This window comes from Lissotriton helveticus, chromosome 4_1, assembly GCF_964261635.1.
Source record: "Lissotriton helveticus chromosome 4_1, aLisHel1.1, whole genome shotgun sequence".
Lineage (NCBI taxonomy): Eukaryota > Metazoa > Chordata > Amphibia > Caudata > Salamandridae > Lissotriton > Lissotriton helveticus.
Window position 1 is genome coordinate 369,811,993 of NC_136063.1, and position 72,089 is coordinate 369,884,081.

Genomic DNA, 72,089 nt, shown 5'->3' on the forward strand with positions numbered 1-72,089 from the left:
TCTCAAGAGTGCCATGCCCAACTCCCTACCCACCCTCTCTACCCAGAGAATAACATCACAGGATTAAAAAACAGTGATTGGATTATTTGTTTCTTTTAAAGCCATTTCAAGTAACTATAATAAACAGAGTCAGACACTTTGAGTTGAAAATAAATTACTTGATGAGTACGACATTATGCTCTATCATAGAGTACAAGTTGTGTGTGGTGCTAAAATAATGAAGCCATACTCAACGCTAGCCAGCATATCTGATAGTTTGCTACTGGCTGCAGCTCTTGCTGACAATTATCTAATTCCAATGGCCCTGTTCCTCAACAAATGCATTTCCTTTCTTATCCTGGCTCCAAAGAGGATGATGAATAATAAAGAAGATACTACGTCAGTCACACACCTCATGTATGAAATGCAAATATTAATATATTATCCTGTCTGCCCTAAGTAGATGTTGAGAAAAATAAAGGTAATGGACTGCACTACAGGTAAAGGAATAGATTATATAGATTTTATTTGGCACATTTGTCACTATGCATCTAATATGGTAAACCTGATATCAAATCATGCAGTTACTCCCACTTTACTCAGTGGCCTCAACCTCCGCTATATTTTACAACAAATTCCGGTGCTGGGAAAGGACCAAAGAAAGGAAACTTCATTTTATTGACTGCAGGGAGTAGGCTAGAGGGATTAGACAGGTAGGGTAGAGCTTGTTTTATATATAATAGAGGGGTTACTACACTGATCACCGATTCATCCTCATCTTTGGCTTATTCACTCGCAGTTGAATTCACAAGGGAAAAACCTGAACAAGTGCATGTTATTTTGTTATGGGAAACCATGAAATTTGTTCTGGGCTCGCTTCACATGGGTATTGCATGATTAAATGTGACACATGCCAAGAATAGCCCACCCACCCATTTACTAATATACCATTCCCATTCTTTTAAGTTGCCTTCTGTTCCTTCATATCTCCCTCAAGCCATCAAAGTGCATTATGTGAGATTTTGCTGCATTTGCATATAGAAGAGTCCTTAATAACTCAACCACCATTGTGGCTGGTAAAGCTGGGAGCGTTCACCTCACAGTAATTTTTTATGACAACGACACGTGATGCCATGGCAATAGCTAGTGAGCATAGTAATAGCAAGAAACATGTGACTTACCATTGCCTGTCCCTGGTGCCGCTACTCCCCCTGCAAGAACTGAGCCTTCGCTGTCTCCCCCTGCAGTTGCACTGAAGCCGGCATCACTGTTGTGTGGCTAGAATATAAGACATTACATATAATTTTGGTTCTAGATACCCGATCCCAAATACAACAGCAATGCAGCAACACAGCTCAGTTAGAATTAGAACATATCTTCCAAATATCACTCTAGGCATTTGATTGGTTGGTTCACAATGTTAGAAAAACTAGGCATGGAATAACGCTCAGTGAAAAAACCGATGGGGTTGGGTGGCAAATGTAATGCGAGTGGGACCTCATACTTTTTTCCAGCATGGCTACACTGTCATTGGAAATTGGTGGTTTACTGTAACAATAAATGAATGGGTCTGCAGCCCACTACACTGAGGGGGGAGTGGTCCAAGATGACCATGGCCACTGGCTCGTGAATTGAACTCTGTCAGAGCTAAGCATACGCAGGAAAAGAACAGCATACATGGTGATTTATTTAATTTAAAATTCTAGCTTACTTGAGCCTGATATCTGAATCTTCACAAATCATGATAGATAGCAGCAACATTCCAATAGACAAAATGTATCCCAAGATTCTACGGTTCCTTCTACCATAAGAATTCCACAACAATCATAAAAGGATTTACTGGGATTTGCAGAGCCCTCTGCAGTGGCACTGGTGGTTGGCGCCGGCTAACCCGCTAGCCCCGGACCATCCAAATTGTCACTCCACTTCTGCTTGAGTACCGATGAAAGAAAAAAAGAAGATAAATAAAAATAGATTAGTGATTCTGATAATCTCTACATATTGCAGTTAATGATCTTTGATTTTATCCTATTCCCTTTTCTCAACTCCCTTGATGAGCCAACTCCCTCTCCTATTTTTTTGTAATGAATAGATGCATGCATTGTTCACATCATCACTGTGAATTCAATTAAATAAATAACCTGGATGTCTATGAGCTGCATAAACAAACTCACAAAGAGAACATGCTACTCAGCGATTCACTAAAGTGACAGAAGAAACAGTCTGCAATTGGCTCCCTTTATTAATCAGCAAAATTGAGCACCTGATGAATGCGATTAGATAGCAGCACCTGCCTAACAGAAACTAGAAACTGGATCACATAATATAATAATATACCACTGCAAACTTTACTAAACATGTAACTTACCAGTGTAAACTTTACTAAACACATACCTTACCTCTGACTGTGAGCAGCATGCTATTCAGATTTTTTTTGTTGCATTGTAGAACACAAACACAACAAATAAGTTATACTCACTGAGCCCCGGAATCTCAACGCCTAGCACGCCAAGCAGGTCCTGCTCCCTGTTGAGTATGTCAGCCCAGCTGTGCCTCATCTGCTGGGCCAGACATCACTATGGAGCCACATGCACCGGCGCACTGTCCCCCAGCACCGCTGATGCTCCTGCATGGAGTCAGCCATTACCGCTCCTGCCTCCTGCTGGCAGCATTGAGGCAGAGTGGCGCTGCACAAAAAAATAGTGCTACCAACAACTCTCCAAAGATCTTCTGGGGCTGCAAACCTGGGTGGCAGTGCCTCCTGCATGGAAGCCGCCCCTCTGCAATGGCACAGGGTGGGGAAATCAAATAATGGGATGGGAAAGGAAGGGAAAGTAAAGAAGAAAGTAAAGTAAAGAAAAGAAAAGAGGAAAGAAATAAGGAAGAAGTAGGGATAAATAAACTAAGTCATTAAGTCACAAAAACACACAAAAATGTAAGCAAATACATGAAATATACAAACACAAAGTTGCACACTATTGTAAAAAGTTAAAATTAGGGGTAGAAAAGTAATAAAGGAGGAGGATGACAAAGATTAGCAAGAGATTAAAACTTAGGACCAGCACTGCACCAAAGAGCAGAAAACAAGATGACCTCCCCATGTGGACTGCGTGGTGCTGTTTGCGTGTGATTCAAAATGCAAGCACACTTCAGGATTGTATAGCGCCATTCCCATGCAAGTGAAACTCCATGTAGTGTAGCTGAGTTTTTTTGCGACTCTGCAGAATTCTGCAAAGTGGGACTTCTCGTACTCCACCCAGGTTTAGTCTTGAATCATCTGATATAGGATGGGACCAAATTGACACTTGTTCGATAATTCCATATAACTAGAGACATAATCGTCTATTGACTCCTCTTACCTTTGAGGCTGTGTGTAGAATTTATGTCTCCTCATTTCTACATATCTGTCCTTTGTGAAACTCATTTCCAACTTTTTCTCCTTGTCTCCCCATAGACATCCATTTATGGTTGCCCTTCTTGCACTGGCAATACTGGAAATTTGTAAATATGTTGACCCTCTTTCATCAAATCTTTTAACAAGATTGCCCTCTTCTGATTTGGAGTATAGTCCTGGCCATCTAGTACCTCCAAATAATTACCAAATACATCTAACCATTCCTCCCATTCAAATAGTGGATCACCAAACTGGGATGAACGTGGAGATGGTGGTGTTCTAGAGTTTACCTCCACTACTGAGCAAACCTTTAACTTAAACAGTCAAATTGAATGATAATTCCATGTACAATAGAATGTTAGTCCAAATGCAGAATACAGATTTTATACAGATTATAGGGACATTGTACACCCCCTTCTTGATAGGAGGAAATACACCAAAACCACTTATAAACACAATAGGCATTTTTTCCCTTCTATTTTAAGGGTCTTTCCTCTAACATTAATGTTAACTTGGAACTAATTGTATATTCTCTTTCCCTGTGAAGATCCGGAAGCACTCCCTTCCCCGTTCCTTCAGTATGATGATGAATCCTTTATGAGAATGCCATCAAGTAAGTCAGAGCAACCATCTGCCACAAATGAGCCTCTCAATGCTTTACCAACCCAACCAAATATTACCACACCACCACAATCCTCGCAGAAGATGGAACAAGGTCACTGAAGACCAGTTCACCACCTCGCTCAGCAAAGCCCCACCACAGACATCCACGGATGTCAATACCTCAGCCAACAATCTCCACCGCTGGATCTCCGACTGCAACAACACACTGTCACCCCTCAGGAAATCTTCAGGCAAAGACCCCTGCAAGAAAGCCGTCTGGTTCTCCCTCACCCTCCAAGAGTCCAGGTGTACCCCAAGAAAGGAAGTAGGAGCTGCAAGATCACTGCAATTCACACAGCCTTCAAATTCTCCGCATACCACCGCCTTATCAGAACAACAGAGAAAGCAGTCATTGAGTAACGCATCAATGCCAATGCACACAACAGCAAAGAACTCTTCGTAATGGTCAAAGAATTCGCTAAGCCTAGGAAAGAGACAGCAGACATCTCCCATCTCAATACCACTGTGACAACCGCACCACCTTTTTTTACCACAAGATCAAGGAGATCTATGACAGCTTTGCAACCCAAGACTCACCTAGCCCCCGCAACCACTCCACCCAATGGCTCAAACACCCAGCAGACCTTGACCACCTGGACTACCCTCGCCTCTGACAACAACCTCAGGTACATGAAGAGCATCCACTATGGAGGCACCTCATATCCCTGCCTTCAGCATATCTTCAATAGAGTCCACACCTTCCTTGCACCCGAACTCTGCCACACCATAAACTGCTTAATTGAGTCTGTAACCTTCACGGAAAACTGGAAGTACGCAGAAATCAACCCCCTTCTGAAGAAGCCCTCTGCCAACCCCACGGACTTCAAGAAGTACAGACCCATCTCCTGCTCCCCTTCCCAGCCAATTTCATCGAGAAAGCCATCAATGCCAAACTCTATGAGTTCATTGAAATGAACAACCTCCTTGGCTTCTCACAATTGGGCTTCATAAGCTACCACAGCACTGAGACGACTCTCCTCTCCGCTACATACAACATCCGCACCCTCCTCATTTTGGCCAGACTGCTGCCCCCATCTTCCTGGACCTCTCAGCATACTTCAACACCGTCTCCCACTGCACTCTCTGTGCAAGACTCCACAACGCCGGCATCCATGACAAAGACCTAGAATGAAACTGGTCCTTCCTCACCAGCAGAGAGTCAGGCTTCCAGTGTTTAACTCAGAACCCACTGACATAAGCTGCAGAGTCCTCAGGGTTCCCCCTGAGCCCCAGCCTCTTAAACATCTACATGGCCCCACTTGCAGTCATTGTCTCCTATTTAGGGAATCTTTTTGTTTTGCTCCAATCATGAAGAAAATATATACCCAGTATTTACTGGTTCTAACTGTTTACTATGAGCTCAGTGCTATCTACAGGTGCATCAACATGAATAGCTCAGAAACACAAATAACAATGCATATGAAGGGTCACAACCTGGAAGAAAGTGTAATTTTTAAGCAAACAATATGAAATTTGGCATCAAATAACAAGTTTTGAATATGGCATAAAACAAAAAAAGTTGGTTTGGCATCAAATAGCGATTGTGAGATATTGCAGCACCTTTATATTCCACATTGAATTCTTTCTGCTTTCCTCCTGCCTCTTTGTGCACCTCTCTTGCCTGTTTCTGAACCTCTCTTACATTTTTCTCCATTTCCCTTACCTCTTTCTGCACCTCTGTTTCTTCTTTCTGTACATCTCTTGCCTCTTTCTGCAGCTCTCTTCCCACTTTCTGCAATTCTCTTGCTTCTTTCTGCACTTCTCCTGCCTTTTTCCTGCACATTTCTTACACTTTCTGTACCTCTCTTGTTTGTTTCTGCACTTCTCTTGCTTCTTTCTACACTTCTCTTTCCTTTTTCTGCACATCTGTTGGTTCTATCTGCACTTCTGCTTCTTTCTGTACCTCTCTTGCTCTTACTGCACCCCTCTTCCCTCTTTTTATACCTCTCTTGCCTCTTTCAGCAATTCTCATACTCATTTCTGTACCTTTCTTGCTTCTTTTTGTATCCCTGCTGCCTCTTTCTGCAGCCCTCTTGCCTCTTCCTGCAGCTCTCTTCCCTCTTCCTGCAGTTATCTTGCCTTTCTGCACTTCTGTTGCTTCTTTCGGCACTTAAGTTTCTTTTCTTGCACCTTTCTTGCTTCTTTCAGCAACCACCCTCTTGCCTCTTTCTGTGCCTCTTTTGATTCTTTCTGTACTTCTCTTGCTTCTTTCTGTATTTCTCTTGCTTCTTTCTGCACCCTCTTGCCTCTTTCTGCACCCATCTTCCCTCTTTCTGTACCTCTCTTGTCTCTTTCTGCTCCTCTCTTGCCTCTTTCTGCACTTCTATTACTTCTTTCTGCACTTCTCCCTCCTTTTTCTGCACATTTCTTACTCTTTCTGCACTTCTCTTGTTTTTTTCTGTACTTCTCTTGCTTCTTTTTGTACTTTTCTAATCTCTTTTTGTACGCAAATGGGAAGTGCAAGTTGTCAAGTTTAAAGGTCTGCTTGCGCTCATGAGTGAGGTATATGTCCTGAAGCACATCCTAATATGGCTGGCGGTGTCTGATAGACACCGCCACCATATTAGAGCTTTTCCGGCACGGTCGGAAGGCGACCGCGGCGGAAAAGCGGCGGAGGGTCTTCCCGTCCGCCGATTACCCCCCAGCCATCCTAATGTGGTGGGGGTCTTTCCATTTACCGCAGCGGTGAATCCGCATCCCCCGGGCCGGCGGTGGCTTCCGCCGGCCCGGAGCATGCGGATTCACCGCAATCCTAATCGACCCCTAAGAGTCGAAAAATATGGCAAGCATTTGTAGATGTTAATACAATTCAAAATGCTACAATGTATCTGGTACAGAACAATATTTATTATAAAAGTGTAAATGTTGGTGATGAGGCAGTTTGTTTAGAAGATGAATCAGAAATTTCAAATGGCCAAATAGATAAAGTGGACAAGCCTAGCTGTGAAGAGATTTATGAACATTACACAATACATCCAGAACATTCAAAAGAAGTGATAGGAGACAGCATTGAATTATTTCAAATGAAGAAAGCAAAGGGAACTCCAATGAGTGTATGGGAAAGAAGCTTAGGAGCTCGTTGTTTTCCACAGATGTTCCCCACTGCAGAAGGTGGGTGATTTGATGACTGACCTGATCGGATTCCAGTTTCAGAATATCGCACAACAAGATTGTACTCTGTAGATCCTAGATTTCGACAAAGCAGTCCATATATATTTCATCTACTGTTTGAAAGTGATTTGTCTTGTCTTTCATATGCAGTGAACCTCATTTTAAAAACATGAGTTTATCAATGAAAGTTTTCTGCAAAATAATTCATGGACAAAGTTCAACAAAGAGATGAACATTTAGAATCACAGTTAATACATTTGATGGCATGGCAACGTGGTACCAATGAATATTGGTTTCATTGTCATGGTGAACTAAAATGTATGTTAAGAAACTTAGGTACACCAACATGGTTTGTAACACAGAGCTGTGCTGAAAATACCTGGGAATATTTACTTGAATTTCTACGAGAAGCAAATTCAAATATAAAAAATATTGAAATAAAGACACTTGGAGAACTGTGTTCTTTGTATCCTGTTACTGCATGCAGGTATTTTAACCATGATATAATTTATCTGTAATAAAAATATTTGCCCTCTTGGAGAAGTTGCTGATTTTTTGGGGCAAAAAGAGTACCAAGTCAGAGGTGCTCCTCATATACACATGCTGCTATGGATAAAGAATGCTCCAAAATTTGGCACTGATACTGATGAAACTGTATTGTCTTTCATCGAACAGTATGTTACTTGTGAGATTCCAAGAGAAAGAGAAGAAAAAGGCTTGAGACAAGAAGTTTTAAGTTTTCAAAGTCACCCCTGTGGAAAGTACTGTCGACGAAAATACATGTCTAAAGGGAGATTTTATACAAAGTGTCGTTTTGGATTCCCACGTCCAATAATTTCAAAAGGAAAAGTAAATCGTTTTTTGTCAGCAGTAATGCATAATATCACTCCATAATCTCATTTACTGGTGGGCAACAATTCTTAAATACAGTAATTTGTTGCTTAAAATTAACCGTGAGGATACTATAGAGAGATCAGTCCCATCGCCTCAGGAACTTATTCTGGGTAGTTTGGCAGGCGCACATTTGTGGCGACTGACGTATGACTGCCACTTTAAGAAAGTATGGTTTAAAACTCTATCGGGAACTTACGCTGCCTGGAGCCAGATTTGTAAACATCTAGGGCTAGGCCGATTTTCGTATTACACAACTTTTATAACTAATCAAAATCTCCCAGAGATTTTCTCAGATTCATGTATGACACGGTGGATTAGACTTGGTATAGTACAAGTCGGCTGTCTTTATGGGCCAGCTGGCTTTATGTCATTTGAATCTCTAAAAAATAAATATGGCCTGGAACACAGGGACTTTTTTAAATATCTACAGGTGAGGGATTTTATCATGAAAAAGGGGGGAGGAGGTATGGCTATGCTTGAAAATTATTTAATAGAAATAGTTGTACAATGTAGTAATATTAAAATTGGGGTACTATATAATAATCTAATGACTGGCGTTCCGGATGATATGGATAAAAATAAACTAAAATGGCAGGGTAAACTTGGGCTATCAAGTTTAGTTATACAGAATTCATTTCAAATGTCCCAATCGCTATTAATGTCCTCAAAGTTATATGCCCAATTTTATAAAACCTTTTTTTCATTATATCATACTCCTTATCAACTAGCTAAATGGAGCACCGGTAAAGGGACCTTCTGCCCCAGATGTTTGATGCCAGACGTACACTTAATCCATATGTTTGCCACTTGTGGGGCATTATGCGCTATTAGAAGAGAGATATCTATCTTTCTCTCCGAAGTAATGGAGACCAAAATAGAAATTACAACTGCTGAAATAATTCTGGGGCTAGATAACGAGAACCACCCGGATAACATAAAGGGTTTTTTGTTTGTTTCTATGGCCGTGTTTCGAATTTGCCTAGCATCTGGATGGTTAGATAAGGTTCCACCATCCTTTCAACAGTGGCGGGCTCGACTACTCTAGACTTATAGTCTGGAGAAAGCAATTTATGGCAGGAAAGGTTGAAAAAAAAAAGAGGGGTTTAAAAATTTGGTACCCATTAACTCATTGGATCGATGGTCTATGATAGACGGTTTAAATTGTTTATCTAATGTATTACTGTGATTATTAATTGTCTTGTATATTTGGTCCCAAATAATTACTCGCTATGTTCAGTTTAAGAAGAGAAGGGGAAGAAAAAAAGGGGAAATAAATAAAAAAAAAAAAAATATATATATATAAATGTTACATGTTCAAACTATCGGACTATGTATATATTTATAAAATTATTTGCCTGTATTTGAGGGTGGGGGGGTGGTGGGGGCGGTGGTGGGTTAAAATGTTAAATTCTCAACAAAGAACTGTTTAAAAAAAAAAAAACTTGAAGATGAGATGGAAAGATAGATACAACTCCCGCTGTCCCTTCTACGTAGGATTTGAATCATTCTGCACCTGCTGTGATTGTTTTCCAATATTCCTATGGTGCTCCCAAAGTTTTTTTTTAACTGCCTCACCACACTGATGATTAAGCTAGCTTGGGCAGGTAAACAGCCACGGGGTTAAGTGGCAGATATTGGTTTTACCCTATCATATGAGAGGATTGGATGCACCAGACTTTGAGTTCTATTACAGGGCTGCACGAAGTGTGCATGCATATTATTGGATGCATGGCTCCCCAGACATCCCCCCCTACGTATTGAGAAAGAGGTAGTGTAACCACTTCAACTGTGTGCATTACTGTTTAAAGATGTGGACAGGCATTTTAGATTTGATTAATTCAACGGCGCATGCCTGGCACCAGCTACTGCACTGGCAGGCGGTGCAGTATTGTATTCGCCATATGCCCCACTAGATTGGTGCTTATGGCTGATGCCATGTAAAGAAAAGGGGGTTACACTGGCACTTAATACACTGGACATATAAAAACTGTGGGTGACCTGTTCATAGAGGGAAAAGCGAAAACATGGGAGGATATAACTCCTCTTGATTCAGAACACTCTTTGCTGACTAAATGTCAATTTCATAGAATACGCCTAGTGTTAAGCATGACTTTGGGGGACGAATATTTGGAACCCCCAGAATTGTTGGCCTTAACACAAACCATACCCGCTAAATCCCGAAAACAAATAGTATCCACAATCTATAATACAAAGATTCAGACAAGGATTGGCAGTAGGCGATAAATGCGCAACACAGTGCACAATTTCTCTCAATGTTTAGGGCAAACAAATGCTACAAGGTAAGAATACAACCACTTCCAGCAGTTGTAAAACCGATAGACAAAGTCCACCCTAAAAGCACTGTCACAATTTCAAACCTGAACAACAAAGTAAGGGTACATATAAAAAAATAACGCTCTTCAGTGGTACTGAGTTTCTTTTCTTCTCTTTATTTTTCCATTTCCATGGTATCTTCTGAGTTAATAGTTCATATTTGGATATACTCCAACCAAAGGCTAACCAAAAGAATTGTTGCCACAGTGCTTAATTTGAAAATTCCTCAGGATAGCCAAAACGTCTTGCCAACACGTGTTTTGTCAGGCTTTTATGGCAAAATACTTCATCAGGTCTAAAACAGATATGGGATAGCCTTAATGACACATCAAAAACCCTACATTTAACATCACAAATTTCATTGCTAAGTCAGGTATATATTACACAATCAAGAACTCACAGGAGATACAGAACCACATCCATCAGTAAGAGATAAAGAGTGAATAAAAAGCAGGTGCTCTCACACAACAGCCAATAGTGCTCTGAAAGAGAAAGTGCATAAACAAACAACACAGGAAGACCAGAAAAAATGTGAGGAATATATATGTCTAGACCCATATCAGCCCCCAATGTACCAGCACATCATGCCCACTAAAGCAAAAGAATATAACAAAAAACTTACCAAGGATATATATATATTTAGTAATGAAAGTACAATACGATGGTCAATCCATGAGCCATACGCCCAGACTAAATCAAGTTCCTGAACAAAAAAGCACACAAGTTCTCGTACCAGAATCAGACCATAAAGTAAAATGCAAAATTGTATAATCATAATATAAAGTAAATTGCCACAGTTTATATAAACCAAGATGCAACAACACTACTAATTGCTGTACCTGCTTACCTGCTTAAAAGAAAAGATACACAGCACATCGACACCCCTCATCCATCAGGAATAAGGGAAAAGAAAATCGTATCAAGGGGGGAGCAAATAAAAGTCAAAAGGAATACTTAAACAGCAAAGTCCTTATGTCTGTGTCATTATTGAATAACAAAATACAACAGGATGCACAAACCATGAAGTAAGCAATAAGGAGCTGCAACTCGTAAGTTTAAAAAAGATCGGAGTAGGGAATTGAGTTTGCTAAAAGGAAGGAATATATCGGACAAATCTGCATATAAGCAATCATACGAGTAAGCAGGCACGGGCCAAGCCTGCTCATGTTTTAAGTATGAACTGAAACATACTACAGGTCAAAAGTTAAAAAATCTAAAGATATTTTACCTTCGAGTTCAAAACATCGCTTCACAATATAAGGATGACCAAGTGGAGATGTCCAAAGTCCTGCTACAGGTACACCAAGTTCGGGCTGTAACCGAAGCGAAACACAGTAAAACATGTTAACTATCCCTAAAATACAGATCAAAACATCATGCCTAAACTTCACTGTTTACAATATTAAAACCCACCCTACAAAGCATAAGCTAACGAAAAATAAAGGAGGCCCCCAATGAAGACGGGCAATATGAATTTCAGCAAGGCGGCAATCAAAAGCACGTGTCTTACATCGGTGTCTTTGAATGCACATTTATACACACAACCGTCATCAAAACTGATGACGGATTACAAATCTTGAGATAGCGGCATCTTAGAGTGGGTATTTGTATACACTACCCAAGTAAAGAAAAAGCTAGTCTCACACAGAGATGATAGTGGAACGACCCAAAGTGGCAAAAGGGTAGTAAACTGAAAAGCAATATTGTAAAAATAATAATAAAGTGACATGGCCACAAATTTCTAAATGTACATTGAAGCATAGACTAACTAAAGTCGGTATATCGTAATAAATCATATATCATTCCAGCCATAATTAGAGTATCCTAGCCCAAATCAAATGACATTAATACACTAAATACAGCGAAGCACAAAATACGTGTATAGCACCATTCAACCGCGTAAGGCTTCAATACACATAAGACCAGCAGCGTGGATAGAAGAAGGTGCACGCGACCATGGCAGTAGTAGTGTCACACCCTAATAAAGGGTGTATTATAAAGAACAAAAATTGTCCATCATTACATATCTCAATCAAATTAAATTATTGTCAAACAGTACCAAGAGCACAGCTCCTGATCCGATTATCACAGTAACAATGGTGGAAAAGGATAGCTCCCTTAAGAATTAGAACAAGACAGAAAAGAAGAACAACCACCCTAAATCCAAACACCAACATTAACAGAGAGACTAACATTTAACACGTCTGGCGTAAGGACTTTCTTTGATGTGTGTTTCTGTCAAGTCACCTGCCTGCATGCTGCCATTAAACTACGTGGGAGAAATTTCATCTTCCTGTGGCCTTTTTCGAATGGGTATCCTGCAACGGTTGTTCCCGGTCGTGAAGCAAGGTCCACCATGATTGTGCGGGTCCGAAAAGGTGCCAATCTGGTGTTTGAGTAGTAGGAAAGAAAAAGGGCTGGCACCATTGCAGGGTGGTGCCCGCTCTCGTGCATTGGCAGCAAAAAAGTAGGGCAGGTGACTGTCGGTGCTCGCATCTACCCACTTAGGGAATTACTTTTTTTTTTTTTTAAATGAATAGCGCGCCCACTGGGGATGACAGGCAGTGCACTACAACATCCAAAAGGCTGTGTATTCTGCCATGCCCACTGTGGCAGGTGTTTAAATTGAATCATGCGCAATGCAACAGGGCTTTCATCTTCTGAGAACAAAACGCCACAGAAGGGACTTTGAGAGTCCTGAAATGCGTTAGGCCTAAGGACTTTCTTTGATGTGTGTTTCTGTCAAGTCACCTGCCTGCATGCTGTCAGTAAACTACGTGAGAGAAATTTCATCTACCTGTGGCCTTTTTCGAATGGGTATCCTGCAATGTGCAGATATATCTATATATATATATATTCACTGAAAAAACTATAGGTTTCAGACACGTTATAGTTAGCAATTAGCATTTAAAAAACCTGTGAAATTCACTGAAAAAACCATAGGTTTCAGACAAGTTATAATTAGGAATTAGCATTTGAAAAACTTTAGAAATTCACTGAAAAAAACATAGGTTTAAGGGGTGTTATAGTTAGCAACACATTTCACTCATATAAAACCACTTAATTCCACTCAGTCTTCAATGCAGATTGATATATATATAATACTTATTTAAATATCGAACCAAACCACATTCACTGGATGATGTCATCAGTGATGTCATTTGAGATATCATCAGTGATGTCATAAGTGATGTCACTGACCATGTCATAAATGATGTAATATGTGACATCACCAGTAGTGGATTGCGGGCGCGCAAGTTATAATTAGTACAACTAACTATAACGGGGGAATTTTAATGGTTTATATGAGTGAAATGTATAGCTAACTATAACACCCCTTAAACCTATGGTTTTTTCAGAGAATTTCAAAGGTTTTTTAAATGCTAATTCCTAACTATAACTTGTCTGAAACCTATGGTTTTTTTTCAGTGAATTGCCAAGGTTTTTTAAATGCTAATTGCTAACTATAATGTGTCTGAAACCTATGTTTTTTTCAGTGAATTCCTAAGGTTTTTTAAATGCTAATTCATAACTATAACATATGCAAAACCTATGTTTTTTTTGTGAATTTCAAAGGTTTTTTAAATGATAATTTTTAAATATATTTATTGTTTTTTTTATATTTTCTTACTACATTTTTTTATCTTTTTATTTTTAGATGTTATTTTTTTAAATTACATTACACATTTTTTATTAAGTTTTTTTACATACAAATATTTTTTTTTCATTATTTTATATTGTTTATAATATACTTACATTATTTTCATTATTTTTTCTTTTTTTTTGAGTTGCGTTCTCTACGAACACCCTGCTCATTTACTGCGCGAAACGTGTCTGCCATTTTAGGGTCGCCGTCTAGGATCCGCGTACGGTGTGCGACGGGTACGACTTTTCCAACGCAATTGCTATGTGACTTGTGCGCGACACCTGGCGCATATGCGAGATGCACGTATAACGCGACGTGACAGACGCTCAATAGCGTGTGACGTCATATGCATATCGGACGCGGCGGGTGGGCGACTTCCGCGATTTTCTTAATGTTGAAAAATATATGTATATATTTAATATAAATACTAAGACAAGAGTTATCTGAGGTTATTATACAAATATTTTTCTTTAACTTTCTTAAAAAGTACATCACTTTTTAATGCAATATCGCGAAGTCGTGCTGGGCTGAGCCATTGCCAGCAGGGTGCGTGCTGAGTGTGCACATCCTACGTGCATCTTACGCGCACCCCATGTGAATTCAAAAACAGAGATTCGATTGGTTCATTACACTTCCTATTGAAACTATTGAAGGACCCCACCCATTTCTATCCCTCTTCTTAGAACTTTTCTTAGAGAAAGACGTCCTGAGAAGATCTACTGTTCTTTCTTTTTTGAAGAAGAGATTCATTTAAACATACCATGGCTGCTAATCTACCATCATCCTTTGATTCAGAGAACTCATTAGAGCAAGAATTTGTTCCTGATCCTCCACAAAAGGAAACATTTACCAGCATTGTCTGGAAATGTTTCACCTTTCCACCATGCTTAAAAAAGGTGAATGCAACAAAAGTTACTTTTTTTTTTTTTTTTTTTTTAAATGGTTGTACTTGTAGACTGTATGATAAAATGGGGGGACACGATGATTTATTTGTGATTTACTTTGTCTCGCTAAAATATAGTTAAGGGGTCTAGGGTGCTTCTTGGTTGCACCGAAAGGCGAAGTCATCGCCAGGTATGTAGGGGGGGTTCCTCAGGGGGGTGGGGTCCAATGGGAGGGGGGGAGTCTGGAAAAAGGGGAAAAAAAATCCTCATATATCAGTAAATGTTTGAAGCATAAAGAGATGGGTGGGTACAAGTACTTATTAGACCTATGATTAATCCATATAAGCTCAAGGTCCTGTCATGGAACATTAATGGTATAGGGGAAAAAACGAAACAGAATAGAATCTGTGAATTTTTAAGAAATTCAGATGCTCAAATCATAATGCTACAGGAAACACACTTGGAAGCAGCAATATGCGATTCTTTATTTAAGAAGTTTAGGTGGGTCCAAGATATAATTAGTTCCAAGCAACTAGGTACCACAAGGGGGGTTTCCATCATAATCCGAGCAAACAGAGGGATTAGCCTGAGAAGTTTTGAAACAGATCAATCAGGAAGATGGCTACTTGCAGAAGTATATATTTTAACTATCCCATATACAATTGCAGTATACTATGGCCCAAATGAGGACAACCCAGTTCCGCTGTCCAAACTCGAATTAGCATTATTTACGACAACTGGTCCTCTAATTTTAGGCGGTGATTTCAACCTGGTTTTTGACCAAAAATTAGACAGAACCTCTAGGGCTAAATATCAGGCTCCCACAAAGTCACTTGCTATGTTGAAAGTCGTTATGAAAGATTTTACTCTGGTAGATGTCTGGAGGAAAAAATATAGTTCTCAACTTGGCTTCACCTTTTATAGTAAAAAATATAAGAATTACTCTAGAATAGATCACTTTTTAGTCGATCAACACCTTCTCATGGATATCAATTATCTTTCCTTTACGCCTACAGGATTATCAGATCATGCTGTTTTGGAATTAGCAATCGAACTAAACATAATACCATTAAAACCAAGGTGGACATTAGAGAGATCGCTTTTATCAGATAACCAGATAAAAGTAGAGGTTAAAGATAAAACATTAGAATTCTTCATAATAAATTTAGGATCCGCTGCCCCCCAGGTAGTATGGGAAACATACAAGGCCTACTTGAGAGGTATTTTGAGTTCTCTAATGCACTATAGGAGAAAGAGTATAAAAATAAAAAGAAGGGAAGATTTGGCTGCAATAACAAGAAAGGATCTTGAACTACAAAATGCTGTTTTAAAGAATTCCAGCAGTGTACATTTGCTAGAAAAGGAACTCTTTGACTTGCAGCTCCAGTTAAAAGTGTCTGATGAGAGAATTCTTAAAGAAAAATGGGAGTCTAGTCGATTAAAAAACTTTGAGTATGGAGAAAAGTGTGGAGCCCTCCTTGCCTGGAAAGCTAGAGAAGAGAGAACTAGAAATAATATCAAAGTTTTACTACATAGACAGACAGGGGATCAGATAGAAACAGACTTAGAGATAAGAGAAGAAGCTAGGTCTTTTATGAGGAGTCTCTATACGGAAGACAAAGATCCTAAGGGGGAAGATTTAGAATCTTGGTTGGCAACAAAACATCTGCCACAAATGTCTGAAACAGATAAAGCATATCTGGAAAGTGAGATAACAGAAGGGGAAATCTTAGGTCAGCTAAAGAAAATGAAAAAAGGGAAGGCCGCGGGGTCAGATGGGCTGCCAGTGGAGATATACTTGGATAATAAAGAGCAACTAACAGCTCCATTACGTGAACTTTTTAACCTCTTATTAATGTATGGTCATTCCACGCCTTCTTCCTGGGGAGAAGCCACTATAACGCTTATACCAAAACCAAATAAAGATTTAAGAAGAATTGAGTCCTTTAGACCTATTTCACTGTTGAACACAGATATGAAGATTTATTCCGGTATTCTAGCTACTAGACTATCGAAGGTCATAAAATCCATAATCCACCCTGATCAGAGAGGCTTTATTCCAGGGAGACAGTTAAACGAATTAACATTCCAAGCAATAGGGGCCATAGACTACGCTAATGTTAAAAATCTTCCTTTGGCCCTGGTTGCCATAGACGCAGCCAAGGCCTTTGATCAAGTAAATTGGAAATATCTATGGGCGACAATGGCGGCTTTTGGGTTCCCCCAAACTTTTGTAGAGGCAGTTAAATCACTATATCATAATCCGAGGGCAAAGGTCTTAGTTAATGGAGTTTTATCTGAGTGGTTTGATATATCACGAGGTACCAGGCAGGGTTGCCCCTTGTCTCCCCTTTTGTTTGATGTTTATATGGAGCCTTTTGTTTGTGGGATTAGAGAGGATAATGTTATTCAACCATTTCAGCTTGGAAATATCCCACTGAAGGTGGCGTTATACGCAGACGATCTTCTTCTATATACCTCGGATCATTCGGTTGCTATTCCTAGGCTATTTCTGTTATCGGAAGAATTTGGGAGACTGTCTGGTTACCAGATAAATAAGGAGAAAACAGAGATAATGGGATGGAACAACAACACACAAATATTGGGCGCAAAACAAAGCATGAGGTATCTGGGAATCCACCTAACCCAAGCAATAAAAGATATTACATCACTTAGTTGGCAAAAGGTGGTTAAAGATATTAATAAAACATTAATAAGATGGGGGAACTTGCCACTAAATATATATGGTCGGGTTAACCTTATTAAAATGACAATCCTCCCGAAATTGACCTTTTTATTTAATAGTATCCCCTTATCTTTTTCACCGAAAGACATTAACACTCTACAGGGTAAAATTGGATCTTTTATATGGGCCTGTAAGTCAACAAGAATTGCATGGAAGAAATTGAGGAGGGGTCTAAAAATAGGAGGGCTAGCCCTCCCTGATCTTCTGTCATATTGTCATGCATTTCACTTCAAAAATTTTAGGCTTCTTGCAAATGAGCTAGATGCATCATCACAGGGGCGTCTATTTCAAGCTCTATTAATTGATTTACCTTACGACCATGACTATTTCTTATTTAAGTTTGGAGACCAGAAATTTTTTAAAAAAATTCGACTCAAAATCCTACAGACCGCATTAAAAAACTGGGGGTTTATTAGGAAAATTTTTGCTATTCCCTATTACCATACACAATCCCCAATATGGGACTCTCCGGGCACCCCTCAATGCCTTCAGGACCAACTGTCACAACCTTTGAAAACAGCTGGGTTAAAAAAATGGGGGGACCTCTGGGCAGAGTCGGGCCTGGTAAGTTGGAATACTTTAGCACAACTTACAGATGGACAGGTTACAAGGTTTAAATACTATCAACTATCTGCCTGGTGGTCCAGCCAAAATATGCAAAGAGAGAACGATACAGATATTTTGGATGCAATTGGCAGAAAGGGGAAATGGGTTAAAGAGCTTTCATTCTGGTATAATTTGATGATTAAGGAAGAGGAGAGTAAATTGCACTCTGAAATAATAAAATTATGGGGAACGTGTATATCTGAGCCCCCTGAAGTGGTCTGCAAAGGTTGGTTAGACTCTTTTATTCTCTCTCAGAGGTTAATTAAACCAGCTAATTTAAGACGTAACCATCTGTTTACGGCCTACAGAGCTTATTGGACTCCGGCCAAGCTGCATAGGATCACACGAAATAATTATCACTGTCCCCGTTGTAATTATAATGCAGCTGATGATACCCATATTTTTTTGGAATGTCCACTTATTCTAGATTATTGGAAAGCGGTTATGGATTTTGTGGGTGATGTACTTTCAATAACTATTATTTGCTCTCGCCGACTTATTTTTTTTGGTCTCTTGGAAGACTACAATATCAATAGTTTGGATACTCAGTTTATTTTCTACATCATAGCTATTGCAAGGAGACAAATTTGTATGGAGTGGAAGTCGGTGTCTCCTCCGAGATTTGCAGCATGCTTGAAATATATAATGGAAGTATGTAAAATGGATTTGGCTGGCACTAGTGCCAACACTGAGAATGTCTGGTCTAAACTGTTAGTCTGGAAAAATAGGTGAGCTGTCCTGTGATTATGCCAGAGGTTGTGTCGGTCCTGTCCTCTTTCAGGCCTAGGGTGCCTAAAATAGGCCTGGAAGAGTAGGATAAGGAAAGCAGCCTACCTCTGGGGATCCCTGTCTGCTATGATACTGTTTCCATGGCGGACTCGAAGAAAAACAACAGTATAAGAGGCAACAGTGGGGCCCACCTAGAGCATATATATTCTGGTGGTATATATGAGGACAAAAAAAAGAAAAAAAAAAAAAAAAAAAAGTTACTTGCCGCATATGCAAGGAAGTGCTTTCAAGGGGAGACCCCAACAAAAAATACTCCTGCGGAACTGCAAGTATGCGGAAGCACTTGCAATCTAAGCATCCTGTCAACTTTGCAAGGGTGGAGTTAAGGAGATTGAGAGAGGCTCCTCCTGCTTCATTAGAAGGCCCGAGTACGAGTGGAGCAACACCATCAACCTCTACAGTACACCCTGATATTCGTCCCCAATTTGGGAAACTTAAAATGAGCTGTGTAAAATATGGACGGCTTATAGCATATGGAGAGCAGTCGGTGGATCTGGTGTGTCGAGCTGTTGACCACCACCATTGTTAGATTTTTTTTCTCCTCTCCTCCAAGTTTTTAGTTCTGTTTTCCCAGTTCTCATGTTTTCCCCTGTTTTAAAAGAACAAGAACAAAAAATACAAAATCGTTAAAAAAAACAAAAAGAAAAAAAAGTTATTTTCTGAACTAACTACTCTGGTTAAAGAAATATATAAACTAGTATGCTAGTGTGTGAAAGTTGAGATGAATGTATGTGTAGTGCATAATTGACTGTAAAAATACATTTCTGATGTGTGGTGAATGCATAAGTGCAGAATTATAAGGAATTAACTACAGCGTGCTGTGGTACTTCCGAAGCACAAGGATGTAATATATGTACATAAATATTTTGCAACTCTGTGTTTCCCTCTGCACAGCTGCAGAAACTGCAGGCATGTGGTGACACAGGCACCCTTGCACCATGGTGCAAGGATGTCTGTGTCAAGTGGAGATTGTTTTTGTGCAAGAAGGGACACCTTCCTGCACAAAAACAATCATTAAAGTCATTTTTCTCCTTCAATATATGCTGTGCATTGCAGCACATATTGAAAGTGAAAAAATGAGAAGTGAAAACAATTTTCCTCGTTGTGCTTTGCTACACCAATAGAAGGATGGTGTAGCATTCACAAACAGGTCCAGATTTATGATTTCTGATAAATCTGGAAATGTGTCTTGTTCTATGAGTGTTCTGTGCAAACACGCACAGCAAAACCTATAGAACACCTTTTCAACGCAAAGTACTGTGTATAGTGAGATTATATTTACATGGAAAAGAAAAGGTATACAGAATGCCTTTTCCTCACCTTATAAATAAGAAAGAGAGTTAATGGCTAGGCCAATTGTTATTATAGGAGTACATTTCTGTACTGATAACAGAGAACAAGATACATTTATAACTACTTACATTTTAGGGAACTGATAGGCCATGTTTATATATTACTGAAGGGAAGAGATGCGACCTAATATGACATTGTCAAAAACACTGACTGATGTGATTTAAATTAAACAGTTTCATTTCTTTTACTTCTGAAAATAGTAAGACCTGCAAAAGAACCATATTAGTTTATTCTGTACTACACCATATATCTTGCAGACAGGTGTTCTGAAGCTGTCCCCTATTTCATACTTTTTTGCATTGCAATTTTTCGACAGAAATCTAGTCCATCCATGTTCCTTTTCTTCAACTGTGTGGAAACAAAGTTCATTGTGCATTTTAAGACTTACTAAAACTAATCTCAACAGTAATACACGTAAAAACAGTACACATTTTATTCACTTGTTTTTTATAATCTAAATGGTGGTAAATTTGATATCTTAAAATTAAGATCTGTAAAAAACAAGAAAAAATAGTTATAACATATAATAATACATTTTTAACAGCACAGCATAATTTTAACATTTTACAAAGTAATTTCTTTGCCTTTTTTGCTCTTCTCAGAATATATTGAATTTCACTAGAAATAGTGATTTCAATTGTACTCACCACCTAACAGCAGGCAAAAAAACCAATCAATTAGATTGTTTTAAAAAAAAGAACAATAATCCGTGTATAGTAAAATACTAGATAATACAAATCACATGTATATATAAAATGATTACTGCTAATAAAAAGGTTATAACTTAAATTTATAAACACTATAAATAATGCCAGTTAAAATTGTACACCGAGACAATGTGCAACAAAAACTCCATAATTCAAACAAATACATTTCCTTAAGGCCAAATTGTATTTTTGCAGTAATTTTTATGTAAATTATCCAATGATAATCCTATGAAATGATAACAATAAAATCCTCAGAGGCTGAATTATCTTCCTAAAACTTTGGCTTTAAAAATATTAGGTAGGAATTTGGTAATATGAAAGGCAAACGTTGTTTGAAAACCAACTCAGCATAATGACAAAGACTCCAGCCTTTCTCACTTTTGAGATATGCAGTGTAATGTCCAGATGTTATTGAAGGACCATTGTGGAAAATGATTGCTCCTGCTACAAAAGTGCTTCCTGATATTGATAGTTGTGTAGCTACAAAATGTTTTATTAAAGTGTCCAATTGTCTTCTGTCAGCTGTACAAAGTTGCATCATTAAAATTATATATTTTCCATATCTTTGGATAAATAATGTTGATAACATTTCTGATTTGCATTGCCTACACTCCATGTTTTGGTTTGCAGCTTTAAGTAATTTACTGAAAGACACTGATTTCCACTCCGGTAATGTCAAATATAAAAATCTTTCAGTGTCTATATTAGTGCTACATGTATACATACAATTTTCACAATGATATTCCCATTTATAACAAAGGCCAAAAAGATTCTCTATGTCTACACCTCAATTTTCCAATACTGTAAGCATATATTAGAAACTCCTGAGCATCTTGTTGGATATTTTGTGTAAATTGTGTAGAACCAGAACATACATCCAAAAGATTACGAACATCAGAAATGCTTTGTATTTTACTTTCACCTGTATTCAATTTTTCATAAAGAGAATGTAACAAGGAAAAAAATCTTTTTTCACGATTCTCCATAATTTGCTGTTGCAAACCTTCAAGAAAAAAAACAACATTGACCACTACATTAGCATAGCGGTTGACACAGAACTATTTTCAAACTGAAAACCAACAATCTCTTCAACAGTGTCTTTTTCTTTGTTCTTGCAATCAAACCATTATCATGTTTTTTTCCCTTCTCTACACCTTCAGTACAGATATTCTCATACCACACGCTTTTCAAATACAGGATATTAACCTAAATTAGGAGCATATGTTCTTCTTAACCTATTGTTGTTTTTCCAAGTTTGCTAAGTTTGTAACATCATCTTGAGATTGATACAATGCTGTTTCCACCACATTCATGGCGATTGCTGCTTCGTTTTTTACAATTGGTGGATCTTGACTCAGCGCAGCAGAACTTTGACTGTCTTGAGAACTGTCTCTAGCAAATCTCAGCTGCAATTGTAGCTTCTTGATCAATTTCATTGTTCTACATTTTGACATATTTTCCAAAAGCACTGCATTGTATGCTATCTTTACAAGCATTAAAGGAATCTTCATAGCTCAGGAAATCTCCAAGTAATTCCATTTCTGAACGCCATGCTTTGAATAGTTGCAAAAGAGCTAAATAGTAAAATTCCATTTTATCAGCAGTGTCACAACTCAGCTCCCTGTGATTAGTCTCATTTCCTTTCATTTATTTCACCAAACATTCTTTGGAACCAATTACTCCATATTTTCCATTATTGATGTTCTCTGTAGTATTCCTTTTAAAAGTGTAGTTTTGCAGTACTTTAAAGAGGGAAACATCCTAAACCACGATGTTTCAAGAACGGCTCACCTGAACAACGAAGATAGAACAACGAAGAGGGCTGAACAACGAAGGTAACATCCACAAATGAAGGAACAACGAAGGATGGAACAACGACTTTTAGAACACCGGAGCATGCTAGGAAAACTTTTAAAAGGGTAAATGGGGGGTGTGGGGGGACTCCCCCCCACAAATACGATTAAAAGAATATATATATATTGAAAAATACGTGAAGATTAAAATCGAAACAAATGGGTTGTTGAATAAATTAGTTAACATAAATTACCAGTTTATGTCAGAAGATGGCAGTGTTGCTTTAATTTTAAAACGAACAGCATATGATCAGTGTGCTCGTTTTTCAAAACAGACCTAAAATAGTATTTTAGAAAAAAATGGCATTAAATCTAATTTTTTCGTGGTTTATGGAGTAGTGGTTTAAAATGTAGTGGTTAAGTAATGGTCGTGGTTTAGCCTTCGTTGATCCAGAAGTCGTGGTTTAGGCAGTAGTTGTTAAGTCATACAACCCTTTATAGAGACACATGTGCTCAAGATGATGACTTCTGTTTGGGTAATATGTATCCAACATATTTGTTTTTAAAATATCTGTACTTTCTGGATCTTTTGCTGCTAAATGTTCAGTTTCTTGTACAGATTTCAGTACTCGATTTCCCATTGCTGCAAGACCTAGAGTCACATAAATGATTCTTGTAGATTTGGAGTATAGACTTGCAGATGCTAACCGATCTGAGAATTCATATGCTCCGATTTCTCGATGCGATAACATCTTCAAACTGAAACTGTATAATTTCTTACTTAGAGTCTTCTCGTGAGAAATCTCTTCCCACATTTCTTTCAATTCTGTCTTTTCTGATTTTGTAACATAAGATGTTACATATCTAGCAACAGCAATGGAATTGTCCGCAACATATTGAATATCCATGTTAGCATTCCACATGGCCAAAATAACTGGGTTGTAGTCATTTATGTATTTTGACTTCATTTCTTCTTAAGTTGTAGGTATTTCTTGGAGACATTCATATGAAAGTATGTCGCAAAGATGACATAAAACTGTTCACTCTTCCTTTCAATATTACTGGACGTGGAAATCCAAATCGACATTTGGTTAGAGCTTGTCCTTTCGTCTACGGTATTTTCCACATCGGTGGCCTTGGAAACATAACACTTGTGCTCTTAAGTAGTTTTCTTCTGTGCTTTTGGGTACAGCACATGTTGCATATTGTTCAATAAAACTCAAAACAGTATCATCAGCATCTGTTCCAAATTTGGGAGCGTCCTTAATCCATAACTGCATATGTATATGAGGAGCACCTCTTGCTTGATACTCCTTTCTCCAAAAGAAATACACAACTTCTCCAAGAGGAGGATTTTTTTTATTGCAGATAAAAGACATCATAGCCTCAAATCAATGATTGAAATACCTGCATACATTAACATGATCCAAAGAGCACAATTCTCCAGGTGTCTTGTATTCAATGAAGAAATTCTAGTAAATCATCCCAAGCGTACTCAGCACAGCTCAGGGTAAGGAACCATGTTGGAGTTCCTAAGTTCCGTAGCATACATTTCAGTTCTCCATGATGACGGTACCAATATTCATTAGTCCCACGCTGACATGCTATCAAATAAAGAGCTGAGATTCTAGATGATTATCTCTCTGATGCACATTATCCATAAAATCTTTTGCAGATACATTTTGCAGATGTATTCCAGATTTTAGAATATGGTTGACTGCATATGAAAGTCCAGACAAGTCACTTTCAGACAAAAGATGAAATATATAAGGGATACATTGTTGAAATCTTGGATCTTCTGCATAAATTCTTGTTGTCCGATATTCAGATGCAGGAATCCGCACAGGACGCTCATCATATTGTCCTCCTTTTCCAGTTGGGAACAACTGTGGAAAACAACGAGCTTGCAAGCTCTCTTCCCATACACTCATGGGACTTCCTTTTGCTTTTTTCATTTGGAACAAATCAATAGTTTTCCCATCACTTTTTTTGAATGAAGTGGATGCACACTGTAATAGATTTCTTCACATCTTAACATATCCACCTTTTCAATGTGTCCACTTGACGTTTCAGTATCTTCTGTTAAAATTATTTCTCCTTCTCCTATATAAACATTCTTATAGAATGTATAGAATGTATTGTTGTTTATCAAATACAATGTTGCCTTTTGAACTTTCCTAACATCCACTAACTCCTGCCAGATGTTCTTATTCTTAGTTGGCACACCATTAACAAGAATAACTAGTGGTTCACTTTCTACACTGTCTAGACCAATAGTTTCAATATCTTTCTTTAAATCTAACGGTAAACACACAACTCTTTCCTTTAATCCTCTTTGTAAATCTGAAGGAGGCAATTTACCTATTTTAGGCTCTTCGAATGAGAATAGACTCATAGGTATTGAGATCTGTCAGTTCTGGAGGAATGTCAACGAACTCTAATTTATTATGCACAGCTCTAGCAGGCATTATATTCTCATCTAATTTGTCATAACAATATTTACAAATACGCTGATCAGAACCCAAGTCACAACAATTCTCTACCAACAGATAAGTAGCAAATTCCTTCCACTTATCATTATTTTCTTCTTCACTTTTTAAATACAGATCAACACTCCAAGTCTGATTTTTGTAGTGAGTGCGGGAACAACAAATACAAGACACATTTGGCCTTTCACCTGAAATCACCTTAAACTTTGTAATTTCATTTTCAAATTTTTTTGTACAACTATGTTCAACATTCTCTACAACATTTTCTTCTATTAACGTCTGAGTTTCTTCACTCTATTCTTCTGGACCAACGTTACAAAACTCAATATCAGCACTATTCAACTCATTTAACCTTGGAAAGTGTTTGACTTGATTGTGGCGACAAGCAAGAGAAGTGCAGAAAGAACCAACAGAGGTGCAGAAAAAGGCAAGAGAAGTGCAGAAAGAAACAAGAGAGGTGCATAAATAAGCAAGAGAAGTGCATTAAGATCCAACAGAGGTGCAGAAAGAAGCAAGAGAGGGTGCAGAAAGAGGCAAGAGAAGTGCAGTATAAGCAACAGAGGTGCAGAAAGGGGGAAGGAATGTGCACAAAGAGGGAAGAGGGGTGCAGAAAGAGGCAAGAGAGGTCCAAAACGAAGCAATAGAGGCACAGAAAGAAGCAAGAGAAGTACAGAAAGGAGCAACAGAAATGCTGAAAGATGTATTTATGTATTTATATCATTTCTAGAGCGCACTGTCACCTGACAGGCATCCTGGCGCTAATAGTGACTCGACATAGCATACCTCCTTAAGAGCCTAATGAAGCCCACCCCTAGATCTTGGAAAATAACCATGTTTTTAAATTCCTTCTAAATAGCAGGAGGTCACTGATTTGTCTCAGCTCAAAAGGCAAGGTGTTCCAGAGCTTTGCAGCAGCGACCCCAAAGGATCTACCACGTGCTCTAACTTTTTTAAACCTAGGGATTTTTATCAGTTTTGCACCAGATGAGCGTAATGTTCGAGCACGAACATACCACTCAAATTTGCTTTGAAAAGAGGTAGGACCCATTCCACGCAAGACCTTAAATACCAAGCAGAGTGATTTAAACTGGATTCTTTGTTTCACAGGAAGCCAGTACAGCTCCGCCAGAGCCAATGAGGCGGAGGACCTTCTAGACCATCCTAGTACTAATTTCGCTGCAGTTGACTGTAGCCTCTGCATCCTAGCAAGTAGAAACTTCGGTGACTCAAGGAGGAGGGCATTACAGTAGTCAACTCTGGTAAGTACGGTGCTCCGAGCTATCAACGAGCGCGCCAAAGGAGGAAGCTAGGGAAAAATCTTCCGTAAAGAACGGATAATAGCCAGGCAACAGCCTACTACTTTCACGACATGCGCCTTTTAAGGTAAGATTACAATCAAATGTGACACCCAGGTTGCGAACTGACTTAACAGGCTGAACCAAATTGGGAGATCGGAGGACCAAAAATTACTAGGCAGCCCAGAAGGAATCCAGTAAAGCAACTCTGTTTTGAACTCATTAAATTGGTGCGAGTTATTCCTCTGCCACAATGTTGTGTCCCGCACGCAACCATGAAACTCATCTAGAGAGGTTGAATGGGCTCCATCCAGGGAGAGAATTAATTGTGAAAGAGGCAGAAAAGGTGCAGACAGAGGCAAGAGAAGTGCAAAAAGATGCAAGAGAGGTACAGAAAGAGGCAAGAGGGTACAAAAAGAGGCAAGAGGAGAACAGAAAGAACCAACTGAGGTGCAGAAAGAGCCAAACAAAAGAGGAGCAGAAGAAAGAAGCAAAAGAGGTGCAGAGAGAAGGGAGGATCAGAAAGCGGAAGAGATGTGCAGAAAGAGGCAAGAAAAGTACAGAAAAAGGAAGAAAGGTACAGAAAGAAGCAAGAGAAATGCAGAAAGAGGCAAGAGAGGCGTATAAAGATGCAAGAGTGGTTTGGGCACCATTAGTACCAATTTAGCACCCACATTTAGCAATAATTAACAGGTGACCATTTCAGCTGTAACACTTGCCGCTACATTTTTGTTTATGCAGAAGATGATGGATTATTTGGCAAGTGTGGAAATTGTATAATTATGCGAAAATCGGTCGCATAATTTCAATGGCGTTGCTTATACCTCTGACTAGGTCCAGAAGTGCTCCTCAGTGGTCCTTTTTATGTTTCATTGAGTTTATAGTTTAGCTTTTATGGAAACAAGGAAGGCTAAACCTAAGGTTACCACTCCACAATGCAGACTGCCATACCACATAATTACTCTCCAAAACACATAATCCCAGTCTACATAATTTCTATACACTAAATGCCACATACTTTCTTTCCAAATATTTTCAGTGCACAACATATCACATAATTCCACTACATACAACGTACACTCAAAAAAACATTATTAAAACACTTTTACATTTACAACGCCAATAGCTCTAAATCTCGCAAATGTGAGATCTATTACATTGCAAATGCTTCTTTAACTTGTAGTCGCATTTGCAGAGTGGTTGAGAAAGGGGGCTGGGCCCCTGACCAGTGCTCAGGAATTCCTCTGCCTAGGATTTACAGGAGGTACCAGGAGAGCGTATTGGCCCCCAAAGTCCCTCAGGATTAAAGTGGACTTCATATCCCAACAAGTAGTGTGCCAGGAGGCTCATTTGCAGAGTGGTGAAGAAAGGGGGGCGTGGGCTCCGAATACCTCTTAGCAATCCCACTGTGCGGGACTTATTGGAGGTAACAGGAGGGGTAGTTGGCCCCCAAGGACATCCTTGGGGGCCAATTACCCCAAATATTAACTCCAGTATGTCCCACACAGCAGGATTGCTACGTTCTCATAGCAGGCCATGCCTCCTTTGTCCACCACTCTGCAAACGCACTACCAGGCATGCTCTTAAATGGTGATTGAAGTTCCCTTCGCTGCTGGGGGCCCTTATGGTCCAACTGGCCTACCTGTTACCTCCAGTAAGCCCCACACAGTGGGATTGCTGAGAGCTGGACACAGGCCATGCCCCCTTTCTCCTTCTGGTGCACTCTTGATTGGGGGATGAAGTCCCCTTGCATCCTGAGGGTCCCTGGGGCCCAAATAGCCCTCCTGTTTCCTCTAGTAAGAACCACATAACTGGATTGCTGAGAGTGGTCAGAGGCCACAGTCCCTTTTTACACCACGCCTCCTGGCAAACTGCTGCTTGAGGGATGAAGTCTACTTTACTCCTGAAGTCCTCAGGTCACAAGTGGGCCTCATCACCCCACCAGCAGTGCGCCAAGAGGTGGTTTTGCAGAGTGTTGTAAAAAGGGGCATGGCCTCGGACCACCTCTCAGCAATCCCACTGTGTGGGGCTTACTGGAGGTACCTGGTGGGCTAGTTGGCCCCTAAAGGCTCTCACTAATAAAGGGGACTTCATCCCCCAACCCAGAATGTGCAAGGAGATGCGTATGCTGAGTTGTGCAGGGAGGGGATGGGGCCTCCGGTGAGTTGCGGTTTTATAAACAATGTATGTAGGGGGCTGTGTGGCCCCTCTTTACATGACCCTTTTGGGCCCTGGGGACCCAATCCCTCAGAGCCTGAGTCACTTAAAAAAAATACAATAAACTAGAGGGGGGGACACGGGCCCTCTCCTGGGGCCGATCACGGCCCAGGGACCCTATCCCATGGGGCTACAGGTCTTTCTTTATTTCCTATTGTTAAAGTGGGGGGATCTGTGTGCCCCCCTCCCCAGACCATTTTTAGCCCCAGGCACCCCATCCCACAGGGCATGGCCATTTTTTGTTATTTATTTTAAGGAAGGGGGCTGCAGTGCCATCCCTCCCCAGGCTGATTTCGGCCCGGGGACCCCATCCCCCAGGGCCCGGACATTTTTCTTTTTATTAAAAAAGGGAGGGGCCACTTGTCCCCCCTCCTGGGCAATTTTCAGCCTAGGGACCACATCCCCTGGGGAATGGCCACAATCTTGGGGACAGCAGGGGAGCCCCAAGGCCACTGCGGTCACTGCCGGCTCCCTGCCTCCTGCCGGAGCCAGCATTGCTTTTGGGCAAAGGGATCTGCTAACATGAAGCTCCCTCTGCCCAAAAAGCAATTCTGCTACGTTTCATGGAAGCAAGATCAGTTTTTTAGCTCTCGCTTCCATGAAGTCAAGCAGTGTTTGCTATGGCATGGCTGGAGCAATGTCCCGGGAGTGTGCACCCCGGGACATTGCTGGAGCCACGACTGGTGTGTGGCAGTCCCCAGGGCTATGTAGGGTTTCTAGATGGGCCAAGCCGCCCCTCTCCCATCAGATTTAAGGTCTGGGGAGGTGGTGGTCCCCAGGGCAGAGGTCCACAAAAGAACCCCCGGGGCTGTGTAGGGGGCTTGAGCCCCCCACACTTAGTTTTTAAAATAAGCCACGGGGAAGTGGCGGTCCCCGGGGCTGCGGTAGGCCGCAGTCCCCCCGCATTTGAAGCATAAATCCCCAGGGAGGTGGTGATCCCCGGAGCACTTCCTGGTTGGAACTGTTGGCAGCCAATCAGATTGCAAGGCTCTATATTGGGAGGGTTCGCGGATCCTTCGCGTTCATCTATAGATATCTGTAATTATTTAATTTTCTCAAAATCGCCTGAACGGATTTACACCATTTAACAAAAAAAGTCGCTTTCTGAACCAAGAGCTAAATTTTTACCAAATTTGGTGTAATTATGTGCAGCATTTCAGGCTGTAGTGATGTCATTTGGGATGTCATCAGTGATGTCATCAGTGATGTCATTGACAATGTCATGAATGATGTAATATGTGACATCATCAGCAGTGTATTGCGGGCGCACAAGTTATAGTTAGTACAACTAACTATATCGGAGGAATTTCAATGGTTTTGTATGAGTGAAATATCCATCTAACTATAACACCCCTAAAACCTATGGTTTTTGCAGTGAATTTCAAAGGTTTTTTAAATGCTAATTCCTAACTATATCAGGCCTCAAACCTATGGTTTTTTTCAGTGAATTTCGAAGGTTTTTTAAATGCTAATTCCCAACTATAACATGTCTGAAACCTATGGTTTTTACAGTGAGTTTCAAAGATTTTGTAAATGACTAATTTTAAATGTATTAATTGTTATATTTATTTTTGTAGATACTGATTTACTACATTTTTTTACACTATTTATTTTTAGATATTTTATTTTTTAAATGACATTATACATTACATTACAAAATATACCTTCTCAGAATGAATTACTTTAGTTTAAATACTTTGGAAATAGGCAATAGACTTTTAAGTACAGTACGTACAGTTGTTGCAATGGGCAACACAATTTCAAATACAATGCAACATTGAGCTCAATGTGAATTTCAAGTTAAATGCAATTAGTTACTTTATGGATTACTTTTCTAACCACAGGACTGGATCCTAGATTCAGTCCTTGGACATCTCTTGTAAGCAGTTGAGTAAAAGCGTTTTGGTTACAGTAGTGATTTTTAAGGAATATTAATGTTTTTTAAAAGTTGACACTTTTTCACATAGAATTACCAATGTTATCCTATGAGAGGAAATTCACTTAGCAGGTAAGTAGTGTTATTGTTACTTTTTCTTACTCCGTGGTGGATCCTGGATCCAACACTGATGCATCTCCTGTAAACAGTTGAAAGAATGTGTTTAAGTCCTACAAGCGATTTTTAAGGAATATTTGTAGTTTGTGAAAATCAACACTTAGAAACTTTTCTGGTGAAAACCAGACAGTGGATTTCTATGGAAGGAAATACAAGTTAATGGTAAGTACGGTTCGAATTACTTTTCAGATTCAGTGCTGGGCTAAAAGATGCAGCACTGGGTTCTCTCAAGATAACAGGTGAGTAAATTGGAATTCGTTGTTTGGATGATTTTAGGTGAATATTTTAAAGTTCGAAAACTCCACACTTAGAAGAATTTCCAAGTGAAACCAGTCAATGTTAGCCTATGGAAGGAAATTCAAGTCAATTGTAAATATGGTTAGAATTACTTTTCCGGGTCAGTACTGGGCTCCCAGATGCAGCACTGAGGTCTCTCCTGATAACAGGTGTGTTAATCAGAATTCATAGTACATCCAGTAAGCGCCACAGAGCTGCGTAGCAGAGATGTAAAAAGGGGCAAGGCCTGCACCACCTCTCTGCAATGCAGTGCAGTGGCACTTCCTGGAAGCGCCTGGTGGTCTCCTTGGCCCCCACGGTCCCTCAGGTTTGAAGTGGAATTTTTTCCTCAACTTAAAATGCACCACAGGGCGTGTTTGCACACATCACGTCAGGCCCCGTCCCCTCCGTTCACCATTGTGTAAACACACCCTGTCACCGTTCTAAGTTGAGAGATTAAGTCCTCTTCAATCCTAAGGGCCCCTAGGGTCAAACTAGCCCACTATGTACCTCCAGTAAGCGCCACAGAGCTGTGTTCCAGAGAGGTGTAAAAAGGGGTGTGGCCTCTGAACACCTGTCTGCAACACAGCTCCCTGGCACATACTGGAGATACCTGTGGGCTATTTGGCCCTCAGGGACGCTCAGTATTGAAAGAGAATTAATTTCCCAACTTAAAACGTGCCACAGGAAGCATTTGCACAGTGGTGAAGGAAGGGGGCATGGCCTGAGGTGATATGTCTGCAAACACGCCCTGTGGCGCGCTTTAAGTTAGAGAATTATTTCCCACCAGGTACCTCCAGTATGCGCCAGGAGGCTGCGTTGCAGAGAGGTGTTCAGAGGCCACACCCCTTTTTACAACGCTCCGTGGTGCTTACTGGAGGTACCTGGTAGGCTAGTTATCGCCCAGGGACCCTCAGGATTGACAAGGAATTAATTCCCCAACTTGAACCGCACCATATGGTGTGTTTGCACACATGTGAACTCAGGCCCCGCCTCCTCCCTTCACCACTTTGCAAACGCGCCCTGTGGTGCATTTTAAGTTGGGGGATTAACTCCCCTTGAATACTGAGGGTCCCTGGTGTGCAACTAACCCACCAGCTACCTCCAGTAAGCACCACAGAGCTGCGTTGCAAGGAGGTGTAAAAAGGGGCATGGCCTCAGAACTTCTCTCTGCCACACAGCTCCCTGGCACATACTGGAGGTACCTGGTGGGCTAGTTGGCCCCAGGGAACCTCAAGATCGAAGAGGCAGGGCGGTGGTGTTTGGGTAGTGTAGGGGGTAGTGCAGGGGGTAGTGTTTTAGGGTTTAGGGTAGCGCAGTAGTGTTTGGGTAGTGTAGGGGGTCATGCCGGGGTAGTGTTTAAGGGTTTAGGGTAGTGCAGTAGTATTTGGGTAGTGTAGGGGGTCGTGCCAGGGGTAGTGTTTTAGGGTTTAGTGTAGCAAAGTGGTGTTTGGGTAGTGTAGGGGGTCGTGCCGGGGGTAGTGTTTTAGGGTTTAGGGTAGTGCAGTGGTGTTTGGGTAGTGTTGGGGATCATGCCAGGGGTAGTGTTTTAGGGTTTAGGGTAGCGAAGTGGTGTTTGGCAAGTATGGGCGAATTTTGCAGATTTGCGGTCAACGAAATCTCGCGAAATGGCAAAAATAATCCGCGAGTTCGCGGGAAAATCCGCCAACTCGCTGATTTGCACAAATATATGTAACCACGTGTGTCTGTAACTTTGCCACCGCGCCGAAAGGCGCCGAGGTTCCTCGAGTGAGCTGTCCATCATAGTGAGGAAAGGGCGGGAAGACGCTGCATACCCTAGTGTGTGTGGGGTGGGGCCAAATGGGTGGGGCTTCCTTGAGAGTACACACGCCTCTTGTTTATAAAGGGTCAGAGACCGATCAGAGCAGCAGATGAGAAGGAAGCAGCCTCCTGGTCACAGGAAGTACACGGGCATTGCGCACGAGAAAGTCGTGGATGCAAAGACCTCCCTGAAGGATTAAATCTAATTGTAGGCGGTAGATATAGGGAGGAAGCACACCTGGCTAGCCTAGACCGTGCTCACTAGTTGTTTGGGCTGATTATAATGCGTGTCTGAATTTGAGCTTCAACTCGGGCACCTGCTTTATTTATATCTGTAAGTGCTTCCTGTTGAGGTTTAATTTCTGTGACAGGAGCATCATGCCAGAATGAATCCTACCTGCATATTTATCCACGACGATGCCACCGTGTTGTGCCACTCAACTAGAGTTCATTCTCCTGGCTAATCAGTAAGTGCTACCTCGTTTGGGTAAATGTATAGTGCTTTTGCTACACTACAGCTGCATAAAGGGCCAGAAGAGTTGTCTCCAGTGACAAACTGAAAACCTGGCTTTTTGCTTCTTAGACCCCTTTTTCATTTTCCCTGTCTTTGTTTTTAAATTTCGTGTTGTGTTTGTCTTTCTCAGGCTGTCATTAAAGCGCCAGGACACTCTTTCGAGTAGCCGTGCGCGATAAAATACACAAATAACATAACATAACATAACATAACACATGTGTCTGTAATTTTGCCACCGTGCCAAAAGGCACTTAGGTCCCTCGAGTGAGCTGTCCATCACAGTGGGGGAAAGGGCGGGAAGACGTTGCATACCCTAGTGTGTGTGGGGCGGGTCCACACGGGCGGGACTTCTATGGAAGTTCACACGCCTCTTGTTTATAAAGGGTCAGAGACTGATCAGAGCAGCAGATGAGAAGGAAGCAGCCTCCTGGTCACAGGAAGTACACGGTGATTGGGCTCGAGAAACTCTTGCATGCAAAGACCTCCATCAAGGATTACTTAAAGCAGTTCGTCAAAGCTGCAAGAGAGCAGAAAGAATCTGGAGAAAAGACTATAACCCTCGTGAGAGAGAAAAATTTAAAGACTTGACTAGATCTTACCATAAGATGATTTGGAGCGAAAAAAAAACCTACTTTGAACGTCGGATAGATGACTCGGATAACTCCTGTAAGGAGATTTTTAATATTGTTAGAGACTTCACCTCTCCGCCCTTGGCCAATTCTACTCAGGGTCATTCCAAATCTTGGCTGAATGAACTAGCTCATTATTTTGTTGACAAAATAATTACCATTCAAGCCGACCTTGCAACTTATTCTAAACAGTCTCGGGTGGTTGATCCGGATGCTGTTTTTTCTGCGAATCCCACTCTTTGGGAATTTCCGCAGTTAAGCCTTGCCGCTTCATTGGACTACTTGACTGGCTTGAAATCGGGCTCCCCTTTAGATCCTTGCCCGGTCTCTTGTCTTAATAAAATAGCCTTTGTGCTAAATAGTCCTATTAACTCCATTCTAAATTCCTCATTTTCTTCTGGCATTGTTCCACAGGCTTGGAAGAGTGCTCTTATTCTTCCACTAATTAAAAAACCAACTTTGGATCCCATCATACATGCCAACTATAGGCCTATTTCTCTCCTCCCTGCTCTGGCAAAGGTGGCGGAAAGGCATGTGCACCGATCCATCTCAGATTTTATTGAGAATAACAACATGTTGCACAGTACCCAATCTGGGTTTCGTGCGAATTACAGCACAGAAACCGCTTTACTGGAAGTCACCACCGCCATTAGAGAGGTCTTAGACTCGGGAGGTAAGGCCATGTTGGTCATGTTAGACTTGTCGGCGGCGTTTGACACCGTTCCCCATGACACTCTCCTAATTCGACTCTGGGATTGTGGTCTTAGGGGGACGGTGTGGACCTGGCTTAAGTCATTTCTAGCCAACCGCCGGCAAACGATCTGGGCGCCACCTCACTCCGCAGCTATGTCAGTCCTGGAAGTGGGGGTCCCTCAGGGGTCTATTCTTAGCCCCCTGCTTTTTAACATCTTTATGGCCCCCCTTGCAGAGGTTGCGGAGTCGTTTGGCGCTCAGATCGTGTCTTACGCTGATGACACCCAGCTCTTGTTCACCCAGAACAAGAATGAGATGTTTGATGGGACACGTATCAGAGGCTGCTTAGAAGCAGTCTTTGACTGGTTCAAGAGACACGGCCTGAAATGCAACTCCGATAAGTCGGAGCTGCTTTTTTTCGGGTGTGTCTCTGAACCAAATTGGAAAAGTTGGTGGCCCCAGGATCTTTTCCCTCCTACCAATGCTAGTACCAAGGTTAAAAATCTTGGTATCATTGTAGACAATGAGTTGACTTTTGGACCCCAAATTGCCAGTCTTGCAGGGAAATGCTTTGGTATCCTGAGGATGCTCAGGAAATTTCTTCCTTTGATTTCCGTGAACCATCGCAGGGTTATCGTCCAAGCATTGGTAGGGTCTCGCTTGGACTATGTAAATGCCCTTTATTTGGGTCTTCCTAAATATTTGGTAAGGAGACTTCAGGTTGTGCAAAATTCAGCTGCACGGGCCATTTACGGTCTTCCTAGACGAGCGAGTACTTCTAACCTGCTTAAGGAATTGCACTGGCTCCCTATAGCCAAAAGGGTGCTGTTCAAGAGCCTGACTCTAACCTATAAGGCTCTTCACGACCTGGGCCCCAGGTATATTAGAAAACGGCTTGCTCTGTATAAACCGAGCAGAGCTCTTCGCTCTGCCTCCCTGCTCAAAATGTGCATTCCATCCATCAAACGCACTCGACAAGGGGGGCGTTCGTTTCACTACCTGGCACCGCGTGCCTGGAATGAATTGCCTTTCGATCTTAGACAGGCCCCTAGTCTGATGTCTTTTAGAAAGGCATTAAAAACCTGGCTTTTTAGTTATGAATTGTGAAGTCTTTTTATCCCAGTTATGTTTTCTTTCCAATAAAGGTCCTCTTCGCCAAAGCGCCGGGACACTCCATTGTGAGTAGCCGTTGCGCTATAGAAGAGCCAAATTAACATAACATAACATAACATCTAATTGTAGACGGTAGATATAGGGAGGAAGCACACCTGCCTGGCCTCGACCGTGCTCACTAATTTTTTGGGTTGAACATTACTGAATTAGAGTTTCAACTCGGGCATGTGCAAAAAAAGAAAAATATCCGTCCGCGAGCGGATTTGCGGATTTCTCTGCAATTTTTTGCGAGATTCACGGATCGCAAAATTGACGAAAATCCACACATTTCTTGAGCGGAACGGATTTTTCGCCCATACTTAGTGTTTGGGTAGTGTAGGTGGTCATGCCAAGGGTAGAGTTTTAGGGTTTAGGGTGGTGCAATGGTGTTTGTGTAGTGTATGGGGTCATGCTGGGGATAGTGTGTTAGGGTTTAGGGTAGTGCAGTGGTGTTTGGGTAGAGTAGGGGGTCGTGCTGGGGATTGTTTTAGGGTTTTGGGATTTTGGAAAGTGCAGTGGTGTTTGTGTAATGTAGGGGTCCTGCTGGGGGTTGTTTTTTAGGGTTTAGGGTGGTGCAATGGTGTTTGTGTACTGTATGGGTCGTGCTGGGAGCAGATTTAGTGTTTAGGGTTTAGGGTAGTGCAGTGGTTTTTATGTAGTGCAGGGGGTCATGATGTGGGTAGAGTTAGAGTTTAGGGTACACAACTTTTACAACACACTACCATTACAACGAAACTTTTACAACGCAAGATCCATTACAACGCATGCCAAGTCAACGCAACCATTACAACGCATGTTTATTATTTATTTATTTATTTATGTATTTATTTATTTATTATAGAGTTTTGTATAGCGCGAACAAGACCCGTGGGTATCAGAGCGCTTAACATAGAGTAGGTGAAAAGCATAACATATATATTGACAGTAAAAAGAATCACAGATATGAGGTAGATGAAATGCAATCATTCTTGACACATGTGCCAGTGCTGATAAAAGTGAGTTGCAGCTCCAATTGTATCAAAAGCAAAGTATATACACATAGGTGAGGTAGATAGTTATAAGTCCCTGAGGGATGCGGTTATAAGGTCATTTAAAGATACCGTTTGGAGGTAAGTTTTGTACCGTTTCATAACCTAGAATTAGCAAATCTTTATAATATTGATTAATCTTCGCCTTCCTGATGTCATAAATGTTCTGAAGTAAAGCAGCAATAGATCAGGGCAGTGATCAATGTTCTTCTCTATTTATTGTATTTGTTCATCAAAAGGCTCTTCACTTCCCGCTTGAATGTTGCCACATTTTTGATCTTCCGAATGGTTGGAGGGAGTGAATTCCAGATTCTGGGGGCAGCTCCTGAGAATGCTCTGTCATAGGTTTTTTTCTTTCTGAAAATGGCTGGTCGTAATAGCAACTCCTCAGCGCTTCTAGCTGGTCGGTTACCTCCAGACAGCTGAATTTTCTTGGCTAGGTATCCAGGGGTGTTGTAGTGGAGCGCTTTATGTGTGATACAAGCTATCTTCATTTGGATTCTGGCTTCGTAAGGTAGCCAGTTTAAAGCTTTCAAGTGAGGGGATATATGATCATATTTCCTAGATCCGGTGATAAGTCTTGCCGCGGCGTTGAGGCAGGCTTTTAGTGGGGCTGTGGATGTTTTTGGTAGGCCAGCTAAGGTGGTGCAGCCATATTCAATCCTAGAGATAACCAAGGATTGGATTGCCAGTTTGAGATCTGGCTCTGAGATGAATGGTTTCAGTTTTCTTAAGTAGTTCAGGTGGAAGCGGGCATTTTTAGCCATTGAGTTAATGTGGGCTTTCATGTCCAGATAAGCATGGGCGGATTTTGCGGATCCACGATTCACGAATTTGCGGATTCACGGATCGTGGATCCGCAAAATCCGCGGATTTTGCGGATCGGCGGATTTGGGGGCGGGGCTTCCTCGAGTGTGTGGGCGGGCCAAACGGACGGGGCTTCCATGCGAGCGCACATGCCTCTTGTGTGTATACAAAAGGTCAGAGACCGATCAGAGCAGCAGATTAAGAGACAGAAGCCCCTGGTCACAGAAACAGCACGGGGATTGCGCACGTGAAAGCCAAAGATGCAAATGCCTCTGGCCAGCATCACAGCGGATTTCCGATGGTATATTTGGGAAGAAGGCACATCTGCCCAGCCTCCCAACGCTCACGATTTTTTTTGGGCTGATGAATGAGTCACTGCATTTGCGCTTCAACTAGTTCCAGCGACCAAGTGTGTGTTACTACTATGCAATCGCGCCGAAGTGCGCAGGGGTCCCTTGAGTGAAATGTCCATCATAGTGGGTAAATGGCGGGAAGACGGGCGGGTGCACACCTCGAGTGTGTGGGCGGGGCCAAACGGACGGGGCTTCCATGCGAGCGCACATGCCCCTTGTGTGTATACAAAAGGTCAGAGACCGATCAGAGCAGCAGATTAAGAGACAGAAGCCCCTGGTCACAGGAACAGCAGGGGGATTGCGCACGTGAAAGCCAAAGATGCAAATGCCTCTGGCCAGCATCACAGCGGATTTCCCATGGTATATTTGGGAACAAGGCACACCTGCCCAGCCTCCACAACGCTCATGATTATTTTTGGGCTAATGAATGAGTCACTGAATTTAAGCTTCAACTAGGGCACATATTTATTCAAGAAGACACACCATGTAAATAATTTACGATGGCGCCGGCAAGCTGCCAGCGCCATCCTGCAAAAGTTACTTAATTAGCTTCAACAGGAAGTTCCAACTGATAAAATAAAGCAGGCGCTCGAGCCCCTGCTTTATCTTATCTGTTAGAGCTTCCTGTCGAAGCTAATTAAGTAACCATTTGAGGATGGCGCTGGCAGCTTGCCGGCGCCATCGTAAATTATGTTAGGCTTGAACTTTTGACCGCAAAATCCGCTCCGATCGCGGATTGCGGATTCTCGGTAAATTCGCGAGAGTTCGCGGATCGCGGATTTACCGAAAATCCGCAAAATCCGCGATCGGAGCGGATTTTGCGCTCATGCTTATGTCCAGATTCTCGTCTAGAGTGATTCCAAGCGATTTAGCTGAATTGACTAGGGTTGGGGTGCAGTTGAGCGCAGTCACGAGTTTCGTCCATTCCTTTATTTCCGCCTGGCTCCTTGGTGGTGAGATAAGTAGGAACTCTGTTTTGTGAGCATTTAGTTTCAGATGGTTGTTAGTTAGCCATTGTAGTGCCCTTTTTAATGTCTCGTTCATTAGTTCAATGTCTTTTAGGGATGCGATCTTTATGTATATCTGCGTGTCATCCGCATACATGTGATATGATATCTGTGATTTTTGGAGAATTTCTGTAAGTGGTTCGACGTATAGGTTAAACAGATCTGGGGATAACGTCGATCCTTGAGGGACTCCTATTGAGATAGGGCATGGAGATGAGATAGATTCGTTGACCATTCATGTCATTACAACGCAGTCATTACAGCGCATACCATTACAACGCATACCATCACAACGCATAGTACCCTTACACTATCCATAACTTACCCTACTGTTGCACCCCCTGGAGTTAGAATAGAAATTTGTACCCCTACACTACCCAACACTTACACTACTGCTGCACCCCCCTGGAGTTAGAATAGTAATTTTTACCCTACACTATCCAATACTTACCATACATGCAATGTAATGGTATGCATTGTAATGGTATGCGTTGTAAAGGTAGTATGCGTTGTAGTGGAATGCATTGTAATGGATGTTGCGTTGTAAAAAATGCGTTGGCGAGGTATGCGTTGTAAAAGTATGCATTTTAACATCATACATCCTTTGTGTAGTGTAGGGGTTCATGCTGAGGTAATCTTTTAGGGTAGTACAGTGGTGTTTGGGTAGTGTAGGGGGTCGTGCTGGGGTAATGTTTTAGGGTTTAGGGAAGTGCAGTGGTGTTTGTGAAATGTGGGGGTCGGTCTGTGGGTTGTGTTTTAGGATTTAGGTGCTGCAATGGTGTTTGTGTAGTGTAGGGGTCGTGCTGGGGTAGATTTAGGGTTTAGGGTAGTGCAGTGGTGTTTGTGTAGTGTAGGGGGTCATGCCAGGTAGTGTTTTAGGGCAGTGCAATGGTGTTTGGGTAGTGTAGGGGTCGAGCGTGGGTAGTCTTTTAGGGTTTAGGGTAGTGCTGTCATGAATCGGTAGTGTAGGGGGTCGTGCTGGGGTAGAATTAGGGTTTAGGGTAGTGCAGTGGTGTTTGTGTAGTGTAGGGGGTCGTGTTGGGGGTAGTGTTTTAAGGTTTAGGGTAGTGCAGTGGTGTTTGTGCAGTGTATGGGGTAGTGTTTTAGGGTTTATGGTAGTGCAGGGGTGTTTGGGTAGTGTAGGGGTAAGTGCTGGGGTAGTGTTTTAAGGTCATGCAGTGATGTTTGTATAGTGTAGGGGTCGGGCTGGGGTAGTGGTTTAGGGTTTAGGGTAGTGCAGCGGTGTTTGTGTAGTTTAGGGGGTTGCGCTGGGGGTAGCTTTTGGGTTTAGGACAGTGCAGTGTGTTTGTGTAGGTATACAACCTTTACAACGCAACTTTTACAACGCACTACCATTACAATGAAACTTGTACAACACAACATCCATTACAACGCATGCATTTACAACGCAGTCATTACAACGCATGACACTACAACGCACACCACTACAGCGCATGCCATTACAACGCAGTCATTACAACGCATACCATTACAACGCATAGCATTACAACACATAGTACCCTTACACTATCCAACACTTACCCTACTGTTGCACCCCCTGGAGTTAGAATAGTAATTTTAACCCCTACACTATCCAACACTTACCCTACTGTTGCACCCCCTGGAGTTAGAATAGTAATTTTAACCCCTACACTATCCAACACTTACCTTACATGCAATGCAATGTAATGCGTTGTAATGGTATGCGTTGTAAAAGTAGTATGCGTTGTAGTGGAATGCGTTGTAAAGGTAGTTTCAAAGAATTCGTTGTAAAGGTATGCGTTGTAATGGTGTGCGTTGTAATGGATGTTGCGGTGTAAAAAATGCGTTGTAAAGGTAGGCGTTGTAAAAGTATGCATTGCAACGTCATACATCCGTTTGTGTAGTGTAGGGGGTTATGGTGGGGGCAGATTTAGAGTTTAGGGTGGTGCAGTGGTGTTTGTGTAGTGTAGGGGGTCATGCTGGGGTAGTGTTTTAGGTTTTAGGGTGGTGCAGTGGTGTTTGGGTAGTGTAGGGGTCGTGCTGGGGTAGATTTAGTTGTTAGGGTAGTGCAGTTTTTTTTGGGTAGTGTAGGGGGTCATGGTGGGGGTAGATGTAGGGTTTAGGGTAGTGCAGTGGTGTTTGTATAGTGTTTGTGGGTTTGTGCTGGAGGTAGTGTTTTAGGGTTTAGGGTAGTACCGTGGTGTTTGTGCAGTGTAGGGGGTCATGCTGGGTGTAGTATTTTAGGGTTCAGGGGAGCACAGTGGTGTTTGTCTACTGTAGGGGGTAGTGTTTTAGGGTCTAGGGTAGTGCAGTAGTGTTTGAGTAGTGTAGGGGGTAGTGCTCACCAGGGAATTAACTGGCAGTCTACTGCTGGTATTGAAAGTGATTGTACAGTCTGCATGTCAGAATTTTCAAATTAAATAGAAGAGGATATGAGATCTCTATTAAAACATGCCCTAATTTTCCTTTCTACAACACTAACCATAATTTCTATGACAAAATGAACCCCCTCATGTTGTTCCTTTTTAAATTAAATGTTTTGAGTTTTACCAGTTTATTCCAATCAAAATGGCTTCAGGTGTGCCATTATTCTGTCATAAGTAAGACTGTTAGCGCTCTAGTTGTTCTTTAGAACACTCTGGGAAGCAGCAGTAGAACACAAAGCAATCAACTGACAGGCTGCTCCTGTTGAAATGTAACAGGAAGATATTTGAGATCTCACTTAAAACATGTCTGTCCTAATTTTTCTTTCTACAGCATTAATGCTAATTTCTATGACAAAATAAACCTCCTTATTGTGATCTTTTTTTAATTAAATGCTTTAAGTGTTACCAGTTTATTCCAATCAAGATGGCTTCAGGTGTGCCATCATTTTGTCATAAGTAAGACTGTTAGCGCTCTAGTTGTTTTTTATTTTTAGAACACTGTGGGTATCTGCAGTAGAACACAAAAGAATCAACTGTAATGCTGCTTCTGTTGAAATTTAACAGGAAGATATTTGAGATCTCACTTGAAACATGTCCTAATTTTTCTTTCTACAGCACTAACCATAATTTCTATCACAAAATGAACACCCTTATTTTGTTCCTTTTTAAATTAAATGTTTTAAGTGTTACCAGTTTATTCCAATCAAGATGGCTTCAGGTGTGCCATCATTTTGTCAATAGTAAGGCTGTTAGCACTCTAGTTGTTCTTTAGAAGCTGCAGTAGAACACAAAGGAATCAACTGACAGTCTCTGCCCTTGTTGGATGTACATGTTTTACTGAGAATGTCAGACGTCATTCTCACATGACTGAGAAAGATAATGTGAATTTACAGAAAATATGCTCTCATTTTATCTTCTGGAGCACCTTCCAAACCTCTATGGGACAAGCATGAGAAAATAGTTTTATCTCAAACATGATTCATGATATCCCAGCAGAAGGCTTTTTCACATGGTAAAATCACCTTAGAACACACCACAATTCCTAAAATGAGTATGGTACAACCAACAAATGATTTATAATGTAACTAAAGTCTTAAAACCTTCTATTAACTGCAATGCTTTTTAATGAGGTGCTATCATGTAAATTGGTCCCAAGATGGCTGCCAACACTTCTTGGATGAAGTGCTGACAGCCAATCAGATCTCACAATGAGATGTGTTGTTAGGCTCTGCCCAGATACATATGTAAATTTTTCCTTTAATATCTGAAAAACTACTGAACAGATTGACACCATTTAAGCAAAAGGCACGAGTCTGAACTGAGGACTACCTCTTTGCTCGATTTGGTGTCATTCTGTCCAGCAGTTCGGGCTGTAGCTGCGGCTAAAGGTCCCTACGGAAAATTGCATGGGGAAAACATGTTTTGGGACCCCCCCTTTTTTCTCGGGCCTCGCTTCACGAATCACCCCGAGATAGGAGCGGAGCGGACCTGGCCATTAGTTTTAAAAATTTCGCGAAGATTTGTCAACCGGCGCCAAAGTTATTCCACATAGAATGTTGCGGATTTTCTTTTTGCCAGTAGGTAATATATATATATATATAAAGCTTACCTGGTGTACCGTCGAGCATGTGTCAGCCCGTTTTGAACGGAAGCGGGATTGGTGGAGTATGTGGTCAAGCGGTTGGTGCTTGACGACTGGCACGCCTCTCGTTTTGGTGCTCTGCGCAAAACCAACAAACCTGTGGTGAGAGCGTACCAAATACGCATCGCAGTGCCCCCCCCCAGCAGGGCTTCCACGAGACCCGGCAGGGGAGAGAGCGGCGGATCGTCCGCCGTAAGACAAGCCTCCAGGTGAGCGGAATCACCTTCAAAGTGCAGCGACAGGAAGAACACGACCGGTTTGCTGACGATGTCAGGGTACTACAAGTTTGCTTGTTACATAGACACTGGACTATGTTCACAACCTGGACGAGTGCTCTTCCTTTGTTTGTGCTGCATGTGAAAGAACGCATCCTACTGACTGAGTGGGGGCTTGGAAGTGTGTGAGCTGAAACTTACTCAAACTACCAGCATGCAATGAGAGGCATGGACCGGATCCTGCAGTACGTTTTCTGTGGCCGCACAATACCATCCAATAGGAGTAATACACTGGACTTTCAAAAGACCCTCACCAGTGCACCCTGTCACACTTAACTGGCACTGAAGAGGCAATCCAAGCCGAAACGCGTCTGCCAGAGGGACAGCGATGGCGACTGGCCATTTTCAGTACAATGCTCTGAAGGTGAAAATGAAGCTTACCTGGTGTACCGTCGAGCATGTGTCAGCCCGTTTTGAACGGAAGCGGGATTGGTGGAGTATGTGGTCAAGCGGTTGGTGCTTGACGACTGGCAAGCCTCTCGCTCTGGTGCTCTGCGCAAAACCAACAAACCTCTGGTGAGAGCGTACCAAATACGCATCGCAGCGCTCCCCCAGCAGGGGCTTCCACAAGACCCGGCAGAGGAGAGAGCGGTGGATCGTCCGCCGTATGATGAGTTTCCAGGTGAGCGGAATCACCTTCAAAGTGCAGCGACAGGAAGAACACGACCGGTTTGCTGACGATGTCAGGGCCCTACAAGTTTGCTTGTTACTTAGACACTGGACTATATTCACAACCTGGACGAGTGCTCTTCCTTTGTTTGTGCTGCATGTGAAAGAACGCATCCTACTGACTGAGTGGGGGCTTGGAAGTGTGTGAGCTGAAACGGACTCAAACTACCAGCATGCAGTGAGAGGCATGGACCGGATCCTGCAGTCCATTTTCTGTGGCCGCACAATACCATCCAATAGGAGTAATACACTAGACTTTCAGAAGACCCTCACCAGTGCACCCTGTCACACCTAACTGGCACTGAAGAGGCAATCCAAGCCGAAATTTGTCTGCCAGTCTTTGTTTTTGAACTGAAGCGGGATTGGTGGAACATATATATGTATATATATATATATATATATATATATATATATATATATATATATATATATATATATATATATATATATATATATATTACCTACTGGCGGTCGCCAGTAGGTATATATAGTTAGGATTTTTTCTCTATGGGATTTTTGAAAATTCTATGTCTAATAACTTTGGCGTTTGTGGACGGAATTGGCTGAAATTGTCAGGAAAATGGAACATTTTGTTTCTGAGCAGCCCCTGAAAATTTGGGGGGGGGTTCGTCAAGGGGGGGCCGAGAAAAAAGGGGGGTCCCAAAACGTGTTTTTAACATTGAGTTTTCCATAGGGCGGTTGGCCTCACTTTTAGCCCGAACGGCTGAATGGATTTGCACGAAACTTGGCAAAATTGTAGGGACTGGTAGCCCGATGTGCCTTTTGTAGGTCTCAATATATGTGCTTCAGTGGATTTTGAGAAATTAACGTTCAAAAAAATATATATATCTGTAACAGCGGACCGGGCAGCGCTCCAGTTCGCGTACTTTTCACGCAACGGAGCTTTGTGAAGCGAAGCTGATTGGTTCTCCGGCATCTGTAAACATTCCAAACAGTCCGTAGCGGCCGCCATCTTGTCTCTCGGTAGGATCGAGAGACAAGAGGAGGCCAAAGCGAAGGGGCAAATGACCATAAGGGGGCATAGTAGATCCTCGCTGACCCCCTAGGTTTGATGTGGAGGTTTTAAAAGGGCCCCGCGGGGCAAAAAAAAATAATAATAATAATAATCGAACGGCTGAATGGATTTGCACGAAACTTGGTAAAATATTAGGGACTGGTAGCCCGATGTGCCTTTGCTAGGTCTCAATATATGTGCTCCAGTGGATTTTGAGAAATTAACGTTCAAAAAAAGATATATATCTGTAACAGCGCTCCGCTTCGCGTAACGGAGGTTTGCGAAGCGGATTGGTTCTCCGGCGTCTGTCAACATTCCAAACAGTCCGTAGCGGCCGCCATCTTGTCTCTCGGTAGGATTGAGAGACAAGAGGAGGCCAAAACAAAGGGGGAAATAACCATAAGGGGGCATAGTAGATCCTCCCTGACCCCCTAGGTTTAATGTGGAGGTTTTAAAAGGGCCCCGCGGGGCAAAAAAAAGATTTTTTTTTTTTGTTTTTTTTGCGTGGGTAGCGCCCGGTCCGCGAACCTTAAGCGTTACGGGAGTCCACCATTTTGTGTTTCAGTCGAATTAAGATACAAAATGGAGGGTAAATAATGTTCAGAATGGGTAGAAGGGGGCACGGTAGACTTATTTTGACCCCCTAGGTTTTGTGAGGATGGCTGAGGAGGCTTATATGTGCGAAAAAAAACATTTTTTTTAAAAATTTCGCGAGGTTAGCTCCCGGTTCGCGTACCGGGTAGCGCCCCGGGGAGCGTACTTTGTTGAAAATTAGTGAAAAAAGTTAGAGTAAAATAATAATTGTGAGTGATCAGATGTAGGGTAGCTCTGAGAAGAGCTTTTGGGTTTATGGTACTTTTAGGTACTTATAAGTAGGTACCAATGCACAGTCTTAAATTCAGAATGAAAACTCTGTTGCCCTCATCTGAGAAGTGAACTCCATCTCCTCTGTAGATATCTTGCATGTAGTAACGCAAGTTATTGTTGTACAGGGAGCCCATTCCATGGTCTCTCATGTAAGCTGAAACAGATTTGTTTACATGCTTCCTCGACTTCTCAATTTGTGGACAAAATTGGTTTGACCACCTCCATTTCTGTCTTTGGCATATATTTGAATATACCAAGGCAGTCTGAGGAAAAAGTGCCATCAATTGCTCAAAGGTGTCCTTTAAAAGCATTTCCAGACCTACCCCAGTCAAAGTGCCCAAATCATTACCTCCACAGTGCACAATTAACAGGTCAGGTTTGGGCAAATGCATAAAGGTTTTCACCAATGGTATCAATTGGTGACATTTTAATCCTCTGTGGCCAAACCACTTAATTTCCACATCTTGTAAATTGAGGTTAGGTAATTTTCTGTTCTCAGCATACCTGTGAGCCCAGTGGATATAACTATGTCCAACAATCCAGACAGAAAACATGGTGAGAGAAGGTTCTGCTGCAGTCAGATGAAGTGTGGCAATGAAATGGCAGTTGAAAAAATGAGAGTTTAAAATGAAAAAAACTGTGGAGTTTCTGTGTTAATGAAGCAGTAACAGTGATTGGTGGATTTTGATTGCTGAAAACAGAATGTTAGGGTGCATGGATGAGTTCTTTGAAAGATGTATTTTGAATGGTCAATAAATAATCATTAAATGAAAGATTGCAGTGGATACGCAGGTGCACTGAGAGTTCAGAGTTCAATTGCAACATTGTTGTGTGAACTTGCAAACACCAGAGGTCTTGCAAGAGGTGGTTGCTATGCAGAAAAGGCATGAAATGGCAGAGGGGGGAAGGGTTTTCATTTGAAAAAAAGTGAGGGAAGAGTTTTGATTGGGTGACATGAGAGATATGTGTGAAGAATTACAGCATTTCTGTGCTTTTGATAGCTGCAGACTCTGGAGTGCATACCTTTTGCTCTGCTGAAGACAAATTGGTGTGTTTCTGAGACTGTTTTCAAACTCAAAGTATTTGCTAAGGTGAGAAAATATTTCTTTAATTTAGATAGAGAATAGTGTGCTTTAAGGAGAAAATTATGAAGAAAGTTGTGTTTTTCAAATGTTGCTTTGTCTCAAGTATTTTACAAATAGATTTTGTTTCTTTGAGAAAATGTAATTGGAGAAAATGTGAAGTATTAGTACTGACAGGGTGATTTTCTGCATAGGAGCTGTGGAGTCTTTTCAAATTATGACTTGAGAATCGTTTTTGAGGAAGATGAATGGTTATAATATTTCTGACAAGGACATAATGGTGTATGCTTCTTTATAATGCAATTGAATGTCTCTGATGTTATTTTTCCCATTTTAATGTAAGACCTTTCTCTGTGGCGCAAATTGCTTGTAAATATGCTCCCACCTGTGCATGGTAAATTTAGATTTTGAATGTTTGTGTTACATAGCCATGTTAAAAGTGATACAAACATGCTGCAAAGGCAATCAAAAAACGCTTTTATGTGTCTTAAGGACATTTAAAGTAATTTTCCCATGTGCAGTGTTTTGAAATTATGATTTGAAAATCGTTTTTGGGGAAAAGGAATTGTTTTTAAAATTAATAACAAGGACATAATGGTGTATGCTTTTTTATAAGGCAATTGACTGTCTCTGATGTTATTTTTCCCATTTTAATGTAAGACCTTTCTCTGTGGCGCAAATTGCTTGTAAATATGCTCCCACCTGTGCATGGCAAATTTAGATTTTGAATGTTTGTGTTACATAGCCATGTTAAAAGTGATACAAACATGCTGCAAAGGCAATCAAAAAACGCTTTTATGTGTCTTAAGGACATTTAAAGTAATTTTCCCATGTGCAGTGTTTTGAAATTATGATTTGAAAATCGTTTTTGGGGAAAAGTAATTGTTTTTAAAATTAATAACAAGGACATACTGGTGTATGCTTTTTTATAAGGCAATTGACTGTCTCTGATGTTATTTTTCCCATTTTAATGTAAGACCTTTCTCTGTAGCGCAAATTGCTTGTAAATATGCTCCCACCTGTGCATGGCAAATTTAGATTTTGAATGTTTGTGTTAAATAGCCATGTTAAAAGTGACCCAACCATGCTGGAAAGGCAATCAAAAAACACTTTCATGTGTCTTAAGGACATTTTAAGTCATTTCCTCATGTGCAGTGTTTTCAAATTATGATTTGAAAATCGTTTTTGGGGAAAAGGAATGGTTTGTAAATTTATGACAAGGATATAATGGTGTATGCTTCTTTATAAGGCATTTCTGTGTCTCTGATGTCATTTTTCCCATATTATATTAAAAGACCTTTCTCCGTGGGCCACATTCATTGTAAATATGGTCACACTTGTGCATGTTAATTTTGGTTTTTACTGTTTGAGTTACATAACCATGTTAAAAGTGACCCCAAAAAATTGCAATGGCTTTCAAAAAACACTTTCATGTGTCTTAAGAACATTTTAAGTAATTTCCCTGTGGGCAGTGTTTTCAAATTATGAATTGAAAATCGTTTTTGAGGTAATGGAATGTTGTTAAAATTTATGTGCGCCATATGCCCCCAAATTTCTTTTTCAGGGGTGCAGCAGGGTGTTCTTGAGACACACATGCACCCTTGGAAAAATTCCTAATTTGCGATGAGCTAATTGCTAATCGCAAATTGCACCTTCATTCCTATGAGCCTCCTAGCCCATGGAAATGAATGGGTAATTTGCAATTAGCAATTTGCTCATTGCAAATTAGGAATGGTAAAGAATTGCTATTTATTCCTTAAAATTTGCTATTTTGGAAATGCAAAATAGTTATATGATACATATGCCGGTTGATGTCTAACAAGATAAGAAGCTTAGGGATACATTTATGATGACTGGCGCAATGAAGTGGACATTACTTACATCATTGGTAGAGCTTTACATGTATTATGTCCTCTGTATTCTTCATCAAGCGTAACTTTAATCTGCAATCCTGAGTAGGCCTCACCTTAAACAAACCTCTGGATAGGCCACACCTTATCGTCATCATGAATTAATAATTTAAAATGCTAGGGACAGATTTATGATAGGTGTATACCTCTTTTGCGCCACTTACAAAACACTGTCCACAGGGAAATGACTTAAAATGTGCTTAAGACACATGAAGGTGTTTTTTTAAAGCGTTTGCAATTTTTTTGGGTCACTTTTAACATGGCTATGTGACTCAAACAGTCAAAATCTAAATTCACCATGCACAGGTGGGAGCATATTTACAAGGAATGTGCTCCATGGGGAAAGGTCTTATAATGTAATATGGGAAAAATGACATCAGAGACAGTGAAATGCCTTATAGAGAAGCATACACCATTATGTCCTTGTCATAAATTTGCAAACCATTCCTTTTCCCCAAAAACGATTTTCAAATCATAATTTCAAAACACTGCACATGTGGAAATGACTTAAAATGTCCTTAATTCAAAATTTGCTATTCCTTATTTTGCGATTGCACTGAAGGATTTGCAAATTTTGCGATTTCTTAAATGCAATGTATCAAACAAAAAATATGTAAAAAATGACATTAAGGATTTGGAAACTACCACCAACTTCTAGTTTGTGGTAATTTGCAAATTCTTTTCAAAAAACATTTTTTTCCAAAAAACAAAAGGTGCCATATGACGCCAATACATGTCCTTAGGGCATGTATGTGCGCCATATGCCCCCAAATTTCTTTTTCAGGGGTGCAGCAGTGTGTTCTTGAGATACCCCTGCACCCTTGAAAAAATTCCTAATTTGTGATGAGCTAATTGATAATCGCAAATTGCACCTTCATTCCTATGAGCCTCCTAGCCCATGGAAATGAATGGGTAATTTGCAATTAGCAATTTGCTCATTGCAAATTAGGAATGGTAAAGAATTGCTATTTATTCCTTAACCCCTTCAGTGCTAATGACAAGGGTAACTCGTCATGGAGTTTCCATTGATTTCAATGGAAATTCAACGGAAGCACAGAAATGTGCTTAGCATCCAAGTGGTTAAAATTCGCTATTTAGGAAATGCTAAATAGTTTGATGGAACATATGGCGGTTCATCTGTAACAAGATAAGAAGGTTAGGGATACATTTATGATGACTGGCGCAATAAAGTGGACATTACTTACTTCATTGGTAGGCCTTTACATGTATTATCTCCTCTGTATTCTTTATCAAGCGTAACTTTAATCTGCAGTCCTGAGTAGGCCTCACCATAAACAAACCTCTGGATAGGCCACACCTTATCGTCATCCTGGATTAATCATTTAAAATGGTAGAGACAGATTTATGATAGGTGTATGTCTCTTTTGCGCCACTGTGCGTCACTTTTATGATGCAGTGGCGGTGCAAAAGATTTGCTATGAGGCGAGAAAATTACAAATTGATGCATTTAGGCAGATATGTCATGGTGTAAAAAAAACGTGCCACATGAAACCGATGCAGCAGTGATGCAAAAGATGCACCATGTTGCAAGACAGGCCTCACTTGGGGTCATATGTATCAAGCTAATTACCATTCGCAAAGATCAAAATTCTGCAAATTTCAGCCTTTGCGAATGCTAATTAGACAAATGGTATGTATCAAACAAGTTTGATGCAAAATAAGGAATAGCAAAATTTGCTATTCCTTATTTTGCGATTGCACTGAAGGATTTGCAAATTTTGTGATTCCTTAAATGCAATGTATCAAACTAAAAATATGTAAAAAATGACATTAAGGATTTGGAAACTACCACCAACTTCTAGTTGGTGGTAATTTGCGAATTCTTTTCAAAAATAATTTTTTTAAAAAAAACAAAAGGTGCCACATGACGCCAATACATGCCCTTAGGGCATGTATGTGCGCCATATGCCCCCAAATTTCTTTTTCAGGGGTGCAGCAGGGTGTTCTTGAGACACCCATGCACCCTTGGAAAAATTCCTAATTTGCGATGAGCTAATTGCTAATCGCAAATTGCACCTTCATTCCTATGAGCCTCCTAGCCCATGGAAATGAATGGGTAATTTGCAATTAGCAATTTGCTCATTGCAAATTAGGAATGGTAAAGAATTGCTATTTATTCCTTAAAATTCGCTATTTAGGAAATGCAAAATAGTTTGATGGTACATATGGTGGTTCATCTGTAACAAGATAAGAAGCTTAGGGATAGATTTATGATGACTGGCGCATCACCAGGGATGTGCCAGTCATCTTGCGCCGCTGTTCCGCCACCCATGGTGTGCTGCATTTACAATGCGGCGCAGCATGGGGCAAAAATGGCACAGATGCGTGACATATCTGTGCTGTAAAGGTGGCGCATTGCTGGAATTGTATCGCAAGTGCGATGCAGCTCAAGCAAGGCTCAGGGGTGCCCCATCTCCACAATGTTGCGTCAAGACCTATGCCTGCTTAAAGCAGGCGCAGGGTTTTGACGCAGCTTTCTCCTATCTGATTGTAAATACGGCACACCATGGGTGGCAGAGCAGCGGTGCACGTTAACTGGTGCATGCCTGGGGATGTGCCATTTAACATAAATCTGCCCCTTTACATTTAAGTATGTGCAGGGGACACAGAGTTGGTGAGGCTTATCCAAGGTTAAGAAGAGATGAGTCCTGTTCACTGAAAAATTAGACATAGGCTTCACCTGCTCAGCATCGCTGGACCTGGCTAAATAATAGCTGCAAAATGTTACTCTTGTTAAACAATTTTACTATTATAATCTCTGAGATTTGTCTCTTACTCTGCAACATCTCATTGTTGTTATCTTTCTTTAAAGATAAAGACAACATCAACATGAGCGATAATCTGCAATCAGTTGATTTTGACCTCATCATTGAACTTGTAATTGAAACATCAGTGGATGTTGATCCCTTGGATGATTTAAATCCTGAGGATGAAGAAGAGCGTGATGAGGATGCAGATTTGTCCGAATTATATGACATAGGGTGGGAAGCTGACCTGCTTGAGCCTATGGAACTATAAACATTTATTTTTAAAATTTATAATAAATAAATAGTAAAAGTGTAAACCGTTTAATTTAAAAATAAAGACACCTTCAAAAACAGGTTATGTGTAGTGTCTTCAATAAAATATTAAAATATGCTCATAAAATTAGATCAGATTCACATATAAAATAGCACAGGTAACATGAATATAAATTCCATTTCTTTTCTGCTATTTCTGTATTGTAAATTTGCCAAGGACTAAAAAATCTTCTATTTAAAATGTCAAGTAGTGTGTTAAGTTTTTGATCACTGTTATTGATTTACTGTTTGGTAATAGTGGTTAATAAAAATTTTTAATATATTTTACCACAGATTCAACTGCAGATCATTTCAACATTTCACCATGCCAACGAAAGAAAGAGAGAGAAAGGCTGCAAAACGTCAAAGACAGCAGGCCAATCAAAAGAAGCAGCAGTCCTCTAACAAAAAGATTTGTCAAGTCACGAAGAAAGCACTGGGTAAGAGTACAAAAACATTCATAAGAAATATGTGTAGTAAAAAAAATATTACTACAGAAAATGTTTCAGTCCATAAAAAGAGAAGCAATTCAAATGGAAAGGAAAGGCCAATCAAAAATGTTACTGCTAGAGCAAGAGATAACTCTGTGCATGATAGTAGAAGGAAACAACAGTTTAGGGACATTCGTAAACGAATGTTCCGCAACAGGATAATTGGCAATTTGTTAAAAAATATTAAGAAAGGTCAACAGAAAGTGGTTTTTTATAAGAGAAAAAAAAAAGTTGAGAAAGTTATTGATCAGGCATTTGAAATTAAACGTAAGTTATTTATTTTGATAATCAATAGAATTAGGAAGCTAAACAAGGCAATTTATGATTTCAAAAGAAATAGTAGATGGAAGAGAATAGTTAATCGTAGTAATTTTTGTGAAGTTTTTTCTGGAGAATGGATGCATAGTTCAAGCTCTGAGGCATTTTTTATTGAGGAGAGTTATTTCCAGGATAATGATTTGGTGCATGCAGTTGACACCAGTGGTCGTGCTTATGAAGTGAAAGATGGTTGTCCCGTTGAAAAAGAAAAACTTGTGACAACAGAGGCAGAAGAGGTGTTAGGTAATGAGGTTTTAGGAAGACGTGCTAAGGGTCCTGTGTACACCTGGAAGTGAAGTAGTATTCGTAGTGTGCGACAGGATTCCATCAATTTGCTTTGTGATTTTGTACGGTCATTTAATAAGAAAAGTTTGAAGCAGAAAATGATGTTGTTGCAAGAATTAGATCCTTGCAGAGTGAGAGAAGTGACAGGTTTGCATGGTCATTCACTGGCTTGTCTTTCCAGGAGAGTATGCCAGAGTGTTTTTCATCATTTCAGGATGCTAGCAGTGCATCATAATAAAGTGAGGAAATTAGTTAGAATGTTGTATTATGCTAAGAGTCCAGCAATTATGCTTAAACAATTATGCGCTGCTCTTTTGCATGGTTCTGAAATAGATGTGAAGAATATATGTGAAGAAATTGAGTTTTGTTACTTTGGAAGTAAAGAGGAGAATGTTGAAATTGACCAAGAAGAAGCGGGTAATGTGGAAGATAGTGTACAGGTTTCCAGTACAGATAATTTCCAGAGGGAAATTGCGACGTTTCAGGTCAAATCAAGTGAGAGGCCAAATTTCACTTGTGTGTGTTGTCGACGCACTTATTATAAGAATTAGACTAAGTTAGTGGATTTATATGCAAAAAGTGAAAGGGAAAATAATAGTGAATGGAAGGATTTCACAACATACTTGATGGTAGAAAATTGTTTTGATTTGGGATTGGATCAATGTGTGTGTACTTATTGTTGTAACAAATTAAATCAAAACCAGATGCCTGCTAGAGCAGTTCATAATAATCTGGAATTGATTGAGATTCCTTCTGAATTGAAGGATTTAAATACTTATGAATCTATTTTGATTCAAAGTATCCATCCCTTTCAGGCTATTGTAAGAATGGAGCCAAAGACAGGGAAATTGCCTCCATCAGATTTACAGAGAGGATTAAAGGGAAGAGTTGTTTATTTGCCTCTAGATTTGAAGAAAAACATTAACACAATTGGAGTAGAAAAAGTGGACGAGGAACCTCTGGTTATCTTAGTTAATGGGGTTCCGACAAAGAATAAGAAAATATGGCAAGATTTAGTAGATGTTAGGAAAGTTAAAAAGGCAACATTGTATTTGAAAAAAAAAAAAAAATTCTATAAGAATGTATATGTTGCAGAAGAGGAAGTAAGTGAGGAAGAGGATAGCGATTTGTGTGCTGTCAAATTGAGAAAGTAGAACCCTCTACTAGTGAAGAAATATATGAACATTATAGTGTTCATCCTTTGCATTCCAAGGAAGTCATGGGGAATGCTATTGAGTTGTTTCAAATGAAACAAGCCAAAGGGAGTCCCATTAGTGTTTGGGAGGAAAGTTTGGAAGCTCGGTGTTTCCCACAGCTTTTTCCAACAGGTCAGGGAGGAAGATATGATGAGCGACCTCATTAAATTCCTGCTTCTGAATACCGGACTTTGCGATTGTATGCAGGAGATGCTAGGTTTCGACAATGCATTCCTTATTTGTTTCATCTCCTGTTTGAAAGCGATCTGTCTGGACTGTCATATGCAGTGAACCACATCTTGAAAAGTGGTATACACATGCAAAACATCTCGGCAAGTGACTTTATGGATAAAGTCAATGTCCAAGACAGTATTTTGGATTCTCACCTGATTAATCTCATGGCGTGTCAGCGTGGTACTAATGAGTACTGGTACCGTCGTCATGGTGATTTAAAATGTATGCTGAGGAACTTAGGTACTCCCACATGGTTCCTCACTCTGATCTGTGCCGAGTATGGCTGGGAAGACTTACTTGAATTTCTACGAGAGGCAAATGCTAACGTAGATAACATCGAATTCAAGACACCCGGAGAACTGTGCTCTTTGGATCCAGTCAATGTATGTAGGTACTTCAATCATAGATTTGAAGCTATGATGTCTTTCATCATGAATAAGAAGAATCCACCTCTTGGAGAGGTGTTGGATTTCTTCTGGAGAAAGGAGTACCAAGCAAGAGGTGCTCCTCATATACATATGTTGCTGTGGATCAAGGATGCACCTAAATTTGGAACGGATCCAGAAGACTCAGTGATGAGTTTCATCCAACAGTATTCTACGTGTGCTGTTCCAAACGCAAAGGAGAAGAAAAGCCTAAGAGAAAAAGTTCTGCGTTTCCAAAGCCATCGATGTGGAAAGTACTGCCGTCGTAAATTCCGAAACAAGGACAAGTTCTACACCAAATTTCGTTTCGGCTTTCCACGACCGGTGATTTCTAAAGGAAGAGTAAACAGTTTGATGTCTTGCTGCGACATAATGTGATGAAGAAATCACCTAAAAACACATACAATTTGAAGAGGAACGAAGAGTCCAAGTACATCAACGACTACAACCCGGTGATTTTGTCCATGTGGAATGCTAACATGGATATACAGTTTGTGGCTGATAACTGTATGGCTGTGGCTCGGTATGTGACATCTTACATCACCAAAAAAGAGAAGACAGAATTGAAGGATATGTGGGAGGACATTTCCCATGAAAAGAGCCTCAGCAAGAAGTTGTACAGTTTCAGTCTGAAGATGTTGTCGCATCGAGAAATCGGAGCTTACGAATGTACTGACCGGTTGTCTTCAGCAAGTCTCTATGCCAAGTCCAGGAGTATCGTTTGGGCGAGTGTTGGTCTTGCTGCAACGCGTAATCGAGTTCTGAAACCTGTGCGGGAAATTGAGTATTTGGCGGAAAAGGAGCCAAACAGTACCGACATTTTGAAGAGCAACATGTTGGATACATATTATCCAAATCGAAGCAGTCACCTCGAGAATGTTTGTCTCTATGAGGTTCTGCTAAATTACATATTCAAGAGGAACATCAAAGAAGATACTGAGAAAGGAGTGTATGCTGTAATAGGAAGTGAGGGATGTCTGGTCAAGCAAAGAAAATGCCACTTGATAAACCATCGAAAATTGAGTGGCGAATCTCCTGAAAAAAAGGAGTTTTTCTATTTAGCACTTTTGCAACTTTTTAAGCCATGGCGTGCAGAAGAGGAACTTCTTGGAGATTTCCTTTGTTACGAAGACTCATTCAATGCTGCCAAGGAGACCATAGAATGTCCTGCTTCTCCCAAATATGTAGAAATGTTGAATGTGGAAATTGAGCAGGAAGCAACGATTGCAGCCGAGATTGCCAGAGACAGTTCTCAGGACAGTCAGAGTTCTGCTTCATTGAGTCAGGATCCACTAGGAGGACCTCTTATCGAAAATGAAGCTGCCACTGCTATGAATGAAGTGGAAAGAGCCATGGCACATGCTCAGGAGGATGCGGTTAACTTAGAAGAGTTGGAAAGACAACTCAACGTTGAGCAGAGGAAAATATATGACGAACTTACCATGCAAATTGATCATGGATTAAGTCATGACAAGAAAGAGTGCTCATGTACGTCGTTGAAGCCTGTCCGACTGTATGTGAGTGGAGAAGCAGGAACTGGAAAAAGTTTCCTTATTAAAGCAATTTCATGTTATTTGCAGGAAAGGACAGAGTCATCGCTGTCTTGTGTTGTCACCGCTCCAACTGGACTGGCAGGACATAACATTAAAGGGATTACTTTACATCGTTTACTGATGCTGCCAGTGGAGCATGACAACAAATGAGAATATCACAAGCTATCTGGAGATGCTTGTTTTGAAGTTTCAAGAGTCTTGAGGAAAATGAAACTTCTTATCATTGACGAAGTAAGCATGGTTTCCAATGTCATGCTTGCCTTTGTGCATTTGAGAATGCAAGAAGTTCTCAAAACAGAGTATGATGTGTTATTTGGTGGCAAACACATCATTGTTTTCGGAGATCTTCTACAGCTGACACCAGTGAAAGTGCAACCTGTGTTCAAAATGCTCACGCATGAAGATACCAGGAAGTGCTTAGGGAGCATTGGCAACGTCAATATATGGTTAAACTTCAATTATGCTGAACTGCATGAAAATATGCGTCAGGCAAAGGATGAAGTTTACAAGACTATTCTACAAGATGTTAGAATTGGAAAAGTGACCGAGCATGGGAAAGAAGCTTTACATGCACGATTACTGACAAATTTATATCCAGACGAAGATGTTGTGCCTGAGAATATTTTTCAGAAAGTTACTGAGAAAAAAACTGGAATATGTTTGATGCCAACTCTTGCAGAATGTGCCAAATTCAACAACAAAATGTTGCATTTAGAAAAGCAAGAGATTGTGAAACTGGAAGCTATTGACAGAGTAGAGCATATGGGATCAACAATTATTTTGTCTGAGAATCTGAAAACAAAATTGGATTCATTAGAGAAGAGTATATCTAAAACTGCGGGTTTTGAAAAGACTCTGAATGTGTGCTTGAACTGCCGTATAATTTTAAGAAGGAATTTACATGTTGAAAGAGGTCTGGTAAATGGATCAATGGGTAATGTTGTTGATTTTGTGAAATACAGAAATAGAGATGGAATTGAATTTTTTAAAATTAAATTTGATGGCATTGAGGAAGTACAGCTAATTGCTTGTTGTTCTGCTAGATTTTTGCTTGTAAAAGACTTATATGTTCGTCGTAAGCAGTTTCCTGTTTGCTTGGCATATGCGGTGACAATCCATAAATCGCAAGGTTTAAGTGTAGACTGTGCATTGGTGAATATTGGCAGTTCTGTGTTCAAGGAGGGTATGGCATATGTGGCATTGTCACGAGTTAGAACTTTATCGGGATTGTACTTGATTGAGTGTGATGTCACAAACATTTGTGCGGATCTAGATTGTGTTAAGGAATACAATAGGTTAAGAAGAGAGTATGCGCCACATTTGCCTCAGTATCCTTTGTTTGAGAAACGTGTGGTAGGCCGGAAACGAAGAAATGTGACCAATACTGGGGAGGTTGTAGCAAAAAGACGAAAAGTCGATGAACCTGAAATTATAAGCAGAAACAAAAAGGATTCTGTTGAAGATGTTGTTGGTTTTCAATTTGAAAACAGTTCTGGTGTCAACTGCTATGCTAATGTAGTGGTTAATGTTTTGTTTTCTCTAGAAAATGTAAAAGAAGAGATTGTGGTCAATTCTGATCAAAGATTTTGCAGTTTGTTAAATTCTGTGTTAGAGAAATGTAGCACTGATAGAACAAACATAGAAAGTGTGTCTGAAATTCGAAATCTGTTAGACAGATGTTCAGGCCAAACACAATTCTCTCAAAATAGTCAGCAAGATTGTCAGGAGTTTTTAATGTATATGCTTGATGTATTGCATGATGAAGGTGTAGATGTAGATCACCTGTTTGGGCTTTCTTATCAATGGCAGCATGACTGCGAGAACTGTAGGGTATCAAGTACTACTAGTGTAGACTCAGAAAGATTTATATATTTAACTTTGCCAGACAGTAAATCAGTCTCTTTTAATAAGCTAGTAAAAGCAGATGATCACAACATGGAGTGTAGCCAATGTAAATCTGAAATGATGTCCACATTATTTATACGAACATATGGCCAGTATGTCATTTTAATGTTCCAACGATGTAGGCCTGATGGAACAAAATTGACAACTTTAATTAAAAATTTTGTGGCTTCACAGTTGTCAATATCAGGAAGGACTTTTGTAACTGTAGCAATTATATATCATGATGGTCCTTCAATAACATCAGGACATTATACAGCTTATTTAAAGTGTAGAAATGGCTGGTCATTCTGCAATGATTCTGTTTTAATTTTCAAAAAAAAATTGCCGTATGACCTTAAAAACTCTTACCTGGTGTTTTTAAAACCAAAATTTTAGGGAAAGAATCTCGGGATGTGCTCTGAGGAATTTCAAGAAGTTCTAATGGCTCCTACACGATTTGGCCTTGAGGATAAGTGTAGTACAGAGACATAACTTCTTACCATAACACTGGACGTCATGGAGAAATACGTGCACTTTGAATGAGTTCAGAAAAACTGTTTCTTTTTATAAGCTAATTGAAGCAGCCAATAAAAACATGGAGTAGAGGGAATGTAAGTCTGCAATGCTGTCTACTGTTTTACATTGCTTTGTCATTAAAAGTGATGTAGAGAATTAAATAATTGTACTAGTCATAAAGGTAGTGTAAGTCTGCTTCATAGTAAGCAGTATCAGTGTGATAGGAAATGTAGAACATGATTGAGCAAGAAGGGGAAGATATTACTAGTCCAGGATTGTGAAAATGATCTTCAACATTTTAATTGTGAAAGTTGCGAAAATAAAACATGACGGGATTGGCTTAAAAGAATTCTAAGAGTTATAAATGGCTCAGACACGATTTGGCCTTGTGGAAACGTGTGGTAGAGAGCGAGAAGTCATTTATTGTATGTAACATGTTTTTGAAAACGATGGAGGTTTTCTTTCAGAAAGTGGCTGGTTGAAAGTAATAACAGCACAACAGAGTGTAAGCTGTTCATAGGACATCCTTGGCCGTCATGGAAAGTAAGTTAACTTTAAGGAGTTCTGAATTCTGATTTGTTATGTTGTATGGGTTTTTTAAACACAATCATTTTGATTGTGGTTTTTTTTCCCCGCTGTTATATGATGAATACCTTCAAGTCACTGTTTTAGTGAAATTTGATACATTCTGAGAACAGCAAAAATAAACCATTTAACATGTATAATTAATTCTGTTCTGTTTGCATTTATGATGTACATGTAGAACTGTGTAGGAGGCATGGAGAAGGTGAGGCTTCTGTAAGTGTCAAAGTTGTTGCATACAGTGCTCATATTCTACGTAGTCTTTTATATTTCATTACTTTCACTGTTTCTGACTGATCTAAAATTTTTTTTTTAAAAAGAACAGTAAGTATAAGGGAAGGAAACAGACAGTTATGTTAAAAGAAACACAGCTATAGGGAATAAACTAGGGATACTGTTACCCGCAATCCTCTGCTGATGATGTCACTGAGCATGTCATGAATGATGTAATATGTGACATCATCAGCAGTGGATTACGGGTAATAGTATCTCTAGTTTACTCCCCTATAGCTGTCTATCTTTTAACATAACTGTCTGTTTCCTTCCCTTACACTTACTGTTCTTTTTAAAAAAAAAAAATTTTTGGTTCGCTTCCGGTTCGCGTACCGGGGAGCGAACTGGGAAGCGAACTAAGAGAAATAGAGGTTGGCACAGTTCCAAATATTGTACCAATTTTTTAATAACGGGGAGGTAGTTCTGAAAAGAACTTTTTTTAAAATTGTTTTTGTTGTTTTATATTTTTTTTATTATTTTTCTGAACATTTTTTTACTTTTTTTGAATTTTTCTGAACAGTTTTATATTTTTTTTGTTTTTTTTTCGGAGGGGGCAACGAAAACGATTCATTGTAAAGGGCTCAACAGGAGCAACAAAACAAAAAAAAAGAATTTATTGTTTGGGGCGTTTCGGACAAACATGAGCATGATTGTCAATAGCTCTGTTGATCAGAGTGATGCTACTTTCTCCGTAGCAAATGAATCCACTGCAATGTACGCAGACTTGTTTTACTTCACGAAATCTCGTTTGTATATTTGGCACCATCTCCCTGCCCTCTGGTCCCGTTACTTCCGGTACAACAGATCTTCTGGCCATAATAGGGAGATTATCTAGGTCGTCCTGTTCCTCTTCTTCCTCTTCTTGCTGAATTATAACTTTAGCAGGTGGTCCACTCTTCCTTGGATGTGGTGGAGGTGGTGGGGAAGCACCAGCTGAAGCTACTAAAGAAGCCATTGCTCACTGGTAACAAAGGGTCTTTCTCTCACAATGATGAAAGTCAGAGTGAGGAAAGAAGGAGGGATTTTCATCATTTGGGAAAAACAATAGTTCTCAACCAATGAAAAGTGTTCATTTTAGATTATATGACCTAGTCTTACATCATTAGGAAACCAAAAGTGAAATGAACCAATGAAAAGTGTTATTACCAAGTCACATGACCTGCTGTGTTTACGTTACGCGCTTTGCAGGGCCTCCCGGTTTGCTTCCAGAAACCTGTGCTTTGCGACTCGGTAAGCGTACCAGTTCGCTAACGTAGCACGTCATATGACGTATCACGCGACAACGCGAAACGTCATGCGGACGGGAGGCGTCACGATGTTGTTTTCTAACGCGGCAGTTGCGGTAAAGAAACGTTTACCGGCTCGCGGTCTATTTCGCGGCATCAAGGTCAGCTAACGGGAAGCTTCCCGATTCGCGAAGCGGGAACGAAGAAAAAAAAAATTAAAAAAAAAAAGTTATTAATAAACATATAAAATATATTTTTGGATTTAAAGAAGAATACATTTTACAGCTACAGATATTAGCTGTTAAAAAACCAATGAAATTCACTGAAAAAACCATAGGTTATAGACCATATATAGTTAGGAATTAGCATTTACAAAACCTTGAAAATTCACTGAAAAAACCATAGGTTATAGACCATATATAGTTAGGAATTAGCATTTACAAAACCTTATTTTACTCACACAAAACCATTGAAATTCCATATATAGTTAGTTGCACTAACTATATATCGCGCACCCGCAATCCACTGCTGATGATGTCACATATTACATCATTCATGACATGGTCAGTGACATCACTGATGACATCACTGATGACATCTCAAATGACATCACTGATGACATCACTGATGACATCTCAAATGACATCACTGATGACATCATGACACACCAATACCAGTTACTACATACGCACTCACTGATTCCTACGTCTACACACACATTCACTCATTCACCCATACAATCACTCATACATACAGTCACTTATTATTACAACACTATCATATGCACTCATACACCTATGCAGACAGTCACACACTGCCACTCATCCATGGAGTTACTCACACACCAAGTCAGTCCTGTAAAGAATCAATCACACTTCCATTTCTTCATCTATACAGTTAAATACAGAACACCATACTTCAGTGACATCACTGATGACATCACTAATGACATCTGAAATGACATCACTGATGACATCTCAAATGACATCACTGATGACATCATGACACACCAATACCAGTTACTACATACGCACTCACTGATTCGTACGTCTACACACACATTCATTCATTCACCCATACAATTACTCATACATACAGTCACTTATTATTAGAACACTATCATATGCACTCATACACCTAGTCAGTCCTGTGAAGAATCAATCACACTTCGATTTCCTCATCTATAGTTAAACACAGAACACCATACTTTTCACACATATACTAACACATACTTACTCTCTTATACAATCACTGATACAAGTACACATTGATATGCACAGAGTCACACACCTCCCAGCCAGCCACACACACACTCAGTCTTCCATACATCCAGTCATTCTTCAATATGTAAAACATATTTAAACTTTACAAAAACACACAGACACTAGATGATGTCATCAGTGATGTCATTTGAGATGTCATCAGTGATGTCATCAGTGATGTCACTGACCATGTCATGAATGATGTAATATGTGACATCATCAGCAGTGGATTGCGGGTGCGCGATATATAGTTAGTGCAACTAACTATATATGGAATTTCAATGGTTTTGTGTGAGTAAAATAAGGTTTTCTAAATGCTAATTCCTAACTATATATGGTCTATAACCTATGGTTTTTTCAGTGAATTTTCAAGGTTTTGTAAATGCTAATTCCTAACTATATATGGTCTATAACCTATGGTTTTTTCAGTGAATATATATATATATATATATATATATATATATATATATATATATATATATATATATATATATATATATATATATATATATATATATATATATATATTATATATATATATTCACTGAAAAAACCATAGGTTTTACACACGTTATAGTTAGGAAGTAGCATTTAAAAAAACCTATGAAATTCACTGAAAAAACCATAGGTTTTACACCAGTTATAGTTAGCTCAAAGTTTTACTCGCATAAAACCATTGAATTTCCCACGTTATAGTTAGTTGAACTCACTATAACTTGCGCGTGCAATGCAATGCTGATGACGTCACAAATTATATCACTCATGACATGGTCAGTGACATCACTCATGACATCACTGATGACACCATCCAGTGAATGTGTGTCTTTTTGAAAAATAAATATTAGTGAGTAATGTTTACATATTTAAATATATGTATTAGTGTTTCACTTTGTGTATAAGTGGCTGCATGGGTTGGTGAGTAGGTACATGTGTATGTATATAGGTTATTAGATATTTTTCTTAGTATCAGTATGAGTGTTTGTATGGTTTGGTGGGGATATTACTTAGCACATACATGCATGAATGACTGACTCTCTCTTTGTATGTGTTTTGAAGACAGCATATGTGCAGGACTGTATGGGTGGATGCGTGTGTATATGTGTGTGTTAGTGAGTGAATGACTGTCTCACTAGTGTCTTTATCAATAACTACATATGTTTTAAAGTAGTATATGTGAATATTGATGTATATAAGTGAGTATATGTGAGAGTGAAGGATTGTAAGAGTTCCTTTTTAAATTAGTATGTTTTTCTATAATTGGTTGTTTAAGAGAGTAAGTATGTGTAAGTTTCCTTAGAAGTAAGGTGGTAGTGTGTGTATAGCTGTATAAGCAAATACATGGATGTTTATTTGCTTGTGTGAGTATGTGCTGTGAGTGACTTTTGGATGACTGTCGGTATGTAACAGGATGTATAGGTGTATCACTACATATGATGAGTGACTACATGTATGAGTGACTATATAGAACTGTTTGTGAAGGAGTGGATGTGTATATAGTTGATGGAATTACTGAATTGATTGTTGTAAGTGGTATGGGTATCTCCATTTTTTTGAAACTTTCAGTTTCTATTTTTGAATTTCAATGGTTTTATGCGAGTAAAACTTTGAGCTAACTATAAGTGGTGTAAAACTTATGGCTTTTTCAGTGAATTTCATAGGTTTTTTAAATGCTACTTCCTAACTATAACGTGTGTAAAACCTATAGTTTTTTCAGTGAATTTCATAGGTTTTTTAAATGCTACTTCCTAACTATAACGTGTGTAAAACCTATGGTTTTTTCAGTGAATTTCATAGGTTTTTTAAAGGCTACTTCTTGTTTATAACTTATATTTTTTCATTATATTTCATTGGTTTTATTAATTGCGAAACATAAATTTTTTTTAATGTATTCTATAGTTTTATTATAGATTTTCGAGAAATGCTTTCATAGTATTACAAACTTTTCTTCACTGTCAGAATTGCTTAGGGACTCCTTGCAAGTCTCAAAAGCTTTACAAAGTCTTTACCTTACCTTCATTTTACCGTTTTCAGACTTGTCACTAAATGTTGAAAAACGTACTGTGGTGCGCGACCGAGTGCGCGCACCCCTGTATTTTGAAACAATAAAAAAGGTTTGATACTTTATCGGCATTGTTCTTGTGACCCCATATGAAGGTATTTAACATTTGAGAATGTATACCTTTCCTCCTTTTCACATTTTAAAACTTCATTAAATTAGACCGATACTTCTAATTCACGTACGTGTCCGGATTCCGTCACCGCGTATACGTCCTAATACGCGCATGTCATATCATGTGACTTGAAAAGAACACTTCCTATTGGTTCATAGTAGTTTCTATTCTGCAATTTTCCAGAAACCACCAACTTCCCTCACTATCTATTTGGCGCTGAAGGGAGAACAACCTTTTTCATCTTTTCGGAGACTTTGCTGAAATGGCAGGCGCACGCAATTCTTCTTCGGAATCTGAAGAAAATGTTCATCTTCCTTTAAAAAAAAAAAGGAATCTTTTATTTGGCAATTTTTTACCTTTCCTCAGGGTCAAAAAAAAGTAAATGCTCCGAAAGTAACGTGCACAATTTGTAGCTCAGTACTTTCAAGAGGAAATCCTACCAAAAAATATTCCTTTTCAATTCATACCATGAAGAGACATATGAGCCAAGTCCACCGTGTGCAATATGCACAGGCAGCGACAAGAGCTCTGGCAACAGAACTACCACCAGCTGAGGCCAGTACTTCATCGACCAGACGACCTACATCTCCATCGACTGCACAGATGGAGTTGAAACCATTTTTGTCGAAAGTGCATATAAAATGCAACAAGTGCAAAGGATTGATTGTGTACGGGGAGCAGAGCCTCATTCTTGTTGAAAGAAGATTTAATGATCATGTAAGGTTCGAATGCATCTAATTTTTTAACAACTTCAAATGTTCCTGTTTTACAGTTCAAAAATTTGGTTCTAGTTTTACAAATTATAAAGAATAAAAAACTTTTAAAAAAAATAAAAATTAAAAAAAAAAACAGGTCTTTTCAGAACTACCTCATTGTACCAAAAAGAGCTCTATTCATAAGCTAAATTATCGCCGCATTTTCAGAACAATAATTAAAGAATGCGGCAATACTTGGGGCATATTATGAAGAAGACGTGATAATTTCACGTCCCTTTTATTGGCAGAACGCTGTAAAAAAAGCGCCGATAATCACCTTCATAATATGAGCCATATTATCAAGGATGGACGATACAATATCTCCGCTTCTATCGGCAGGAAACTGCCGATAAAGCGGCGATAATGGACTTGATAATATGCTGTAAGAAATTCCTAGCGTAGCCCATATGACATGTTTTCGCATCTTACATGGGCTTTGATAGGATTTCCATAGGGCATATTATGAAACCCATTATCGCCGCTTTATTGCCAATTTCCTGTCGATGAAAGCGGCGAAAATGTATCGACCGTCCTTAATAATATGCCCCTATGTTTTTTAAAAAAAATTATAAAGCATATTATGGACGCCGTTTTCGCCCCTATATCAGCAACTTCCTGCCGTTCAAGGCAGCGATAAAGTCTTTTGAATCTTTGTAAATGTTCTTGAACATCTTTATGAGAACGTCATAACACCGCCTGCGGTAAAAGCACTTTGCATGTGTGCCGCACAGACAGTTAATGACATGCATAGTAGGCGTATGTTAAACTACAAGCAAAATCTGTTTAAAGGCGAAAATACTATCTCGTACACGGCTGCTGTTAGAAAAACAGTTTAAATAAACTTGTTTATCGTACGAGTGCCACGGGCAGCTTTGATGAAGCATTTGGCAGTGTTAACGTGGAGGTGTGGAAAATAAAACTAAATCAACCCCCTCTCCTAATTACAAAGCACACATTAGTGCATAAAAACAACGCTTGTTTTCACGCGGTAATATTAACTGCCGCAGGCTGTCACAGGGGTACTATCATATATGTATTCAAATTATGTTCAGACTGCCTCTTTTGTAATTCTCTGCTAACATGCACTCTCATCACTAGAAGTGAAATCATAGTCCTTCTTCTATTTTCATTTAATGTCCCGTTTTTTACCTTTAGAAATATAGTTACCGTACACAACTAGCAAAAATTATCACTATGTTGGCTTACTTCCAATATTTTTTCGTAGACCAGCGGCGATTTTTAACGCTTAGGAGTGATAGAATTATCAAAGTTTAATTCTAAAACTAGTGAATCCCAAACTGTACACCGCGGCTCCCCAGTCCGCCGTAATGAGGTGCCAAGGGCACGGCGCACACTAGGGTGCCTAACCGTCCGTAAATTCCACAGACGTCACTACCCTGTTATGTGTAACTGTATCCATCTCAGAGAGCTGCGCGCTCCTCCCCTGTGATAACGCTGACAGCCCCTGTTGAAACGGCCTTGGATTTTACTGCAGCAGGAGCACCCCTCCCGCGCATTGGAATTCTCAAAGGAGCTTCCTGCCTCAATGAACAGAAGACATTGTCTTAGATAAAAAAAGTAAAACCACCAGCATGGCATATTATGAAACACTTTCTTTAAAAAAGGCTATGAAAGAAAATTTAAAAATCAGATTAACGTTCTTTCATTGTCTCATGAATTTTAAACAGCAGTATTTTCATTAACATATTCAACAATACCATGGTTACTGCTTTTGTACTTAAAGGAAGTAGCACCTATTTTCAAAGCCAATAGTCTTTGCTTGTTGTTTGTGTGAAGGTATTTGCTGATCTACATATCTGCATGCAATCACACATACAACATACCTCCAGTCGAGCACCACACCATACTACACGCATATTTGTAGTTTAGGTGCTTTAATCTGCCTACAGAATAACATCCAACACCTCCTTTGAAAAGACTCCTCCCTTTTTTTAAACAGTGCTGAAAGTCAGGGGCGGATTGGCAAGGCGGGCATTCGGGCATGGGCCGAAGGGCCGGTGCCTCAGTGCCCTCTGTGGGCCGTTTTTTTCTCCCCTGTACCAGTCCACAGAGAGTGGACTTGGAAAGGGGAGAAAAAAAAACCGGCCCACAGAGTGCACGGAGACAGACAGCAAAAATGAAAGCAGCCTCGCTGTGCGGCCGGACACCCCTGCCCTGCCAAGCAATGAAGCTGAGGCTGGGCTGGGGAGGGGTGATTGTTTGCAAGAATCGGCCTCCCTGGGGGCCAGGTGTTTCTCAGGCCTTTGAGCCATTTTCACCTCGGCCCCCCTGGGGCCCATGCAGCCCATGCAGCAAGTATCTAAAGCAAACAAAAGTGAGAGGTAGCATACAGTGTGATACCATACCAGCGAAATGTGATGTGTGCAAGTAACAAAAGAGTAGCATACACAGGTACAAGGGTAATACTACAGTAAATGGTAAACACTCAAACTGCCAGAACACACTGGGAGGGCACTTCCCATGCACCAGCTTCACCTCAACATCCCCCTGGCTACCTGGCTGTGTTTTGTGCTCCCCTGCCAGGACATTTTCCCGAGGCCTGGAGGGCTGATTAATTTACTAATTGCAGGGGCCTTACCTCTGTTCAAGTGCTCCTGAGCTGAAGGCCTGGGAAGGACTTAGTAGGTTAGTAATAGCAGCAGCTTTGCTGCTTTTCAGGTGCTCCTGTGCTGGAGGGCTGGAATAATTTCGCGACAGAAAGGGGCCTTGCTAATTTTTTTAGTTGCTCAGCATGTTGGCCATTGGCACCTTGGCCCTGTGTCCTGTGCAAGAACAGTATCCTCCCACTTTCATTCCTTGTATGTGCAAATGGTGTTTCATGAAAGGGCACGCACCTTGAATGTGGGCCACACCCATTAAATATGGGCCACGCCTCTTGAATGTGGGCCACTTTTTTCGTCAGTGCCCGGGCCGAATTGTGATCCCAATCCGACCCTGCTTAAAGCCATGGAAACAACAACATTTAACGGTAACCTCACATGCTGTTACTGAACATCATGTATAACTGATAACTTCTACGTTTTCAGTCTGCCTATGTAAGGAGATATTGTAAACTCTCACCCACCGCACCCCACCCTTTGCTGTAGGTTGTTCTTCACAGGCCTCTTCTTCCTACAACTCTACAGAGAAAGAGTCAGGTCATAAAGTACAAAGGTGGGTCAGTAAATAAGTGTGGAATGTCTAAATGGCTAGATCGATTACTGAAAGGATGAATGAAAAGAGAATAGTTATATAATCACAGAAAGCATGGATGAATAAATGAATGAGAGCAAGTATAGATGTCAGAAAAGATAAATTGATGTATGTATGCCTGAAATGGTGCTTGAATGGCTAGAAGGATGGATAGATATGTTAAAGGATGGATGCATGAGTAAAAGAGCACGTGATGGATCAGTAATTTAGTGAATGGATGTTTGAAAGGATACATAGATAAATAAATGAAAGTGTAGATGATGGTCAAATAAATGCGTGGATAGATAAATTGATATGTGAAAAGGTGAAAGAATGGTTAACTGAAAGGGTGATTACAAAGATTAATTAGTAAACGACAGGGGGTATATGGACAAAAACATAAATACATCAGTAAAGTAAAAGGGTGGATAGTTAAGAGAACGGATGGCTGGATCAGTGAACAGATGATTGAATGAGTGATAGAAAGTGTCCCAATTAATTTAAGAAAGGTAACAGGACGTACATACCACCTACCAACCGTTAGATAAAATGGTGTGTAACCACTGTAAACTGCTGAGTAGGTCAAGAAACCCACAGGTGAACATTGTATGCGAACCACTATCCTAAGTGAAAAAAAATCTGTCCAAATAAATAAATATTATTGTGAAGTCAGCAATATTCATCCATTACGAAGCTCTTTGTCTTAGTCAAGTTATAAACCGACCATTAAATGATATACCTAAGAACTGCTCAGGGGCAGCTATTCGATTTTGAACATTTTCGAATATGGCACAAATATGTTCCAAAGTGGGTAAAAACAGATAGCAATGTTAGGAACTGTTTGCAGTCACTTACATCTTGAATGTTAACTTTGTATGTCAATTATATTAAATTTCACAGACAAACAAAGCAAATCCCAATATAGTCATTATCTGTTATTAGTTGTCACTAACTGGTGTTAGCATCTGCTACATACTAGTGAGACAATTTTATCTGCACTATCTTGCCTTTTAAAATCAAAAATGCAGAATAAAACTCCCTTGATAATATGCTCAAAAGTTCTGTAACACATATCATTTACCTGCAATATTTTCACACATCCGCATTAGTGAACTGACTGACTGAAATGTTGCTGATTTCTTAAAATAATTTTTAAGAGGCTCCTTGTGACCGTGCAGCCAATCCTCCATGGAAATGCTCACATAAAACACAACACTAGTATGACCAGGATACTCAAAGAAATAACACAGGGTTGAAAAAGTGTTTTTATTATTTATACTTACCTAAGAAACAGTAATAAAGAAAAACTTTAAATATTTGAAAAACATGGTATCTGTGAAAGAAAAGTAAAAATATGGTTAAAGTGTTATTTCATAAAACAAAACAAAGTAGAAGTGATTGAAGCAGAAAGTGAAAGAAAAGAAGACTGAGGGACAGAAAGAGACCGAGACAGAATATTTTGAAAGAAATAAAAGCACTCAAAGAATGACTGTCTAAAGGAAAGTAAAGTGACAGACAAAATGAGAGTATGATCAGTGATAATACACGAAACAAACAGTCTATGAAATAAACAGACTAAGAGTACCTAAATGTCTTAAAGAGATAGATAAAATGAAGAAAGAACACTACGGTGTCGATTCCGATCCGGTAAAATGCGCTCCGAATGGTCGTACGGAGAGTTTTTTCCCCGTACGAATCGTATCCGTAGACGTCCCGTACGTACGATGAAGTACGATCCGTACTAGGTGCCGAACTCCGTACGAGTCGTACAGGACTCCGTACGACTCAAATCTCCGTACGAATCTCACTCGGAACCCGCAGTACGCGACATCGCGGCACGTTTTTACGACCCAGCAAGTACGATCCGTGTCGGGTACGCGCCGTACGACCCTTTTCCTACGGGAGCCGAAAACAGTCGTAAACGCAGAGTTCGCGCCGAAACAGGTACGGAAGGCCCCCCCCCGGGTACGGCACATACCCCCCATGATCGCAGGGGTACGCGCCATACCCCTGTGGCCATGCGGGGTACGCGCCGTACACCCAGCGTACATGGGGTACGCACCGTACCCCATGTACAGTGGGTGTACGGCACGTACCCCATGTACGCTGGGTGTACGGCACGTACCCCGCATGACCAGAGGGGTACGCCGCGTACCCCTGCGATCATGGGGGGTACGCGCCGTACGGTGTGTAGGTGAGCGTGCGCTTTTCCGTACGAATCGACATGTACCGTACGAATCGCGTACGGGTCGGCCGATCGGGATCGGAATCGTCCGGTCGTACGGTGTCTGTACGAGTCGTACGGAAACGGCTCCGGATACGATTCGTACGCCGGATTATTTTACCGGATCGGAATCGACCCCTAAGAGAAAAAGAGTCAAAAAGGTAGAGTAACAGAAGATGAATGGAATACAAACAGACATGGAGTATAAGAGAGACAGATAAACAGAAATGAAGTAGGGTGAGAAAACTAAACTATAGATTTTAGATTGGAAATTGAACATAAATAAAGAAAGCAGAGTAAGGGAACACATTGTAAGGTACAGTAAGACAAAGAAGTTAAGATTCAGGAAACAAAGGTGATAAAGGATCAATAAAGGTGACTCCCTATAAAGCAACGTAAGCAACTGAAGAGTAAGAAAGACTGAATAGAATACTAACAAAAAAGATGTAAAAGTAAAAGCATGAGTTAAAGAGAATAACCATATCTAAACACTATTAACAAAGGAAGAGGATGAAGAAAATTAGGGTAAGAGACAGGTAGACGAAACTCTCAGATATGATTAGTTGTTCTTACCTTAAAAATGTAATATCTGTGGAAGACAATAAAGAAATCTGTTATAATACATACTTCTAAATCCAATGTAACAAAATAACTTAAACAACATATTTACTGGTTTATTTTTGCTGTCCTCAGATAAATTGATTTTCACTATGAACAGTGATTTCAATAGTAATCATCATGTGACAGCGGGGAAAAAAAACACAATCAAAATGATTGTATTTAAAAAACCCGTACAAGATCTCTATACATACTATAAATACCTAGAAAAAAACATGTCTTAAATGTTTTTCTCTAATTCGCAATTTCTTGAGTAAGCACAGCACATATTCCACAGTTATAAACTAACTAAAGTATACCAGTTACTTTTAAATACCGCTCCACAAATAACCATGCAACTATGTTCTTAAAACATTTATCTCAAGTCAACATTTTGATATCTCATTTTTTTCCGCATGGCCAAATACTATGAGATAAGTCCTTATTTTTTGAGTACCTCTCAACAAACTCGCGAGTAAGTATGTTCTAGAAACATTTATCTCAAGTCCACATTTAGATATCTCATACGTTTCTGCAAGGCCAAATGGTATGAGTTAATTCGTTTTTTTTAGTACCTCTCAACAAACTTCCAAGTAAGTATACTCTAAAAACATTTATCGTAAGTAACATTTTCATATCTCATTGTTTTCCGCGTGGCCAAATAGTACAAGTTAATTCCAACATGTCCTGTACCAGAAACATTAAGGAAACCATACCTGATGCTATCACTTTGGCACATAAAAGTTTCATTTCTATATTTGAA